The 61,932-nt window shown below is 47.7% G+C and overlaps 2 long non-coding RNA genes across 2 annotated transcripts; both read left to right on the top strand.

The window, feature by feature from the left end:
* The first annotated feature begins 7,729 nt into the window (after positions 1-7,729).
* Positions 7,730-60,445, top strand: LOC125774363 (uncharacterized). Its single transcript, XR_007420847.1, has 4 exons — positions 7,730-7,765; positions 18,955-19,178; positions 28,981-29,050; positions 60,411-60,445. It is a non-coding gene; the product is annotated as an uncharacterized LOC125774363 (long non-coding RNA).
* Positions 31,247-54,381, top strand: LOC125774371 (uncharacterized). Its single transcript, XR_007420854.1, has 3 exons — positions 31,247-31,388; positions 31,641-31,752; positions 54,237-54,381. It is a non-coding gene; the product is annotated as an uncharacterized LOC125774371 (long non-coding RNA).
* Positions 60,446-61,932: the final 1,487 nt, after the last annotated feature.

Below are 61,932 nucleotides of genomic sequence, written 5' to 3'. Positions count from 1 at the left end.
TGGCTAAGGTGTCTTGGCTAATGTGTCTTGGCTAAGGTGTCTTGGCTAAGGTGTCTTGGCTAAGGTGTCTTGGCTAATGTGTCTTGGCTAAAGTGTCTTGGCTAAGGTGTCTTGGCTAATGTGTCTTGGCTAAGGTGTTTTGGCTAAGATGTCTTGGCTAAGGTGTCTTGGCTAAGGTGTCTTGGCTAAGGTGTCTTGGCTAAGGTGTCTTGGCTAATGTGTCTTGGCTAAGGTGTCTTGGCTAAGGTGTCTTGGCTAATGTGTCTTGCTAAGGTGTCTTGGCTAAGGTGTCTTGGCTAAGGTGTCTTGGCTAAGGTGTCTTGGCTAAGGTGTCTTGGCTAAGGTGTCTTGGCTAATGTGTCTTGGCTAAGGTGTCTTGGCTAAGGTGTCTTGGCTAATGTGTCTTGGCTAATGTGTCTTCGCTATAGTGTCTTGGCTAATGTGTCTTGGCTAAGGTGTCTTGGCTAAGGTGTCTTGGCTAAGGTGTCTTGGCTAAGGTGTCTTGGCTAAGGTGTCTCGGCTAAGGTGTCTTGGCTAAGGTGTCTTGACTAAGGTGTCTTGGCTAAGGTGTCTTGGCTAAGGTGTCTTGGCTAAGGTGTCTTGGCTAATGTGTCTTGGCTAAGGTGTCTTGGCTAAGGTGTCTTGGCTAAGGTGTCTTGGCTAATGTGTCTTTTCTTAGGTGTCTTGGCTAAGGTGTCTTGGCTAAGGTGTCTTGGCTAAGGTGTCTTGGCTAATGTGTCTTGGCTAATGTGTCTTGGCTAAGGTGTCTTGGCTAAGGTGTCTTGGCTCAGGTGTCTTGGCTAAGGTGTCTTGGCTAAGGTGTCTTGGCTAAGGTGTCTTGGCTAAGGTGTCTCGGCTAAGGTGTCTTGGCTAAGGTGTCTTGGCTAAGGTGTCTTGGCTAAGGTGTCTTGGCTAAGGTGTCTTGGCTAAGGTGTCTTGGCTAAGGTGTCTTGGCTAATGTGTCTTGGCTAAGGTGTCTTGGCTAAGGTGTCTTGGCTAAGGTGTCTTGGCTAAGGTGTCTTGGCTAATGTGTCTTGGCTAAGGTGTCTTGGCTAATGTGTCCTTGGCTAAGGTGTCTTGGCTAAGGTGTCCTGGCTAAGGTGTCTTGGCTAAGGTGTCTTGGCTAATGTGTCTTGGCTAAGGTGTCTTGGCTAATGTGTCTTGGCTAAGGTGTCTTGGCTAAGGTGTCTTGGCTAAGGTGTCTTGGCTAAGGTGTCTTGGCTAAGGTGTCTTGGCTAATGTGTCTTGGCTAATGTGTCTTGGCTAATGTGTCTTGGCTAAGGTGTCTTGGCTAATGTGTCTTGGCTAATGTGTCTTGGCTAATGTGTCTCGGCTAAGGTGTCTTGGCTAAGGTGTCTTGGCTAAGGTGTCTTGGCTTAGGTGTCCTGGCTAAGGTGTCTTGGCTAAGGTGTCTTGGCTAGGTGTCTGGCTAAGGTGTCTTGGCTAAGGTGTCTTGGCTAATGTGTCTTGGCTAAGGTGTCTTGGCTAAGGTGTCTTGGCTAATGTGTCTTGGCTAAGGTGTCTTGGCTAATGTGTCTTGGCTAAGGTGTCTTGGCTAAGGTGGTGTCTTGGCTAAGGTGTCTTGGGCTAAGGTGTCTTGGCTAAGGTGTCTTGGCTAATGTGTCTTGGCTAAGGTGTCTTGGCTAAGGTGTCTTGGCTAAGGTGTCTTGGCTAAGGTGTCTTGGCTAATGTGTCTTGGCTAATGTGTCTTGGCTAATGTGTCTTGGCTAAGGTGTCTTGGCTAAGGTGTCTTGGCTAAGATGTCTTGGCTAAGGTGTCTTGGCGAAGGTGTCTCTGCTAATGTGTCTTGGCTAAGGTGTCTTGCTAAGGTGTCTTGGCTAAGGTGTCTTGGCTAAGGTGTTTGGCTAAGGTGTCTTGGCTAGGTGTCTTGGCTAAGGTGTCTTGGCTAAGGTGTCTTGGCTAAGGTGTCTTGGCTAATGTGTCTTGGCTAAGGTGTCTTGGCTAATGTGTCTTGGCTAAGGTGTCTTGGCTAAGGTGTCCTGGCTAAGGTGTCTTGGCTAAGGGTGTCTTGGCTAATGTGTCTTGGCTAAGGTGTCCTTGGCTAATGTGTCTTGGCTAAGGTGTCTTGGCTAAGGTGTCTTGGCTAAGGTGTCTTGGCTAAGGTGTCTTGGCTAAGGTGTCTTGGCTTAATGTGTCTTGGCTAATGTGTCTTGGCTAAGGTGTCTTGGCTAAGGTGTCTTGGCTAATGTGTCTTGGCTAAGGTGTCTTGGCTAATGTGTCTCGGCTAAGGTGTCTTGGCTAAGGTGTCTTGGCTAAGGTTGTCTTGGCTAAGGTGTCTTGGCTAATGTGTCTTGGCTAAGGTGTCTTGGCTAAGGTGTCTTGGCTAAGGTGTCTTGGCTAAGGTGTCTTGGCTAAGGTGTCTTGGCTAAGGTGTCTTGGCTAATGTGTCTTGACTAAGGTGTCTTGGCTAAGGTGTCTTGGCTTAATGTGTCCCTTGGCCTAATGTGTCTTGGCTAAGGTGTCTTGGCTAAGGTGTCTTGGCTAATGTGGTCTTGGCTAAGGTGTCTTGGCTAATGTGCTCTTGGCCTAAGGGTGTCTTGGCTAAGGTGTCTTGGCTAAGGTGTCTTGGCTAAGGTGTCTTGGCTAAGGTGTCTTGGCTAAGGTGTCTTGACTAAGGTGTCTTGGCTAAGGTGTCTTGGCTAAGGTGTCTTGGCTAAGGTGTCTTGGCTAAGGTGTCTTGGCTAATGTGTCTTGGCTAAGGTGTCTTGGCTAAGGTGTCTTGGCTAAGGTGTCTTGGCTAATGTGTCTTGGCTAAGGTGTCTTGTGCTAAGGTGTCTTGGCTAATGTGTCTTTGGCTAAGGTGTCTTGGCTAAGGTGTCTTGGCTAATGTGTCTTGGCTAATGTGTCTTGGCTAAGGTGTCTTGGCTAAGGTGTCTTGGCTCAGGTGTCTTGGCTAAGGTGTCTTGGCTAATGTGTCTTGGCTAAGGTGTCTTGGCTAAGGTGTCCTTGGCTAAGGGTGTCCTTGGCTAATGGGTCTTGGCTAAGGTGTCTTGGCTAGGTGTCTTGGCTAAGGTGTCTTGGCTAAGGTGTCTTGGCTAAGGTGTCTTGGCTAAGGTGTCTTGGCTAAGGTGTCTTGGCTAATGTGTCTTGGCTAAGGTGTCTTGGCTAATGTGTCCTGGCTAAGGTGTCCTTGGCTAAGGTGTCCTGGCTAAGGTGTCTTGGCTAAGGTGTCTTGGCTAATGTGTCTTGGCTAAGGTGTCTTGGCTAATGTGTCTTGGCTAAGGTGTCTTGGCTAAGGTGTCTTGGCTAAGGTGTCTTGGGCTAAGGTGTCTTGGCTAAGGTGTCTTGGCTAATTGTGTCTTGGCTAATGTGTCTTGGCTAAGGTGTCTTGGCTAAGGTGTCTTGGCTAATGTGTCTTGGCTAAGGTGTCTTGGCTAATGTGTCTCGGCTAAGGTGTCTTGGCTAAGGTGTCTTGGCTAATGTGTCTTGGCTAAGGTGTCTTGGCTAATGTGTCTTGGCTAAGGTGTCTTGGCTAAGGTGTCTTGGCTAAGGTGTCTTGGCTAAGGTGTCTTGGCTAAGGTGTCTTGGCTAATGTGTCTTGGCTAAGGTGTCTTGGCTAAGGTGTCTTGGCTAAGGTGTCTTGGCTAATGTGTCTTGGCTAAGGTGTCTTGGCTAAGGTGTCTTGGCTAATGTGTCTTGGGCTAAGGTGTCTTGGCTAATGTGTCTTGGCTAATGTGTCTTGGCTAAGGTGTCTTGGCTAAGGTGTCTTGGCTAAGGTGTCTTGGCTAAGGTGTCTTGGCTAAGGTGTCTTGGCTAAGGTGTCTTGGCTAAGGTGTCTTGGCTAATGTGTCTTGGCTAGGTGTCTTTGACTAAGGTGTCTTGGCTAAGGTGTCTTGGCTAAGGTGTCTTGGCTAAGGTGTCTTGGCTAAGGTGTCTTGGCTAATGTGTCTTGGCTAAGGTGTCTTGGCTAATGTGTCTTGGCTAAGGTGTCTTGGCTAATGTGGTCTTGGCTAAGGTGTCTTGGCTAATGTGTCTTGGCTAAGGTGTCTTGGCTAAGGTGTCTTGGCTAAGGTGTCCTTGGCTAATGTGTCTTGGCTAATGTGTCTTGGCTAAGGTGTATTGGCTAAGGTGTCTTGGCTAAGGTGTCTTGGCTAGGTGTCTTGGCTAATGTGTCTTTGCTAAGGTGTCTTGGCTAATGTGTCTTGGCTAAGGTGTCTTGGTCTAAGGTGTCTTGGCTAAGGTGTCTTGGCTAAGGTGTCTTGGCTAATGTGTCTTGGCTAAGGTGTCTTAGCTAATGTGTCTTGGCTAAGGTGTCTTGGCTAAGGTGTCTTGACTAAGGTGTCTTGGCTAAGGTGTCTTGACTAAGGTGTCTTGGCTAAGGTGTCTTGGCTAAGGTGTCTTGGCTAAGGTGTCTTGGCTAATGTGTCTTGGCTAAGGTGTCTTGGCTAAGGTGTCCTTGCTAAGGTGGTCTTGGCTAATGTGTCTTGGCTAAGGTGTCTTGGCTAAGGTGTCTTGGCTAATGTGTCTTGGCTAAGGTGTCTTGGCTAAGGTGTCTTGGCTAATGTGTCTTGGCTAATGTGTCCTTGGCTAAGGTGTCTTGGCTAAGGTGTCTTGGCTCAGGTGCTTGGCTAAGGTGTCTTGGCTAATGTGTCTTGGCTAAGGTGTCTTGGCTAAGGTGTCTTGGCTAAGGTGTCTTGGCTAAGGTGTCTTGGCTAATGTGTCTTGGCTAAGGTGTCTTGACTAAGGTGTCTTGGCTAAGGTGTCTTGGCTAAGGTGTCTTGGCTAAGGTGTCTTGGCTAAGGTGTCTTGGCTAAGGTGTCTTGGCTAATGTGTCTTGGCTAAGGTGTCTTGGCTAATGTGTCCTGGCTAAGGTGTCTTGGCTAAGGTGTCCTGGCTAAGGTGTCTTGGCTAAGGTGTCTTGGCTAAGGTGTCTTGGCTAATGTGTCTTGGCTCAGGTGTCTTGGCTAAGGTGTCTTGGCTAATGTGTCTTGGCTAAGGTGTCTTGGCTAAGGTGTCTTGGCTAAGGTGTCTTGGCTAAGGTGTCTTGGCTAATGTGTCTTGGCTAAGGTGTCTTGGCTAAGGTGTCTTGGCTAAGGTGTCTTGGCTAATGTGTCTTGGCTAAGGTGTCTTGGCTAAGGTGTCTTGGCTAATGTGTCTTGGCTAAGGTGTCTTGGCTAAGGTGTCTTGGCTAATGTGTCTTGGCTAATGTGTCTTGGCTAAGGTGTCTTGGCTAAGGTGTCTTGGCTCAGGTGTCTTGGCTAAGGTGTCTTGGCTAATGTGTCTTGGCTAAGGTGTCTTGGCTAAGGTGTCTTGGCTAAGGTGTCTTGGCTAAGGTGTCTTGGCTAATGTGTCTTGGCTAAGGTGTCTTGACTAAGGTGTCTTGGCTAAGGTGTCTTGGCTAAGGTGTCTTGGCTAAGGTGTCTTGGCTAAGAGTGTCTTGGCTAAGGTGTCTTGGCTAATGTGTCTTGGCTAAGGTGTCTTGGCTAAGGTGTCTTGGCTAAGGTGTCTTGGCTAATGTGTCTTGGCTAAGGTGTCTTGGCTAAGGTGTCTTGGCTAATGTGTCTTGGCTAAGGTGTCTTGGCTAAGGTGTCTTGGCTAATGTGTCTTGGCTAATGTGTCTTGGCTAAGGTGTCTTGGCTAAGGTGTCTTGGCTCAGGTGTCTTGGCTTAAGGTGTCTTGGCTAATGTGTCTTGGCTAAGGTGTCTTGGCTAAGGTGTCTTGGCTAAGGTGTCCTTGGCTAAGGTGTCTTGGCTAATGTGTCTTGGCTAAGGTGTCTTGACTAAGGTGTCTTGGCTAAGGTGTCTTGGCTAAGGTGTCTTGGCTAAGGTGTCTTGGCTAAGGTGTCTTGGCTAAGGTGTCTTGGCTAATGTGTCTTGGCTAAGGTGTCTTGGCTAATGTGTCCGGCTAAGGTGTCTTGGCTAAGGTGTCCTGGCTAAGGTGTCTTGGCTAAGGTGTCTTGGCTAATGTGTCTTGGCTAAGGTGTCTTGGCTAAGGTGTCTCGGCTAAGGTGTCTTGGCTAAGGTGTCTTGGCTAAGGTGTCTTGGCTAAGGTGTCTTGGCTAATGTGTCTTGGCTAAGGTGTCTTGGCTAAGGTGTCTTGGCTAAGGTGTCTTGGCTAAGGTGTCTTGGCTAATGTGTCTTGGCTAAGGTGTCTTGACTAAGGTGTCTTGGCTAAGGTGTCTTGGCTAAGGTGTCTTGGCTAAGGTGTCTTGGCTAATGTGTCTTGGCTAAGGTGTCTTGGCTAAGGTGTCTTGGCTAAGGTGTCTTGGCTAATGTGTCTTGGCTAAGGTGTCTTGGCTAAGGTGTCTTGGCTAATGTGTCTTGGCTAAGGTGTCTTGGCTAAGGTGTCTTGGCTAATGTGTCTTGGCTAATGTGTCTTGGCTAAGGTGTCTTGGCTAAGGTGTCTTGGCTAAGGTGTCTTGGCTAATGTGTCTTGGCTAAGGTGTCTTGGCTAAGGTGTCTTGGCTAATGTGTCTTGGCTAAGGTGTCTTGGCTAAGGTGTCTTGGCTAAGGTGTCTTGGCTAAGGTGTCTTGGCTAATGTGTCTTGGCTAAGGTGTCTTGGCTAATGTGTCTTGGCTAAGGTGTCTTGGCTAATGTGTCTTGGCTAAGGTGTCTTGGCTAAGGTGTCTTGGCTAATGTGTATTGGCTAAGGTGTCTTGGCTAAGGTGTCTTGGCTAAGGTGTCTTGACTAAGGTGTCTTGGCTAAGGTGTCTTGGCTAAGGTGTCTTGGCTAAGGTGTCTTGACTAAGGTGTCTTGGCTAAGGTGTCTTGGCTAATGTGTCTTGGCTAAGGTGTCTTGGCTAAGGTGTCTTGGCTAAGGTGTCTTGGCTAAGGTGTCTTGGCTAAGGTGTCTTGGCTAAGGTGTCTTGGCTAATGTGTCTTGGCTAAGGTGTCTTGGCTAATGTGTCTTGGCTAAGGTGTCTTGGCTAAGGTGTCTTGGCTAAGGTGTCTTGGCTTAGGTGTCTTGGCTAATGTGTCTTGGCTAATGTGTCTTGGCTAAGGTGTCCTTGGCTAAGGTGTCTTGGCTAAGGTGTCCTTGGCTAAGGTGTCTTGGCTAATGTGTCTTGGCTAAGGTGTCTTGGCTAAGGTGTCCTTGGCTAAGGTGTCTTGGCTAAGGTGGTCTTGGGCTAATGTGTCTTGGCTAAGGTGTCTTGGCTAATGTGTCTTGACTAAGGTGTCTTGGCTAAGGTGTCTTGGCTAAGGTGTCTTGGCTAATGTGTCTTGGCTAAGGTGTCTTGGCTAATGTGTCTTGGCTAAGGTGTCTTGGCTAAGGTGTCTTGGCTAAGGTGTCTTGGCTAAGGTGTCTTGGCTAATGTGTCTTGGCTAAGGTGTCTTGGCTAATGTGTCTTGACTAAGGTGTCTTGGCTAAGGTGTCTTGGCTAAGGTGTCTTGGCTAATGTGTCTTGGCTAAGGTGTCTTGGCTAATGTGTCTTGGCTAAGGTGTCTTGGCTAAGGTGTCTTGGCTAAGGTGTCTTGGCTAAGGTGTCTTGGCTAAGGTGTCTTGACTAAGGTGTCTTGGCTAAGGTGTCTTGGCTAATGTGTCTTGGCTAAGGTGTCTTGGCTAAGGTGTCTTGGCTAATGTGTATTGGCTAAGGTGTCTTGGCTAAGGTGTCTTGGCTAAGGTGTCTTGACTAAGGTGTCTTGGCTAAGGTGTCTTGGCTAAGGTGTCTTGGCTAAGGTGTCTTGGCTAAGGTGTCTTGGCTAAGGTGTCTTGGCTAATGTGTCTTGGCTAAGGTGTCTTGGCTAAGGTGTCTTGGCTAAGGTGTCTTGGCTAAGGTGTCTTGGCTAAAGTGTCTTGGCTAAGGTGTCTTGGCTAATGTGTCTTGGCTAAGGTGTCTTGGCTAAGGTGTCTTGGCTAAGGTGTCTTGGCTTAGGTGTCTTGGCTAATGTGTCTTGGCTAATGTGTCTTGGCTAATGTGTCTCGGCTAAGGTGTCTTGGCTAAGGTGTCTTGGCTAAGGTGTCTTGGCTAAGGTGTCTTGGCTAAGGTGTCTTGGCTAAGGTGTCTTGGCTAATGTGTCTTGGCTAAGGTGTCTTGGCTAATGTGTCTTGACTAAGGTGTCTTGGCTAAGGTGTCTTGGCTAATGTGTCTTGACTAAGGTGTCTTGGCTAAGGTGTCTTGGCTAAGGTGTCTTGGCTAATGTGTCTTGGCTAAGGTGTCTTGGCTAATGTGTCTTGGCTAAGGTGTCTTGGCTAAGGTGTCTTGGCTAAGGTGTCTTGGCTAAGGTGTCTTGGCTAAGGTGTCTTGACTAAGGTGTCTTGGCTAAGGTGTCTTGGCTAAGGTGTCTTGGCTAAGGTGTCTTGGCTAAGGTGTCTTGGCTAATGTGTCTTGGCTAATGTGTCTTGGCTAAGGTGTCTTGGCTAATGTGTCTTGGCTAAGGTGTCTTGGCTAAGGTGTCTTGGCTAATGTGTCTTGGCTAAGGTGTCTTGGCTAAGGTGTCTTGGCTAAGGTGTCTTGGCTAATGTGTCTCGGCTAAGGTGTCTTGGCTAAGGTGTCTTGGCTAAGGTGTCTTGGCTAAGGTGTCTTGGCTAATGTGTCTTGGCTAAGGTGTCTTGGCTAAGGTGTCTTGGCTAATGTGTCTTGGCTAATGTGTCTTGGCTAAGGTGTCTTGGCTAAGGTGTCTTGGCTAAGGTGTCTTGGCTAAGGTGTCTTGGCTAAGGTGTCTTGGCTAATGTGTCTTGGCTAATGTGTCTTGGCTAAGGTGTCTTGGCTAAGGTGTCTTGGCTAATGTGTCTTGGCTAAGGTGTCTTGGCTAATGTGTCTTGGCTAAGGTGTCTTGGCTAAGGTGTCTTGGCTAAGGTGTCTTGGCTAAGGTGTCTTGGCTAAGGTGTCTTGACTAAGGTGTCTTGGCTAAGGTGTCTTGGCTAAGGTGTCTTGGCTAAGGTGTCTTGGCTAAGGTGTCTTGGCTAATGTGTCTTGGCTAAGGTGTCTTGGCTAAGGTGTCTTGGCTAATGTGTCTTGGCTAAGGTGTCTTGGCTAAGGTGTCTTGGCTAAGGTGTCTTGGCTAAGGTGTCTTGGCTAAGGTGTCTTGGCTAAGGTGTCTTGGCTAAGGTGTCTTGGCTAAGGTGTCTTGGCTAAGGTGTCTTGGCTAAGGTGTCTTGGCTAAGGTGTCTTGGCTAAGGTGTCTTGGCTAAGGTGTCTTGGCTAAGGTGTCTTGGCTAATGTGTCTTGGCTAAGGTGTCTTGGCTAAGGTGTCTTGGCTAATGTGTCTTGGCTAAGGTGTCTTGGCTAAGGTGTCTTGGCTAAGGTGTCTTGGCTAAGGTGTCTTGGCTAAGGTGTCTTGGCTAATGTGTCTTGGCTAAGGTGTCTTGGCTAAGGTGTCTTGGCTAAGGTGTCTTGGCTAATGTGTCTTGGCTAAGGTGTCTTGGCTAAGGTGTCTTGGCTAAGGTGTCTTGGCTAAGGTGTCTTGGCTAAGGTGTCTTGGCTAAGGTGTCTTGGCTAATGTGTCTTGGCTAATGTGTCTTGGCTAAGGTGTCTTGGCTAATGTGTCTTGGCTAAGGTGTCTTGGCTAATGTGTCTTGGCTAAGGTGTCTTGGCTAAGGTGTCTTGGCTAAGGTGTCTTGGCTAAGGTGTCTTGGCTAAGGTGTCTTGGCTAAGGTGTCTTGACTAAGGTGTCTTGGCTAAGGTGTCTTGGCTAAGGTGTCTTGGCTAAGGTGTCTTGGCTAAGGTGTCTTGGCTAATGTGTCTTGGCTAAGGTGTCTTGGCTAAGGTGTCTTGGCTCAGGTGTCTTGGCTAAGGTGTCTTGGCTAATGTGTCTTGGCTAAGGTGTCTTGGCTAAGGTGTCTTGGCTAATGTGTCTTGGCTAAGGTGTCTTGGCTAATGTGTCTTGGCTAAGGTGTCTTGGCTAAGGTGTCTTGGCTAAGGTGTCTTGGCTAATGTGTCTTGGCTAATGTGTCTTGGCTAAGGTGTCTTGGCTAAGGTGTCTTGGCTAAGGTGTCTTGGCTAATGTGTCTTGGCTAATGTGTCTTGGCTAATGTGTCTTGGCTAAGGTGTCTTGGCTAAGGTGTCTTGGCTAAGATGTCTTGGCTAAGGTGTCTTGGCTAAGGTGTCTTGGCTAAGGTGTCTTGGCTAATGTGTCTTGGCTAAGGTGTCTTGGCTAAGGTGTCTTGGCTAAGATGTCTTGGCTAAGGTGTCTTGGCTAATGTGTCTTGGCTAAGGTGTCTTGGCTAAGGTGTCTTGGCTAAGGTGTCTTGGCTAAGGTGTCTTGGCTAAGGTGTCTTGACTAAGGTGTCTTGACTAAGGTGTCTTGGCTAAGGTGTCTTGGCTAAGGTGTCTTGGCTAAGGTGTCTTGGCTAAGGTGTCTTGGCTAAGGTGTCTTGGCTAATGTGTCTTGGCTAAGGTGTCTTGGCTAATGTGTCTTGGCTAAGGTGTCTTGGCTAAGGTGTCCTGGCTAAGGTGTTTTGGCTAAGGTGTCTTGGCTAATGTGTCTTGGCTAAGGTGTCTTGGCTAAGGTGTCTTGGCTAAGGTGTCTTGGCTAAGGTGTCTTGGCTAAGGTGTCTTGGCTAAGGTGTCTTGGCTAAGGTGTCTTGGCTAAGGTGTCTTGGCTAATGTGTCTTGGCTAATGTGTCTTGGCTAAGGTGTCTTGGCTAAGGTGTCTTGGCTAAGGTGTCTTGGCTAATGTGTCTTGGCTAATGTGTCTTGGCTAAGGTGTCTTGGCTAAGGTGTCTTGGCTAATGTGTCTTGGCTAAGGTGTCTTGGCTAATGTGTCTCGGCTAAGGTGTCTTGGCTAAGGTGTCTTGGCTAATGTGTCTTGGCTAAGGTGTCTTGGCTAATGTGTCTTGGCTAAGGTGTCTTGGCTAAGGTGTCTTGGCTAAGGTGTCTTGGCTAAGGTGTCTTGGCTAAGGTGTCTTGGCTAATGTGTCTTGGCTAAGGTGTCTTGGCTAAGGTGTCTTGGCTAAGGTGTCTTGGCTAATGTGTCTTGGCTAAGGTGTCTTGGCTAAGGTGTCTTGGCTAATGTGTCTTGGCTAAGGTGTCTTGGCTAAGGTGTCTTGGCTAATGTGTCTTGGCTAATGTGTCTTGGCTAAGGTGTCTTGGCTAAGGTGTCTTGGCTCAGGTGTCTTGGCTAAGGTGTCTTGGCTAATGTGTCTTGGCTAAGGTGTCTTGGCTAAGGTGTCTTGGCTAATGTGTCTTGGCTAAGGTGTCTTGACTAAGGTGTCTTGGCTAAGGTGTCTTGGCTAAGGTGTCTTGGCTAAGGTGTCTTGGCTAAGGTGTCTTGGCTAATGTGTCTTGGCTAAGGTGTCTTGGCTAATGTGTCTTGGCTAAGGTGTCTTGGCTAATGTGTCTTGGCTAAGGTGTCTTGGCTAATGTGTCTTGGCTAAGGTGTCTTGGCTAAGGTGTCTTGGCTAAGGTGTCTTGGCTAATGTGTCTTGGCTAATGTGTCTTGGCTAAGGTGTATTGGCTAAGGTGTCTTGGCTAAGGTGTCTTGGCTAATGTGTCTTTGCTAAGGTGTCTTGGCTAATGTGTCTTGGCTAAGGTGTCTTGGTCTAAGGTGTCTTGGCTAAGGTGTCTTGGCTAAGGTGTCTTGGCTAATGTGTCTTGGCTAAGGTGTCTTAGCTAATGTGTCTTGGCTAAGGTGTCTTGGCTAAGGTGTCTTGACTAAGGTGTCTTGGCTAAGGTGTCTTGACTAAGGTGTCTTGGCTAAGGTGTCTTGGCTAAGGTGTCTTGGCTAAGGTGTCTTGGCTAATGTGTCTTGGCTAAGGTGTCTTGGCTAAGGTGTCTTGGCTAAGGTGTCTTGGCTAATGTGTCTTGGCTAAGGTGTCTTGGCTAAGGTGTCTTGGCTAATGTGTCTTGGCTAAGGTGTCTTGGCTAAGGTGTCTTGGCTAATGTGTCTTGGCTAATGTGTCTTGGCTAAGGTGTCTTGGCTAAGGTGTCTTGGCTCAGGTGTCTTGGCTAAGGTGTCTTGGCTAATGTGTCTTGGCTAAGGTGTCTTGGCTAAGGTGTCTTGGCTAAGGTGTCTTGGCTAAGGTGTCTTGGCTAATGTGTCTTGGCTAAGGTGTCTTGACTAAGGTGTCTTGGCTAAGGTGTCTTGGCTAAGGTGTCTTGGCTAAGGTGTCTTGGCTAAGGTGTCTTGGCTAAGGTGTCTTGGCTAATGTGTCTTGGCTAAGGTGTCTTGGCTAATGTGTCCTGGCTAAGGTGTCTTGGCTAAGGTGTCCTGGCTAAGGTGTCTTGGCTAAGGTGTCTTGGCTAAGGTGTCTTGGCTAATGTGTCTTGGCTAATGTGTCTTGGCTAAGGTGTCTTGGCTAAGGTGTCTTGGCTCAGGTGTCTTGGCTAAGGTGTCTTGGCTAATGTGTCTTGGCTAAGGTGTCTTGGCTAAGGTGTCTTGGCTAAGGTGTCTTGGCTAAGGTGTCTTGGCTAATGTGTCTTGGCTAAGGTGTCTTGGCTAAGGTGTCTTGGCTAAGGTGTCTTGGCTAATGTGTCTTGGCTAAGGTGTCTTGGCTAAGGTGTCTTGGCTAATGTGTCTTGGCTAAGGTGTCTTGGCTAAGGTGTCTTGGCTAATGTGTCTTGGCTAATGTGTCTTGGCTAAGGTGTCTTGGCTAAGGTGTCTTGGCTCAGGTGTCTTGGCTAAGGTGTCTTGGCTAATGTGTCTTGGCTAAGGTGTCTTGGCTAAGGTGTCTTGGCTAAGGTGTCTTGGCTAAGGTGTCTTGGCTAATGTGTCTTGGCTAAGGTGTCTTGACTAAGGTGTCTTGGCTAAGGTGTCTTGGCTAAGGTGTCTTGGCTAAGGTGTCTTGGCTAAGGTGTCTTGGCTAAGGTGTCTTGGCTAATGTGTCTTGGCTAAGGTGTCTTGGCTAAGGTGTCTTGGCTAAGGTGTCTTGGCTAATGTGTCTTGGCTAAGGTGTCTTGGCTAAGGTGTCTTGGCTAATGTGTCTTGGCTAAGGTGTCTTGGCTAAGGTGTCTTGGCTAATGTGTCTTGGCTAATGTGTCTTGGCTAAGGTGTCTTGGCTAAGGTGTCTTGGCTCAGGTGTCTTGGCTAAGGTGTCTTGGCTAATGTGTCTTGGCTAAGGTGTCTTGGCTAAGGTGTCTTGGCTAAGGTGTCTTGGCTAAGGTGTCTTGGCTAATGTGTCTTGGCTAAGGTGTCTTGACTAAGGTGTCTTGGCTAAGGTGTCTTGGCTAAGGTGTCTTGGCTAAGGTGTCTTGGCTAAGGTGTCTTGGCTAATGTGTCTTGGCTAAGGTGTCTTGGCTAATGTGTCCTGGCTAAGGTGTCTTGGCTAAGGTGTCCTGGCTAAGGTGTCTTGGCTAAGGTGTCTTGGCTAATGTGTCTTGGCTAAGGTGTCTTGGCTAAGGTGTCTCGGCTAAGGTGTCTTGGCTAAGGTGTCTTGGCTAAGGTGTCTTGGCTAAGGTGTCTTGGCTAATGTGTCTTGGCTAAGGTGTCTTGGCTAAGGTGTCTTGGCTAAGGTGTCTTGGCTAAGGTGTCTTGGCTAATGTGTCTTGGCTAAGGTGTCTTGACTAAGGTGTCTTGGCTAAGGTGTCTTGGCTAAGGTGTCTTGGCTAAGGTGTCTTGGCTAATGTGTCTTGGCTAAGGTGTCTTGGCTAAGGTGTCTTGGCTAAGGTGTCTTGGCTAATGTGTCTTGGCTAAGGTGTCTTGGCTAAGGTGTCTTGGCTAATGTGTCTTGGCTAAGGTGTCTTGGCTAAGGTGTCTTGGCTAATGTGTCTTGGCTAATGTGTCTTGGCTAAGGTGTCTTGGCTAAGGTGTCTTGGCTAAGGTGTCTTGGCTAATGTGTCTTGGCTAAGGTGTCTTGGCTAAGGTGTCTTGGCTAATGTGTCTTGGCTAAGGTGTCTTGGCTAAGGTGTCTTGGCTAAGGTGTCTTGGCTAAGGTGTCTTGGCTAATGTGTCTTGGCTAAGGTGTCTTGGCTAATGTGTCTTGGCTAAGGTGTCTTGGCTAATGTGTCTTGGCTAAGGTGTCTTGGCTAAGGTGTCTTGGCTAATGTGTATTGGCTAAGGTGTCTTGGCTAAGGTGTCTTGGCTAAGGTGTCTTGACTAAGGTGTCTTGGCTAAGGTGTCTTGGCTAAGGTGTCTTGGCTAAGGTGTCTTGACTAAGGTGTCTTGGCTAAGGTGTCTTGGCTAATGTGTCTTGGCTAAGGTGTCTTGGCTAAGGTGTCTTGGCTAAGGTGTCTTGGCTAAGGTGTCTTGGCTAAGGTGTCTTGGCTAAGGTGTCTTGGCTAATGTGTCTTGGCTAAGGTGTCTTGGCTAATGTGTCTTGGCTAATGTGTCTTGGCTAAGGTGTCTTGGCTAAGGTGTCTTGGCTTAGGTGTCTTGGCTAATGTGTCTTGGCTAATGTGTCTTGGCTAAGGTGTCTTGGCTAAGGTGTCTTGGCTAAGGTGTCTTGGCTAAGGTGTCTTGGCTAAGGTGTCTTGGCTAATGTGTCTTGGCTAAGGTGTCTTGGCTAAGGTGTCTTGGCTAAGGTGTCTTGGCTAAGGTGTCTTGGCTAATGTGTCTTGGCTAAGGTGTCTTGGCTAATGTGTCTTGACTAAGGTGTCTTGGCTAAGGTGTCTTGGCTAAGGTGTCTTGGCTAATGTGTCTTGGCTAAGGTGTCTTGGCTAATGTGTCTTGGCTAAGGTGTCTTGGCTAAGGTGTCTTGGCTAAGGTGTCTTGGCTAAGGTGTCTTGGCTAATGTGTCTTGGCTAAGGTGTCTTGGCTAATGTGTCTTGACTAAGGTGTCTTGGCTAAGGTGTCTTGGCTAAGGTGTCTTGGCTAATGTGTCTTGGCTAAGGTGTCTTGGCTAATGTGTCTTGGCTAAGGTGTCTTGGCTAAGGTGTCTTGGCTAAGGTGTCTTGGCTAAGGTGTCTTGGCTAAGGTGTCTTGACTAAGGTGTCTTGGCTAAGGTGTCTTGGCTAATGTGTCTTGGCTAAGGTGTCTTGGCTAAGGTGTCTTGGCTAATGTGTATTGGCTAAGGTGTCTTGGCTAAGGTGTCTTGGCTAAGGTGTCTTGGCTAAGGTGTCTTGGCTAAGGTGTCTTGGCTAAGGTGTCTTGGCTAAGGTGTCTTGGCTAAGGTGTCTTGGCTAAGGTGTCTTGGCTAATGTGTCTTGGCTAAGGTGTCTTGGCTAATGTGTCTTGGCTAAGGTGTCTTGGCTAAGGTGTCTTGGCTAAGGTGTCTTGGCTAAGGTGTCTTGGCTAATGTGTCTTGGCTAAGGTGTCTTGGCTAATGTGTCTTGGCTAAGGTGTCTTGGCTAAGGTGTCTTGGCTAAGGTGTCTTGGCTTAGGTGTCTTGGCTAATGTGTCTTGGCTAATGTGTCTTGGCTAAGGTGTCTTGGCTAAGGTGTCTTGGCTAAGGTGTCTTGGCTAATGTGTCTTGGCTAAGGTGTCTTGGCTAAGGTGTCTTGGCTCAGGTGTCTTGGCTAAGGTGTCTTGGCTAATGTGTCTTGGCTAAGGTGTCTTGGCTAAGGTGTCTTGGCTAATGTGTCTTGGCTAAGGTGTCTTGGCTAATGTGTCTTGGCTAAGGTGTCTTGGCTAAGGTGTCTTGGCTAAGGTGTCTTGGCTAATGTGTCTTGGCTAATGTGTCTTGGCTAAGGTGTCTTGGCTAAGGTGTCTTGGCTAAGGTGTCTTGGCTAATGTGTCTTGGCTAATGTGTCTTGGCTAATGTGTCTTGGCTAATGTGTCTTGGCTAAGGTGTCTTGGCTAAGGTGTCTTGGCTAAGATGTCTTGGCTAAGGTGTCTTGGCTAAGGTGTCTTGGCTAAGGTGTCTTGGCTAATGTGTCTTGGCTAAGGTGTCTTGGCTAAGGTGTCTTGGCTAAGATGTCTTGGCTAAGGTGTCTTGGCTAATGTGTCTTGGCTAAGGTGTCTTGGCTAAGGTGTCTTGGCTAAGGTGTCTTGGCTAAGGTGTCTTGACTAAGGTGTCTTGACTAAGGTGTCTTGGCTAAGGTGTCTTGGCTAAGGTGTCTTGGCTAAGGTGTCTTGGCTAAGGTGTCTTGGCTAAGGTGTCTTGGCTAATGTGTCTTGGCTAAGGTGTCTTGGCTAATGTGTCTTGGCTAAGGTGTCTTGGCTAAGGTGTCCTGGCTAAGGTGTTTTGGCTAAGGTGTCTTGGCTAATGTGTCTTGGCTAAGGTGTCTTGGCTAATGTGTCTTGGCTAAGGTGTCTTGGCTAAGGTGTCTTGGCTAAGGTGTCTTGGCTAAGGTGTCTTGGCTAAGGTGTCTTGGCTAATGTGTCTTGGCTAATGTGTCTTGGCTAAGGTGTCTTGGCTAAGGTGTCTTGGCTAATGTGTCTTGGCTAAGGTGTCTTGGCTAATGTGTCTCGGCTAAGGTGTCTTGGCTAAGGTGTCTTGGCTAAGGTGTCTTGGCTAATGTGTCTTGGCTAAGGTGTCTTGGCTAAGGTGTCTTGGCTAAGGTGTCTTGGCTAAGGTGTCTTGGCTAAGGTGTCTTGGCTAAGGTGTCTTGGCTAAGGTGTCTTGGCTAATGTGTCTTGACTAAGGTGTCTTGGCTAAGGTGTCTTGGCTAATGTGTCTTGGCTAATGTGTCTTGGCTAAGGTGTCTTGGCTAAGGTGTCTTGGCTAATGTGTCTTGGCTAAGGTGTCTTGGCTAAGGTGTCTTGGCTAAGGTGTCTTGGCTAAGGTGTCTTGGCTAAGGTGTCTTGGCTAAGGTGTCTTGACTAAGGTGTCTTGGCTAAGGTGTCTTGGCTAAGGTGTCTTGGCTAAGGTGTCTTGGCTAAGGTGTCTTGGCTAATGTGTCTTGGCTAAGGTGTCTTGGCTAAGGTGTCTTGGCTAAGGTGTCTTGGCTAATGTGTCTTGGCTAAGGTGTCTTGGCTAAGGTGTCTTGGCTAATGTGTCTTGGCTAAGGTGTCTTGGCTAAGGTGTCTTGGCTAATGTGTCTTGGCTAATGTGTCTTGGCTAAGGTGTCTTGGCTAAGGTGTCTTGGCTCAGGTGTCTTGGCTAAGGTGTCTTGGCTAATGTGTCTTGGCTAAGGTGTCTTGGCTAAGGTGTCTTGGCTAAGGTGTCTTGGCTAAGGTGTCTTGGCTAATGTGTCTTGGCTAAGGTGTCTTGACTAAGGTGTCTTGGCTAAGGTGTCTTGGCTAAGGTGTCTTGGCTAAGGTGTCTTGGCTAAGGTGTCTTGGCTAATGTGTCTTGGCTAAGGTGTCTTGGCTAATGTGTCCTGGCTAAGGTGTCTTGGCTAAGGTGTCCTGGCTAAGGTGTCTTGGCTAAGGTGTCTTGGCTAATGTGTCTTCGCTAAGGTGTCTTGGCTAATGTGTCTTGGCTAAGGTGTCTTGGCTAAGGTGTCTTGGCTAAGGTGTCTTGGCTAAGGTGTCTTGGCTAATGTGTCTTGGCTAATGTGTCTTGGCTAAGGTGTCTTGGCTAAGGTGTCTTGGCTAATGTGTCTTGGCTAAGGTGTCTTGGCTAATGTGTCTCGGCTAAGGTGTCTTGGCTAAGGTGTCTTGGCTAAGGTGTCTTGGCTAAGGTGTCTTGGCTAATGTGTCTTGGCTAAGGTGTCTTGGCTAAGGTGTCTTGGCTAAGGTGTCTTGGCTAAGGTGTCTTGGCTAAGGTGTCTTGGCTAATGTGTCTTGACTAAGGTGTCTTGGCTAAGGTGTCTTGGCTAATGTGTCTTGGCTAATGTGTCTTGGCTAAGGTGTCTTGGCTAAGGTGTCTTGGCTAATGTGTCTTGGCTAAGGTGTCTTGGCTAATGTGTCTCGGCTAAGGTGTCTTGGCTAAGGTGTCTTGGCTAAGGTGTCTTGGCTAAGGTGTCTTGGCTAATGTGTCTTGGCTAAGGTGTCTTGGCTAAGGTGTCTTGGCTAATGTGTCTTGGCTAAGGTGTCTTGGCTAATGTGTCTCGGCTAAGGTGTCTTGGCTAAGGTGTCTTGGCTAAGGTGTCTTGGCTAAGGTGTCTTGGCTAATGTGTCTTGGCTAAGGTGTCTTGGCTAAGGTGTCTTGGCTAAGGTGTCTTGGCTAATGTGTCTTGGCTAAGGTGTCTTGGCTAATGTGTCTTGGCTAAGGTGTCTTGGCTAAGGTGTCTTGGCTAAGGTGTCTTGGCTAAGGTGTCTTGGCTAAGGTGTCTTGGCTAAGGTGTCTTGGCTAAGGTGTCTTGGCTAAGGTGTCTTGGCTAATGTGTCTTTTCTAAGGTGTCTTGGCTAAGGTGTCTTGGCTAAGGTGTCTTGGCTAAGGTGTCTTGGCTAATGTGTCTTGGCTAAGGTGTCTTGGCTAATGTGTCTTGGCTAAGGTGTCTTGGCTAATGTGTCTTGGCTAAGGTGTCTTGGCTAATGTGTCTTGGCTAAGGTGTCTTGGCTAAGGTGTCTTGGCTAAGGTGTCTTGGCTAATGTGTCTTGGCTAATGTGTCTTGGCTAAGGTGTATTGGCTAAGGTGTCTTGGCTAAGGTGTCTTGGCTAATGTGTCTTTGCTAAGGTGTCTTGGCTAATGTGTCTTGGCTAAGGTGTCTTGGTCTAAGGTGTCTTGGCTAAGGTGTCTTGGCTAAGGTGTCTTGGCTAATGTGTCTTGGCTAAGGTGTCTTAGCTAATGTGTCTTGGCTAAGGTGTCTTGGCTAAGGTGTCTTGGCTAAGGAGTCTTGGCTAATGTGTCTTGGCTAAGGTGTCTTGGCTAAGGTGTCTTGGCTAATGTGTCTTGGCTAATGTGTCTTGGCTAAGGTGTCTTGGCTTAGGTGTCTTGGCTAAGGTGTCTTGGCTAAGGTGTCTTGGCTAATGTGTCTTGGCTAGAGTGTCTTGGCTAAGGTGTCTTGGCTAAGGAGTCTTGGCTAATGTGTCTTGGCTAAGTTGTCTTGGCTAATGTGTCTTGGCTAATGTGTCTTGGCTAAGGTGTCTTGGCTAAGGTGTCTTGGCTAAGGTGTCGTGGCTAAGGTGTCTTGGCTAATGTGTCTTGGCTAAGGTGTCTTGGCTAAGGTGTCTTGGCTAATGTGTCTTGGCTAATGTGTCTTGGCTAAGGTGTCTTGGCTTAGGTGTCTTGGCTAAGGTGTCTTGGCTAAGGTGTCTTGGCTAATGTGTCTTGGCTAGAGTGTCTTGGCTAAGGTGTCTTGGCTAAGGAGTCTTGGCTAAGGTGTCTTGGCTAAGGTGTCTTTGGCTAAGGTGTCTTGGCTAATGTGTCTTGGCTAATGTGTCTTGGCTAAGGTGTCTTGGCTAATGTGTCTTGGGTAAGGTGTCTTGGCTAAGGTGTCTTGGCTAAGGTGTCTTAGCTAATGTGTCTTGGGTAAGGTGTCTTGGCTAAGGTGTCTTGGCTAATGTGTCTTGGCTAATGTGTCTTGGCTAATGTGTCTTGGCTAAGGTGTCTTGGCTAAGGTGTCTTGGCTAAGGTGTCTTGGCTAATGTGTCTTGGCTAAGGTGTCTTGGCTAAGGTGTCTTGGCTAATGTGTCTTGGCTAAGGTGTCTTGGCTAAGGTGTCTTGGCTAAGGTGTCTTAGCTAATGTGTCTTGGCTAAGGTGTCTTGGCTAATGTGTCTTGGCTAAGGTGTCTTAGCTAATGTGTCTTGGCTAAGGTGTCTTAGCTAATGTGTCTTGGCTAAGGTGTCTTGGCTAAGGTGTCTTGGCTAAGGTGTCTTGGCTTAGGTGTCTTGGCTAAGGTGTCTTGGCTAAGGTGTCTTGGCTAATGTGTCTTGGCTAGAGTGTCTTGGCTAAGGTGTCTTGGCTAAGGAGTCTTGGCTAAGGTGTCTTGGCTAAGGTGTCTTTGGCTAAGGTGTCTTGGCTAATGTGTCTTGGCTAATGTGTCTTGGCTAAGGTGTCTTGGCTAAGGTGTCTTGGCTAAGGTGTCTTGGCTAAGGAGTCTTGGCTAAGGTGTCTTGGCTAAGGTGTCTTTGGCTAAGGTGTCTTGGCTAATGTGTCTTGGCTAATGTGTCTTGGCTAAGGTGTCTTGGCTAAGGTGTCTTGGCTAAGGTGTCTTGGCTAATGTGTCTTGGCTAAGGTGTCTTGGCTAAGGTGTCTTGGCTAATGTGTCTTGGCTAAGGTGTCTTGGCTAAGGTGTCTTGGCTAAGGTGTCTTAGCTAATGTGTCTTGGCTAAGGTGTCTTGGCTAATGTGTCTTGGCTAAGGTGTCTTAGCTAATGTGTCTTGGCTAAGGTGTCTTAGCTAATGTGTCTTGGCTAAGGTGTCTTGGCTAAGGTGTCTTGGCTAATGTGTCTTGGCTAAGGTGTCTTGGCTAATGTGTCTTGGCTTATGTGTCTTGGCTAAGGTGTCTTGGCTAAGGTGTCTTGGCTAAGGTGTCTTGGCTAAGGTGTCTTGGCTAAGGTGTCGTGGCTAATGTGTCTTGGCTAATGTGTCTTGGCTAAGGTGTCTTGGCTAAGGTGTCTTGGCTAATGTGTCTTGGCTAAGGTGTCTTGGCTAAGGTGTCTTGGCTAAGGTGTCTTGGCTAAGGTGTCTTGGCTAATGTGTCTTGGCTAAGGTGTCTTGGCTAAGGTGTCTTGGCTAAGGTGTCTTGGCTAAGGTGTCTTGGCTAATGTGTCTTTTCTAAGGTGTCTTGGCTAAGGTGTCTTGGCTAAGGTGTCTTGGCTAATGTGTCTTGGCTAATGTGTCTTGGCTAAGGTGTCTTGGCTAATGTGTCTTGGCTAAGGTGTCTTGGCTAAGGTGTCTTGGCTAATGTGTCTTGGCTAAGGTGTCTTGGCTAAGGTGTCTTGGCTAAGGTGTTCTGGCTAAGGTGTCTTGGCTAAGGTGTCTTGGCTAAGGTGTCTTGGCTAAGGTGTATTGGCTAAGGTGTCTTGGCTAAGGTGTCTTGGCTAATGTGTCTTGGCTAAGGTGTCTTGGCTAAGGTGTCTTGGCTAATGTGTCTTGGCTAATGTGTCTTGGCTAAGGTGTCTTGGCTTAGGTGTCTTGGCTAAGGTGTCTTGGCTAAGGTGTCTTGGCTAATGTGTCTTGGCTAAGGTGTCTTGGCTAAGGTGTCTTGGCTAAGGTGTCTTGGCTAAGGTGTCTTGGCTAAGGTGTCTTGGCTAAGGTGTCTTGGCTAAGGTGTCTTGGCTAATGTGTCTTGGCTCAGGTGTCTTGGCTCAGGTGTCTTGGCTAAGGCGTCTTGTCTAAGGTGTCTTGGCTAAGGTGTCTTGGCTAAGGTGTCTTGGCTAATGTGTCTTGGCTAATGTGTCTTGGCTAAGGTGTCTTGGCTAATGTGTCTTGGCTAATGTGTCTTGGCTAAGGTGTCTTGGCTAAGGTGTCTTGGCTAATGTGTCTTGGCTCAGGTGTCTTGGCTAAGGTGTCTTGGCTAATGTGTCTTGGCTAAGGTGTCTTGGCTAATGTGTCTTGGCTAAGGTGTCTTGGCTAAGGTGTCTTGGCTAATGTGTCTTGGCTAATGTGTCTTGGCTAATGTGTCTTGGCTAAGGTGTCTTGGCTAAGGTGTCTTGGCTAATGTGTCTTGGCTAAGGTGTCTTGGCTAATGTGTCTTGGCTAATGTGTCTCGGCTAATGTGTCTCGGCTAAGGTGTCTTGGCTAATGTGTCTTGGCTAAGGTGTCTCGGCTAATGTGTCTTGGCTAAAGTGTCTTGGCTAAGGTGTCTCGGCTAAGGTGTCTTGGCTAAGGTGTCTTGGCTAATGTGTCTTGGCTAATGTGTCTTGGCTAAGGTGTCTTGGCTAAGGTGTCTTGGCTTATGTGTCTTGGCTAATGTGTCTTGGCTAAGGTGTCTTGGCTAATGTGTCTTGGCTAATGTGTCTTGGCTAAGGTGTCTTGGTTAAGGTGTCTTGGCTAAGGTGTCTCGGCTAAAGTGTCTTGGCTAAGGTGTCTTAGCTAATGTGTATCGGCTAATGTGTCTTGGCTAAGGTGTCTTGGCTAATGTGTCTTGGCTAAGGTGTCTTGGCTAAGGTGTCTTGGCTAAGGTGTTTTGGCTAATGTGTCTCGGCTAAGGTGTCTTGGCTAAGGTGTCTTGGCTAAGGTGTCTTGGCTAATGTGTCTTGGCTAATGTGTCTTGGCTAATGTGTCTTGGCTAAGGTGTCTTGGCTAAGGTGTATTGGCTAAGGTGTCTTGGCTAAGGTGTCTTGGCTAAGGTGTCTTGGCTAAGGTGTCTTGGCTAAGGTGTCTTGGCTAATGTGTCTTGGCTAAGGTGTCTTGGCTAATGTGTCTTGGCTAAGGTGTCTTGGCTAAGGTGTCTTGGCTAAGGTGTCTTGGCTAAGGTGTCTTGGCTAATGTGTCTTGGCTAAGGTGTCTTGGCTAATGTGTCTCGGCTAAAGTGTCTTGGCTAAAGTGTCTTGGCTAAGGTGTCTTGGCTAAGGTGTCTTGGCTAAGGTGTCTTGGCTAATGTGTCTTGGCTAAGGTGTCTTGGCTAAGGTGTCTTGGCTAAAGTGTCTTGGCTAAGGTGTCTTGGCTAATGTGTCTTGGCTAAGGTGTCTTGGCTAATGTGTCTTGGCTAAGGTGTCTTGGCTAATGTGTCTTGGCTAAGGTGTCTTGGCTAAGGTGTCTTGGCTAAGGTGTCTTGGCTAATGTGTCTTGGCGAAGGTGTCTTGGCTAATGTGTTTCGGCTAAAGTGTCTTGGCTAAGGTGTCTTGGCTAAGGTGTCTTGGCTAAGGTGTCTTGGCTAAGGTGTCTTGGCTAATGTGTCTCGGCTAAGGTGTCTTGGCTAAAGCGTCTTGGCTAATGTGTCTCGGCTAAGGTGTCTTGGCTAATGTGTCTTGGCTAATGTGTCTTGGCTCAGGTGTCTTGGCTAAGGTGTCTTGGCTAATGTGTCTTGGCTAAGGTGTCTTGGCTAAGGTGTCTTGGCTAAGGTGTCTTGGCTAAGGTGTCTTGGCTAAGGTGTCTTGGCTAATGTGTCTTGGCTAAGGTGTCTTGGCTAAGGTGTCTAGGCTAAGGTGTCTTGGCTAAGGTGTCTTGGCTAATGTGTCTTGGCTAAGGTGTCTTGGCTAAGGTGTCTTGGCTAAGGTGTCTTGGCTAATGTGTCTTGGCTAAGGTGTCTTGGCTAATGTGTCTTGGCTAAGGTGTCTTGGCTAAGGTGTCTTGGCTAAGGTGTCTTGGCTAAGGTGTCTTGGCTAAGGTGTCTTGGCTAAGGTGTCTTGGCTAAGGTGTCTTGGCTAATGTGTCTTGGCTAAGGTGTCTTGGCTAAGGTGTCTTGGCTAATGTGTCTTGGCTAAGGTGTCTTGGCTAAGGTGTATTGGCTAATATATCTTGGCTAAGGCGTCTTGTCTAAGGTGTCTTGGCTAAGGTGTCTTGGCTAAGGTGTCTTGGCTAATGTGTCTTGGCTAATGTGTCTTGGCTAAGGTGTCTTGGCTAATGTGTCTTGGCTAATGTGTCTTGGCTAAGGTGTCTTGGCTAAGGTGTCTTGGCTAATGTGTCTTGGCTCTGGTGTCTTGGCTAAGGTGTCTTGGCTAAGGTGTATTGGCTAAGGTGTCTTGGCTAAGGTGTCTTGGCTAAGGTGTCTCGGCTAATGTGTCTTGGCTAAGGTGTCTTGGCTAAGGTGTCTTGGCTAAGGTGTCTTGGCTAAGGTGTCTTGGCTAATGTGTCTTGGCTAAGGTGTCTTGGCTAAGGTGTCTTGGCTAAGGTGTCTTGGCTAAGGTGTCTTGGCTAAGGTGTCTTGGCTAATGTGTCTTGGCTAAGGTGTCTTGGCTAAGGTGTCTTGGCTAAGGTGTCTTGGCTAAGGTGTCTTGGCTAAGGTGTCTTGGCTAAGGTGTCTTGGCTAATGTGTCTTGGCTAAGGTGTCTTGGCTAAGGTGTCTTGGCTAAGGTGTCTTGGCTAAGGTGTCTTGGCTAAGGTGTCTTGGCTAATGTGTCTTGGCTAAGGTGTCTTGGCTAATGTGTCTCGGCTAAAGTGTCTTGGCTAAGGTGTCTTGGCTAAGGTGTCTTGGCTAAGGTGTCTTGGCTAATGTGTCTTGGCTAAGGTGTCTTGGCTAAGGTGTCTTGGCTAAAGTGTCTTGGCTAAGGTGTCTTGGCTAATGTGTCTTGGCTAAGGTGTCTTGGCTAATGTGTCTTGGCTAAGGTGTCTTGGCTAAGGTGTCTTGGCTAAGGTGTCTTGGCTAATGTGTCTTGGTGAAGGTGTCTTGGCTAATGTGTTTCGGCTAAAGTGTCTTGGCTAAGGTGTCTTGGCTAAGGTGTCTTGGCTAAGGTGTCTTGGCTAATGTGTCTTGGCTAAGGTGTCTTGGCTAAAGCGTCTTGGCTAATGTGTCTCGGCTAAGGTGTCTTGGCTAAGGTGTCTTGGCTAAGGTGTCTTGGCTAAGGTGTCTTGGCTAAGGTGTCTTGGCTAATGTGTCTTTTCTAAGGTGTCTTGGCTAAGGTGTCTTGGCTAAGGTGTCTTGGCTAATGTGTCTCGGCTAAGGTGTCTTGGCTAAGGTGTCTTGGCTAAGGTGTCTTGGCTAAGGTGTCTTGGCTAAGGTGTCTTGGCTAATGTGTCTTGGCTAAGGTGTCTTGGCTAATGTGTCTCGGCTAAAGTGTCTTGGCTAAGGTGTCTTGGCTAAGGTGTCTTGGCTAAGGTGTCTTGGCTAATGTGTCTTGGCTAAGGTGTCTTGGCTAAGGTGTCTTGGCTAAAGTGTATTGGCTAATGTGTCTTGGCTAATGTGTCTTGGCTAAGGTGTCTTGGCTAAGGTGTATTGGCTAAGGTGTCTTGGCTAAGGTGTCTTGGCTAAGGTGTCTTGGCTAAGGTGTCTTGGCTAAGGTGTCTTGGCTAATGTGTCTTGGCTAAGGTGTCTTGGCTAATGTGTCTTGGCTAAGGTGTCTTGGCTAAGGTGTCTTGGCTAAGGTGTCTTGGCTAAGGTGTCTTGGCTAATGTGTCTTGGCTAAGGTGTCTTGGCTAATGTGTCTCGGCTAAAGTGTCTTGGCTAAAGTGTCTTGGCTAAGGTGTCTTGGCTAAGGTGTCTTGGCTAAGGTGTCTTGGCTAATGTGTCTTGGCTAAGGTGTCTTGGCTAAGGTGTCTTGGCTAAAGTGTCTTGGCTAAGGTGTCTTGGCTAATGTGTCTTGGCTAAGGTGTCTTGGCTAATGTGTCTTGGCTAAGGTGTCTTGGCTAATGTGTCTTGGCTAAGGTGTCTTGGCTAAGGTGTCTTGGCTAAGGTGTCTTGGCTAATGTGTCTTGGCGAAGGTGTCTTGGCTAATGTGTTTCGGCTAAAGTGTCTTGGCTAAGGTGTCTTGGCTAAGGTGTCTTGGCTAAGGTGTCTTGGCTAATGTGTCTCGGCTAAGGTGTCTTGGCTAAAGCGTCTTGGCTAATGTGTCTCGGCTAAGGTGTCTTGGCTAATGTGTCTTGGCTAATGTGTCTTGGCTCAGGTGTCTTGGCTAAGGTGTCTTGGCTAATGTGTCTTGGCTAAGGTGTCTTGGCTAAGGTGTCTTGGCTAAGGTGTCTTGGCTAAGGTGTCTTGGCTAAGGTGTCTTGGCTAATGTGTCTTGGCTAAGGTGTCTTGGCTAAGGTGTCTAGGCTAAGGTGTCTTGGCTAAGGTGTCTTGGCTAATGTGTCTTGGCTAAGGTGTCTTGGCTAAGGTGTCTTGGCTAAGGTGTCTTGGCTAATGTGTCTTGGCTAAGGTGTCTTGGCTAATGTGTCTTGGCTAAGGTGTCTTGGCTAAGGTGTCTTGGCTAAGGTGTCTTGGCTAAGGTGTCTTGGCTAAGGTGTCTTGGCTAAGGTGTCTTGGCTAAGGTGTCTTGGCTAATGTGTCTTGGCTAAGGTGTCTTGGCTAAGGTGTCTTGGCTAATGTGTCTTGGCTAAGGTGTCTTGGCTAAGGTGTATTGGCTAATATATCTTGGCTAAGGCGTCTTGTCTAAGGTGTCTTGGCTAAGGTGTCTTGGCTAAGGTGTCTTGGCTAATGTGTCTTGGCTAATGTGTCTTGGCTAAGGTGTCTTGGCTAATGTGTCTTGGCTAATGTGTCTTGGCTAAGGTGTCTTGGCTAAGGTGTCTTGGCTAATGTGTCTTGGCTCTGGTGTCTTGGCTAAGGTGTCTTGGCTAAGGTGTATTGGCTAAGGTGTCTTGGCTAAGGTGTCTTGGCTAAGGTGTCTCGGCTAATGTGTCTTGGCTAAGGTGTCTTGGCTAAGGTGTCTTGGCTAAGGTGTCTTGGCTAAGGTGTCTTGGCTAATGTGTCTTGGCTAAGGTGTCTTGGCTAAGGTGTCTTGGCTAAGGTGTCTTGGCTAAGGTGTCTTGGCTAAGGTGTCTTGGCTAAGGTGTCTTGGCTAATGTGTCTTGGCTAAGGTGTCTTGGCTAAGGTGTCTTGGCTAAGGTGTCTTGGCTAAGGTGTCTTGGCTAATGTGTCTTGGCTAAGGTGTCTTGGCTAATGTGTCTTGGCTAAGGTGTCTTGGCTAAGGTGTCTTGGCTAAGGTGTCTTGGCTAAGGTGTCTTGGCTAAGGTGTCTTGGCTAATGTGTCTTGGCTAAGGTGTCTTGGCTAATGTGTCTCGGCTAAAGTGTCTTGGCTAAGGTGTCTTGGCTAAGGTGTCTTGGCTAAGGTGTCTTGGCTAATGTGTCTTGGCTAAGGTGTCTTGGCTAAGGTGTCTTGGCTAAAGTGTCTTGGCTAAGGTGTCTTGGCTAATGTGTCTTGGCTAAGGTGTCTTGGCTAATGTGTCTTGGCTAAGGTGTCTTGGCTAAGGTGTCTTGGCTAAGGTGTCTTGGCTAATGTGTCTTGGTGAAGGTGTCTTGGCTAATGTGTTTCGGCTAAAGTGTCTTGGCTAAGGTGTCTTGGCTAAGGTGTCTTGGCTAAGGTGTCTTGGCTAATGTGTCTCGGCTAAGGTGTCTTGGCTAAAGCGTCTTGGCTAATGTGTCTCGGCTAAGGTGTCTTGGCTAAGGTGTCTTGGCTAAGGTGTCTTGGCTAAGGTGTCTTGGCTAAGGTGTCTTGGCTAATGTGTCTTTTCTAAGGTGTCTTGGCTAAGGTGTCTTGGCTAAGGTGTCTTGGCTAATGTGTCTCGGCTAAGGTGTCTTGGCTAAGGTGTCTTGGCTAATGTGTCTCGGCTAAGGTGTCTTGGCTAATGTGTCTTGGCTAAGGTGTCTTGGCTAATGTGTCTTGGCTAATGTGTCTTGGCTAAGGTGTCTTGGCTAAGGTGTCTTGGCTAAGGTGTCTTGGCTAATGTGTCTTGGCTAAGGTGTCTTGGCTAAGGTGTCTTGGCTAAAGTATCTTGGCTAAGGTGTCTTGGCTAATGTGTCTCGGCTAAGGTGTCTTGGCTAAGGTGTCTTTTCTAATGTGTCTTGGCTAATGTGTCTCGGCTAAGGTGTCTTGGCTAAGGTGTCTTGGCTAATGTGTCTCGGCTAAGGTGTCTTGGCTAATATGTCTTGGCTAAGGTGTCTTGGCTAAGGTGTCTTGGCTAAGGTGTCTTGGCTAAGGTGTCTTGGCTAAGGTGTCTTGGCTAATGTGTCTTGGCTAAGGTGTCTTGGCTAAGGTGTCTTGGCTAATGTGTCTCGGCTAAAGTGTCTTGGCTAAGGTGTCTTGGCTAATGTGTCTTGGCTAAGGTGTCTTGGCTAATGTGTCTTGGCTTAAGTGTCTTGGCTAAGGTGTCTTGGCTAATGTGTTTTATCTAATGTGTCTTGGCTAAAGTGTCTTGGCTAAGGTGTCTTGGCTAAGCTGTCTTGGCTAAGGTGTCTTGGCTAAGGTGTCTTGGCTAATGTGTCTTGGCTAAGGTGTCTTGGCTAATGTGTCTTGGCTAAAGTGTCTTGGCTATGGTGTCTTGGCTAATGTGTCTCGGCTAAGGTGTCTTGGCTAAGGTGTCTTGGCTAATGTGTCTTGGCTAAGGTGTCTTGGCTAATGTGTCTTGGCTAAGGTGTCTTGGCTAATGTGTCTCGGCTAAAGTGTCTTGGCTAAGGTGTCTTGGCTAATGTGTCTTGGCTAAGGTGTCTTGGCTAAGGTGTCTTGGCTAAGGTGTCTTGGCTAAGGTGTCTTGGCTAATGTGTCTTGGCTAATGTGTCTTGGCTAAGGTGTCTTGGCTAAGCTGTCTTGGCTAAGGTGTCTTGGCTAAGGTGTCTTGGCTAATGTGTCTTGGCTAAGGTGTCTTGGCTAATGTGTCTTGGCTAAAGTGTTTTGGCTAAGGTGTCTTGGCTAAGGTGTCTCGGCTAAGGTGTCTTGGCTAAGGTGTCTTGGCTAATGTGTCTTGGCTAAGGTGTCTTGGCTAAGGTGTCTTGGCTAAGGTGTCTTGGCTAATGTGTCTCGGCTAAAGTGTCTTGGCTAAGGTGTCTTGGCTAATGTGTCTTGGCTAAGGTGTCTTGGCTAAGGTGTCTTGGCTAAGGTGTCTTGGCTAAGGTGTCTTGGCTAATGTGTCTTGGCTAAAGTGTCTTGGCTAAGGTGTCTTGGCTAAGCTGTCTTGGCTAAGGTGTCTTGGCTAAGGTGTCTTGGCTAATGTGTCTTGGCTAAGGTGTCTTGGCTAATGTGTCTTGGCTAAAGTGTCTTGGCTTATGTGTCTTGGCTAATGTGTCTCGGCTAAGGTGTCTTGGCTAAGGTGTCTTGGCTAATGTGTCTTGGCTAAGGTGTCTTGGCTAATGTGTCTTGGCTAATGTGTCTCGGCTAAGGTGTCTTGGCTAAGGTGTCTTGGCTAATGTGTCTTGGCTAAGGTGTCTTGGCTAATGTGTCTTGGCTAAGGTGTCTTGGCTAATGTGTCTCGGCTAAGGTGTCTTGGCTAAAGCGTCTTGGCTAATGTGTCTCGGCTAAGGTGTCTTTTCTAAGGTGTCTTGGCTAAGGTGTCTTGGCTAAGGTGTCTTGGCTAAGGTGTCTTGGCTAATGTGTCTTTTCTAAGGTGTCTTGGCTAAGGTGTCTTGGCTAAGGTGTCTTGGCTAATGTGTCTCGGCTAAGGTGTCTTGGCTAAGGTGTCTTGGCTAATGTGTCTCGGCTAAGGTGTCTTGGCTAATGTGTCTCGGCTAAGGTGTCTTGGCTAATGTGTCTTTTCTAATGTGTCTTGGCTAAGGTGTCTTGGCTAAGGTGTCTTGGCTAAGGTGTCTTGGCTAATGTGTCTTGGCTAAGGTGTCTTGGCTAATGTGTCTTGGCTAAAGTATCTTGGCTAAGGTGTCTTGGCTAATGTGTCTCGGCTAAGGTGTCTTGGCTAAGGTGTCTTGGCTAATGTGTCTTGGCTAATGTGTCTCGGCTAAGGTGTCTTGGCTAAGGTGTCTTGGCTAATGTGTCTCGGCTAAGGTGTCTTGGCTAATATGTCTTGGCTAAGGTGTCTTGGCTAAGGTGTCTTGGCTAAGGTGTCTTGGCTAAGGTGTCTTGGCTAAGGTGTCTTGGCTAATGTGTCTTGGCTAGGGTGTCTTGGCTAAGGTGTCTTGGCTAATGTGTCTCGGCAAAAGTGTCTTGGCTAAGGTGTCTTGGCTAATGTGTCTTGGCTAAGGTGTCTTGGCTAATGTGTCTTGGCTAAAGTGTCTTGGCTAAGGTGTCTTGGCTAATGTGTTTTGGCTAATGTGTCTTGGCTAAAGTGTCTTGGCTAAGGTGTCTTGGCTAAGCTGTCTTGGCTAAGGTGTCTTGGCTAAGGTGTCTTGGCTAATGTGTCTTGGCTAAGGTGTCTTGGCTAATGTGTCTTGGCTAAAGTGTCTTGGCTAAGGTGTCTTGGCTAATGTGTCTCGGCTAAGGTGTCTTGGCTAAGGTGTCTTGGCTAATGTGTCTTGGCTAAAGTGTCTTGGCTAATGTGTCTTGGCTAAGGTGTCTTGGCTAATGTGTCTCGGCTAAAGTGTCTTGGCTAAGGTGTCTTGGCTAAAGTGTCTTGGCTAAGGTGTCTTGGCTAAGCTGTCTTGGCTAAGGTGTCTTGGCTAATGTGTCTTGGCTAAGGTGTCTTGGCTAAGGTGTCTTGGCTAATGTGTCTTGGCTAAGGTGTCTTGGCTAAGGTGTCTTGGCTAAGGTGTCTTGGCTAAGGTGTCTTGGCTAAGGTGTCTTGGCTAATGTGTCTTGGCTAAAGTGTCTTGGCTAAGGTGTCTTGGCTAAGGTGTCTTGGCTAATGTGTCTTGGCTAAGGTGTCTTGGCTAATGTGTCTTGGCTAATGTGTCTTGGCTAAAGTGTCTTGGCTAAGGTGTCTTGGCTAAGCTGTCTTGGCTAAGGTGTCTTGGCTAATGTGTCTTGGCTAAGGTGTCTTGGCTAATGTGTCTTGGCTAAGGTGTCTTGGCTAATGTGTCTCGGCTAAAGTGTCTTGGCTAATGTGTCTTGGCTAAGGTGTCTTGGCTAAGGTGTCTTGGCTAAGGTGTCTTGGCTAATGTGTCTTGGCTAAGGTGTCTTGGCTAATGTGTCTTGGCTAAGGTGTCTTGGCTAAGGTGTCTTGGCTAAGGTGTCTTGGCTATGGTGTCTTGGCTAATGTGTCTTGGCTAAGGTGTCTTGGCTAATGTGTCTTGGCTAATGTGTCTTGGCTAAGGTGTCTTGGCTAATGTGTCTTGGCTAATGTGTCTCGGCTAAAGTGTCTTGGCTAAGGTGTCTTGGCTAAGGTGTCTTGGCTAAGGTGTCTTGGCTAATGTGTCTCGGCTAAGGTGTCTTGGCTAATGTGTCTTGGCTAAGGTGTCTTGGCTAATGTGTCTTGGCTAAAGTGTCTTGGCTAAGGTGTCTTGGCTAATGTGTCTTGGCTAATGTGTCTTGGCTAAGGTGTCTTGGCTAAGGTGTCTTGGCTATGGTGTCTTGGCTATGATGTCTCGGCTAATGTGTCTTGGCTAATGTGTCCTGGCTAAGGTGTCTTGGCTAATGTGTCTTGGCTAATGTGTCTTGGCTATGGTGTCTTGGCTATGATGTCTCGGCTAATGTGTCTTGGCTAATGTGTCCTGGCTAAGGTGTCTTGGCTAAGGTGTCTTGGCTAAGGTGTCTAGGCTAATGTGTCTCGGCTAAAGTGTCTTGGCTAAGGTGTCTTGGCTAAGGTGTCTTGGCTAAAGTGTCTTGGCTAATGTGTCTCGGCTAAGGTGTCTTGGCTAAGGTGTCTTGGCTAAGGTGTCTTGGCTAAGGTGTCTTGGCTAAGGTGACTTGGCTAAGGTGTCTTGGCTAAGGTGTCTTGGCTAAGGTGTCTTGGCTAAGGTGTCTTGGCTAATGTGTCTCGGCTAAGGTGTCTTGGCTAAGGTGTCTTGGCTAAAGTGTCTCGGCTAAGGTGTCTTGGCTAATGTGTCTTGGCTAAGGTGTCTTGGCTAATGTGTCTCGGCTAAGGTGTCTTGGCTAATGTGTCTTGGCTAAGGTGTCTTGGCTAAGGTGTCTTGGCTAAGGTGTCTTGGCTAAGGTGTCTTGGCTAAGGTGTCTTGGCTAAGGTGTCTTGGCTAAGGTGTCTTGGCTAATGTGTCTCGGCTAATGTGTCTCGGCTAAGGTGTCTTGGCTAATGTGTCTTGGCTAAGGTGTCTCGGCTAATGTGTCTTGGCTAAAGTGTCTTGGCTAAGGTGTCTCGGCTAAGGTGTCTTGGCTAAGGTGTCTTGGCTAATGTGTCTTGGCTAATGTGTCTTGGCTAAGGTGTCTTGGCTAAGGTGTCTTGGCTTATGTGTCTTGGCTAATGTGTCTTGGCTAAGGTGTCTTGGCTAATGTGTCTTGGCTAATGTGTCTTGGCTAAGGTGTCTTGGTAAAGGTGTCTTGGCTAAGGTGTCTCGGCTAAAGTGTCTTGGCTAAGGTGTCTTAGCTAATGTGTATCGGCTAATGTGTCTTGGCTAAGGTGTCTTGGCTAATGTGTCTTGGCTAAGGTGTCTTGGCTAAGGTGTCTTGGCTAAGGTGTTTTGGCTAATGTGTCTCGGCTAAGGTGTCTTGGCTAAGGTGTCTTGGCTAAGGTGTCTTGGCTAATGTGTCTTGGCTAATGTGTCTTGGCTAATGTGTCTTGGCTAAGGTGTCTTGGCTTATGTGTCTCGGCTAAGGTGTCTTGGCTAAGGTGTCTTGGCTAATGTGTCTTGGCTAATGTGTCTTGGCTAAGGTGTCTTGGCTAAGGTGTCTTGGCCTATGTGTCTTGGCTAATGTGTCTTGGCTAAGGTGTCTTGGCTAAGGTGTCTTGGCTAAGGTGTCTTGGCTAATGTGTCTTGGCTAATGTGTCTTGGCTAATGTGTCTTGGCTAATGTGTCTTGGCTAAGGTGTCTTGGCTAATGTGTCTTGGCTAAGGTGTCTTGGCTAATGTGTCTTGGCTAATGTGTCATGGCTAAGGTGTCTTGGCTAATGTGTCTTGGCTAATGTGTCTTGGCTAAGGTGTCTTGGCTAAGGTGTCTTGGCTAAGGTGTCTTGGCTAAGGTGTCTTGGCTAAGGTGTCTAGGCTAAGGTGTCTTGGCTAAGATGTCTTGGCTAATGTGTCTCGGCTGAGGTGTCTTGGCTAAGGTGTCTTGGCTAAGGTGTCTTGGCTTAGGTGTTTTGACTAATGTGTCTCGGCTAAAGTGTCTTGGCTAAGGTGTCTTGGCTAAGGTGTCTTGGCTAATCTGTCTTGGCTAATGTGTCTCGGCTAAGGTGTCTTGGCTAAGGTGTCTTGGCTAAGGTGTCTTGGCTAAGGTGTCTTGGCTAAGGTGTCTTGGCTAATGTGTCTCGGCTAATGTGTCTTGGCTAATGTGTCTTGACTAATGTGTCTCGGCTAATGTGTCTCGGCTAATGTGTCTTGGCTAATGTGTCTTGGCTAAGGTGTCTCGGCTAATGTGTCTTGGCTAAAGTGTCTTGGCTAAGGTGTCGCGGCTAAGGTGTCTTGGCTAAGGTGTGTTGGCTAATGTGTCTTGGCTAATGTGTCTTGGCTAAGGTGTCTTGGCTAAGGTGTCTTCGCTTATGTGTCTTGGCTAAAGTGTCTTGGCTAAGGTGTCTTGGCTAATGTGTCTTGGCTAAGGTGTCTTGGCTAAGGTGTCTTGGTTAAGGTGTCTTGGCTAAGGTGTCTCGGCTAAAGTGTCTTGGCTAAGGTGTCTTAGCTAATGTGTATCGGCTAATGTGTCTTGGCTAAGGTGTCTTGGCTAATGTGTCTTGGTCAATGTGTCTTGGCTAAGGTGTCTTGGCTAAGGTGTTTTTTCTAATGTGTTTCGGCTAAGGTGTCTTGGCTAAGGTGTCTTGGCTAAGGTGTCTTGGCTAATGTGTCTTGGCTAATGTGTCTTGGCTAATGTGTCTTGGATAATGTGTCTTGGCTAAGGTGTCTTGGCCAATGTGTCTTGGCTAAGGTGTCTTGGCTAATGTGTCTTGGCTAAGGTGTCTTGGCTAAGGTGTCTTGGCTAAGGTGTCTTGGCTAATGTGTCTTGGCTAACGTGTCTTGGCTAAGGTGTCTTGGCTAAGGTGTCTTGGCTAAGGTGTCTTGGCTAATGTGTCTCGGCTAAGGTGTCTTGGCTAAGGTGTCTTGGCTAATGTGTCTCGGCTAAGGTGTCTTGGCTAAGGTGTCTTGGCTAAGGTGTCTTGGCTAAGGTGTCTTGGCTAATGTGTCTCGGCTAAGGTGTCTTGGCTAAAGTGTCTTGGCTAATGTGTCTCGGCTAAGGTGTCTTGGCTAAAGTGTCTTGGCTAAGGTGTCTCGGCTAAGGTGTCTTGGCTAAGGTGTCTTGGCTAAGGTGTCTTGGCTAAGGTGTCTTGGCTAAGGTGTCTTGGCTAAGGTGTCTTGGCTAAGGTGTCTTGGCTAATGTGTCTTGGCTAAGGTGTCTTGGCTAAGGTGTCTTGGCTAATATGTATTGGCTAAAGTGTCTTGGCTAAGGTGTCTTGGCTAAGCTGTCTTGGCTAAGGTGTCTTGGCTAAGGTGTCTTGGCTAAGCTGTCTTGGCTAAGGTGTCTTGGCTAAGGTGTCTTGGCTAATGTGTCTTGGCTAAGGTGTCTTGGCTAATGTGTCTTGGCTAAAGTGTCTTGGCTAAGGTGTCTTGGCTAATGTGTCTCGGCTAAGGTGTCTTGGCTAAGGTGTCTTGGCTAATGTGTCTTGGCTAAGGTGTCTTGGCTAATGTGTCTTGGCTAAGGTGTCTTGGCTAATGTGTCTCGGCCAAAGTGTCTTGGCTAAGGTGTCTTGGCTAAGGTGTCTTGGCTAAGGTGTCTTGGCTAAGGTGTCTTGGCTAATGTGTCTTGGCTAAGGTGTCTTGGCTAAGGTGTCTTGGCTAAAGTGTCTTGGCTAAGGTGTCTTGGCTAATGTGTCTTGGCTAAGGTGTCTTGGCTAATGTGTCTTGGCTAAGGTGTCTTGGCTAATGTGTCTTGGCTAAGGTGTCTTGGCTAAGGTGTCTTGGCTAAGGTGTCTTGGCTAATGTGTCTTGGCGAAGGTGTCTTGGCTAATGTGTTTCGGCTAAAGTGTCTTGGCTAAGGTGTCTTGGCTAAGGTGTCTTGGCTAATGTGTCTTGGCTAAGGTGTCTTGGCTAAAGCGTCTTGGCTAATGTGTCTCGGCTAAGGTGTCTTGGCTAAGGTGTCTTGGCTAAGGTGTCTTGGCTAAGGTGTCTTGGCTAAGGTGTCTTGGCTAATGTGTCTTGGCTAAGGTGTCTTGGCTAAGGTGTCTTGGCTAAGGTGTCTTGGCTAATGTGTCTCGGCTAAGGTGTCTTGGCTAAGGTGTCTTGGCTAATGTGTCTCGGCTAAGGTGTCTTGGCTAATGTGTCTTGGCTAAGGTGTCTTGGCTAATGTGTCTTGGCTAATGTGTCTTGGCTAAGGTGTCTTGGCTAAGGTGTCTTGGCTAAGGTGTCTTGGCTAATGTGTCTTGGCTAAGGTGTCTTGGCTAATGTGTCTTGGCTAAGGTGTCTTGGCTAAGGTGTCTTGGCTAATGTGTCTTGGCTAAGGTGTCTTGGCTAAGGTGTCTTGGCTAAGGTGTCTTGGCTAATGTGTCTTGGCTAATGTGTCTTGGCTAATGTGTCGTGGCTAAAGTATCTTGGCTAAGGTGTCTTGGCTAATGTGTCTCGGCTAAGGTGTCTTGGCTAAGGTGTCTTGGCTAATGTGTCTTGGCTAATGTGTCTCGGCTAAGGTGTCTTGGCTAAGGTGTCTTGGCTAAGGTGTCTTGGCTAATGTGTCTTGGCTAAGGTGTCTTGGCTAATGTGTCTTGGCTAATGTGTCTTGGCTAAGGTGTCTTGGCTAATGTGTCTTGGCTAATGTGTCTCGGCTAAAGTGTCTTGGCTAAGGTGTCTTGGCTAAGGTGTCTTGGCTAAGGTGTCTTGGCTAATGTGTCTCGGCTAAGGTGTCTTGGCTAAGGTGTCTTGGCTAAGGTGTCTTGGCTAAGGTGTCTTGGCTAAGGTGTCTTGGCTAATGTGTCTTGGCTAAGGTGTCTTGGCTAAGGTGTCTTGGCTAATGTGTCTTGGCTAAAGTGTCTTGGCTAAGGTGTCTTGGCTAAGCTGTCTTGGCTAAGGTGTCTTGGCTAAGGTGTCTTGGCTAAGCTGTCTTGGCTAAGGTGTCTTGGCTAAGGTGTCTTGGCTAATGTGTCTTGGCTAAGGTGTCTTGGCTAATGTGTCTTGGCTGAAGTGTCTTGGCTAAGGTGTCTTGGCTAATGTGTCTCGGCTAAGGTGTCTTGGCTAAGGTGTCTTGGCTAATGTGTCTTGGCTAAGGTGTCTTGGCTAATGTGTCTTGGCTAAGGTGTCTTGGCTAATGTGTCTCGGCCAAAGTGTCTTGGCTAATGTGTCTTGGCTAAGGTGTCTTGGCTAAGGTGTCTTGGCTAAGGTGTCTTGGCTAATGTGTCTTGGCTAAGGTGTCTTGGCTAAGGTGTCTTGGCTAAAGTGTCTTGGCTAAGGTGTCTTGGCTAATGTGTCTTGGCTAAGGTGTCTTGGCTAATGTGTCTTGGCTAAGGTGTCTTGGCTAAGGTGTCTTGGCTAAGGTGTCTTGGCTAATGTGTCTTGGCGAAGGTGTCTTGGCTAATGTGTTTCGGCTAAAGTGTCTTGGCTAAGGTGTCTTGGCTAAGGTGTCTTGGCTAATGTGTCTTGGCTAAGGTGTCTTGGCTAAAGCGTCTTGGCTAATGTGTCTCGGCTAAGGTGTCTTGGCTAAGGTGTCTTGGCTAAGGTGTCTTGGCTAAGGTGTCTTGGCTAAGGTGTCTTGGCTAATGTGTCTTGGCTAAGGTGTCTTGGCTAAGGTGTCTTGGCTAAGGTGTCTTGGCTAATGTGTCTCGGCTAAGGTGTCTTGGCTAAGGTGTCTTGGCTAATGTGTCTCGGCTAAGGTGTCTTGGTTAATGTGTCTTGGCTAAGGTGTCTTGGCTTATGTGTCTTGGCTAATGTGTCTTGGCTAAGGTGTCTTGGCTAAGGTGTCTTGGCTAAGGTGTCTTGGCTAATGTGTCTTGGCTAAGGTGTCTTGGCTAATGTGTCTTGGCTAAGGTGTCTTGGCTAAGGTGTCTTGGCTAATGTGTCTTGGCTAAGGTGTCTTGGCTAAGGTGTCTTGGCTAAGGTGTCTTGGCTAATGTGTCTTGGCTAATGTGTCTTGGCTAATGTGTCTTGGCTAATGTGTCTTGGCTAAGGTGTCTTGGCTAAGGTGTCTTGGCTAAGGTGTCTTGGCTAATGTGTCTTGGCTAAGGTGTCTTGGCTAAGGTGTCTTGGCTAAGGTGTTCTGGCTAAGGTGTCTTGGCTAAGGTGTCTTGGCTAATGTGTCTTGGCTAAGGTGTCTTGGCTAATGTGTCTTGGCTAATGTGTCTTGGCTAAGGTGTCTTGGCTAATGTGTCTTGGCTAATGTGTCTCGGCTAAAGTGTCTTGGCTAAGGTGTCTTGGCTAAGGTGTCTTGGCTAAGGTGTCTTGGCTAATGTGTCTCGGCTAAGGTGTCTTGGCTAAAGTGTCTTGGCTAATGTGTCTCGGCTAAGGTGTCTTGGCTAAAGTGTCTTGGCTAATGTGTCTTGGCTAAGGTGTCTTGGCTAATGTGTCTTGGCTAAGGTGTCTTGGCTAAGGTGTCTTGGCTAAGGTGTCTTGGCTAAGGTGTCTTGGCTAAGGTGTCTTGGCTAATGTGTCTTGGCTAAGGTGTCTTGGCTAAGGTGTCTTGGCTAATGTGTCTTGGCAAATGTGTCTTGGCTAATGTGTCTTGGCTAAAGTATCTTGGCTAAGGTGTCTTGGCTAATGTGTCTCGGCTAAGGTGTCTTGGCTAAGGTGTCTTGGCTAATGTGTCTTGGCTAATGTGTCTCGGCTAAGGTGTCTTGGCTAAGGTGTCTTGGCTAAGGTGTCTTGGCTAATGTGTCTTGGCTAAGGTGTCTTGGCTAATGTGTCTTGGCTAATGTGTCTTGGCTAAGGTGTCTTGGCTAATGTGTCTTGGCTAATGTGTCTCGGCTAAAGTGTCTTGGCTAAGGTGTCTTGGCTAAGGTGTCTTGGCTAAGGTGTCTTGGCTAATGTGTCTCGGCTAAGGTGTCTTGGCTAAAGTGTCTTGGCTAATGTGTCTCGGCTAAGGTGTCTTGGCTAAAGTGTCTTGGCTAATGTGTCTTGGCTAAGGTGTCTTGGCTAAGGTGTCTTGGCTAATGTGTCTTGGCTAAGGTGTCTTGGCTAATGTGTCTTGGCTAAGGTGTCTTGGCTAAGGTGTCTTGGCTAATGTGTCTTGGCTAAGGTGTCTTGGCTAAGGTGTCTTGGCTAAGCTGTCTTGGCTAATGTGTCTTGGCTAAGGTGTCTTGGCTAATGTGTCTTGGCTAAAGTATCTTGGCTAAGGTGTCTTGGCTAAGGTGTCTTGGCTAATGTGTCTTGGCTAAGGTGTCTTGGCTAATGTGTCTTGGCTAATGTGTCTCGGCTAAGGTGTCTTGGCTAAGGTGTCTTGGCTAAGGTGTCTTGGCTAATGTGTCTTGGCTAAGGTGTCTTGGCTAATGTGTCTTGGCTAATGTGTCTTGGCTAAGGTGTCTTGGCTAATGTGTCTTGGCTAATGTGTCTCGGCTAAAGTGTCTTGGCTAAGGTGTCTTGGCTAAGGTGTCTTGGCTAAGGTGTCTTGGCTAATGTGTCTCGGCTAAGGTGTCTTGGCTAAAGTGTCTTGGCTAATGTGTCTCGGCTAAGGTGTCTTGGCTAAAGTGTCTTGGCTAATGTGTCTTGGCTAAGGTGTCTTGGCTAATGTGTCTTGGCTAAGGTGTCTTGGCTAAGGTGTCTTGGCTAAGGTGTCTTGGCTAAGGTGTCTTGGCTAAGGTGTCTTGGCTAAGGTGTCGTGGCTAAGGTGTCTTGGCTAAGGTGTCTTGGCTAATGTGTCTTGGCTAATGTGTCTCGGCTAAGGTGTCTTGGCTAAGGTGTCTTGGCTAAAGTGTCTTGGCTAATGTGTCTCGGCTAAGGTGTCTTGGCTAAGGTGTCTTGGCTAAGGTGTCTTGGCTAAGGTGTCTTGGCTAAGGTGACTTGTCTAATGTGTCTTGGCTAAGGTGTCTTGGCTAAGGTGTCTTGGCTAAGGTGTCTTGGCTAATGTGTCTCGGCTAAGGTGTCTTGGCTAAGGTGTCTTGGCTAAAGTGTCTCGGCTAAGGTGTCTTGGCTAATGTGTCTTGGCTAAGGTGTCTTGGCTAAGGTGTCTTGGCTAATGTGTCTTGGCTAAGGTGTCTTGGCTAATGTGTCTTGGCTAAGGTGTCTTGGCTAATGTGTCTCGGCCAAAGTGTCTTGGCTAATGTGTCTTGGCTAAGGTGTCTTGGCTAAGGTGTCTTGGCTAAGGTGTCTTGGCTAATGTGTCTTGGCTAAGGTGTCTTGGCTAAGGTGTCTTGGCTAAAGTGTCTTGGCTAAGGTGTCTTGGCTAATGTGTCTTGGCTAAGGTGTCTTGGCTAATGTGTCTTGGCTAAGGTGTCTTGGCTAAGGTGTCTTGGCTAAGGTGTCTTGGCTAATGTGTCTTGGCGAAGGTGTCTTGGCTAATGTGTTTCGGCTAAAGTGTCTTGGCTAAGGTGTCTTGGCTAAGGTGTCTTGGCTAATGTGTCTTGGCTAAGGTGTCTTGGCTAAGGTGTCTTGGCTAAGGTGTCTTGGCTAATGTGTCTCGGCTAAGGTGTCTTGGCTAAGGTGTCTTGGCTAAGGTGTCTTGGCTTATGTGTCTTGGCTAATGTGTCTTGGCTAAGGTGTCTTGGCTAAGGTGTCTTGGCTAAGGTGTCTTGGCTAATGTGTCTTGGCTAAGGTGTCTTGGCTAATGTGTCTTGGCTAAGGTGTCTTGGCTAAGGTGTCTTGGCTAATGTGTCTTGGCTAAGGTGTCTTGGCTAATGTGTCTTGGCGAAGGTGTCTTGGCTAATGTGTTTCGGCTAAAGTGTCTTGGCTAAGGTGTCTTGGCTAAGGTGTCTTGGCTAATGTGTCTTGGCTAAGGTGTCTTGGCTAAGGTGTCTTGGCTAAGGTGTCTTGGCTAAGGTGTCTTGGCTAATGTGTCTTGGCGAAGGTGTCTTGGCTAATGTGTTTCGGCTAAAGTGTCTTGGCTAAGGTGTCTTGGCTAAGGTGTCTTGGCTAATGTGTTTCGGCTAAAGTGTCTTGGCTAAGGTGTCTTGGCTAAGGTGTCTTGGCTAATGTGTCTTGGCTAAGGTGTCTTGGCTAATGTGTCTTGGCTAAGGTGTCTTGGCTAATGTGTCTTGGCTAAGGTGTCTTGGCTAAGGTGTCTTGGCTAAGGTGTCTTGGCTAAGGTGTCTTGGCTAATGTGTCTTGGCGAAGGTGTCTTGGCTAATGTGTTTCGGCTAAAGTGTCTTGGCTAAGGTGTCTTGGCTAAGGTGTCTTGGCTAATGTGTCTTGGCTAAGGTGTCTTGGCTAAGGTGTCTTGGCTAAGGTGTCTTGGCTAATGTGTCTCGGCTAAGGTGTCTTGGCTAATGTGTCTTGGCTAAGGTGTCTTGGCTTATGTGTCTTGGCTAATGTGTCTTGGCTAAGGTGTCTTGGCTAAGGTGTCTTGGCTAAGGTGTCTTGGCTAAGGTGTCTTGGCTAATGTGTCTTGGCTAAGGTGTCTTGGCTAATGTGTCTTGGCTAAGGTGTCTTGGCTAAGGTGTCTTGGCTAATGTGTCTTGGCTAAGGTGTCTTGGCTAAGGTGTCTTGGCTAAGGTGTCTTGGCTAATGTGTCTTGGCTAATGTGTCTTGGCTAAGGTGTCTTGGCTAATGTGTCTTGGCTAAGGTGTCTTGGCTAAGGTGTCTTGGCTAATGTGTCTTGGCTAAGGTGTCTTGGCTAAGGTGTCTTGGCTAAGGTGTCTTGGCTAATGTGTCTTGGCTAATGTGTCTTGGCTAAGGTGTCTTGGCTAATGTGTCTCGGCTAAGGTGTCTTGGCTAAGGTGTCTTGGCTAATGTGTCTTGGCTAATGTGTCTCGGCTAAGGTGTCTTGGCTAAGGTGTCTTGGCTAAGGTGTCTTGGCTAATGTGTCTTGGCTAAGGTGTCTTGGCTAATGTGTCTTGGCTAATGTGTCTCGGCTAAAGTGTCTTGGCTAAGGTGTCTTGGCTAAGGTGTCTTGGCTAAGGTGTCTTGGCTAATGTGTCTCGGCTAAGGTGTCTTGGCTAATGTGTCTTGGCTAAGGTGTCTTGGCTAATGTGTCTCGGCTAAGGTGTCTTGGCTAAGGTGTCTTGGCTAATGTGTCTTGGCTAATGTGTCTCGGCTAAGGTGTCTTGGCTAAGGTGTCTTGGCTAAGGTGTCTTGGCTAATGTGTCTTGGCTAAGGTGTCTTGGCTAAAGCGTCTTGGCTAATGTGTCTCGGCTAAGGTGTCTTGGCTAAGGTGTCTTGGCTAAGGTGTCTTGGCTAAGGTGTCTTGGCTAATGTGTCTCGGCTAAGGTGTCTTGGCTAAGGTGTCTTGGCTAAAGTGTCTCGGCTAAGGTGTCTTGGCTAATGTGTCTTGGCTAAGGTGTCTTGGCTAAGGTGTCTTGGCTAATGTGTCTTGGCTAAGGTGTCTTGGCTAATGTGTCTTGGCTAAGGTGTCTTGGCTAATGTGTCTCGGCCAAAGTGTCTTGGCTAATGTGTCTTGGCTAAGGTGTCTTGGCTAAGGTGTCTTGGCTAAGGTGTCTTGGCTAATGTGTCTTGGCTAAGGTGTCTTGGCTAAGGTGTCTTGGCTAAAGTGTCTTGGCTAAGGTGTCTTGGCTAATGTGTCTTGGCTAAGGTGTCTTGGCTAATGTGTCTTGGCTAAGGTGTCTTGGCTAAGGTGTCTTGGCTAAGGTGTCTTGGCTAATGTGTCTTGGCGAAGGTGTCTTGGCTAATGTGTTTCGGCTAAAGTGTCTTGGCTAAGGTGTCTTGGCTAAGGTGTCTTGGCTAATGTGTCTTGGCTAAGGTGTCTTGGCTAAGGTGTCTTGGCTAAGGTGTCTTGGCTAATGTGTCTCGGCTAAGGTGTCTTGGCTAAGGTGTCTTGGCTAAGGTGTCTTGGCTTATGTGTCTTGGCTAATGTGTCTTGGCTAAGGTGTCTTGGCTAAGGTGTCTTGGCTAAGGTGTCTTGGCTAATGTGTCTTGGCTAAGGTGTCTTGGCTAATGTGTCTTGGCTAAGGTGTCTTGGCTAAGGTGTCTTGGCTAATGTGTCTTGGCTAAGGTGTCTTGGCTAATGTGTCTTGGCGAAGGTGTCTTGGCTAATGTGTTTCGGCTAAAGTGTCTTGGCTAAGGTGTCTTGGCTAAGGTGTCTTGGCTAATGTGTCTTGGCTAAGGTGTCTTGGCTAAGGTGTCTTGGCTAAGGTGTCTTGGCTAAGGTGTCTTGGCTAATGTGTCTTGGCGAAGGTGTCTTGGCTAATGTGTTTCGGCTAAAGTGTCTTGGCTAAGGTGTCTTGGCTAAGGTGTCTTGGCTAATGTGTTTCGGCTAAAGTGTCTTGGCTAAGGTGTCTTGGCTAAGGTGTCTTGGCTAATGTGTCTTGGCTAAGGTGTCTTGGCTAATGTGTCTTGGCTAAGGTGTCTTGGCTAATGTGTCTTGGCTAAGGTGTCTTGGCTAAGGTGTCTTGGCTAAGGTGTCTTGGCTAAGGTGTCTTGGCTAATGTGTCTTGGCGAAGGTGTCTTGGCTAATGTGTTTCGGCTAAAGTGTCTTGGCTAAGGTGTCTTGGCTAAGGTGTCTTGGCTAATGTGTCTTGGCTAAGGTGTCTTGGCTAAGGTGTCTTGGCTAAGGTGTCTTGGCTAATGTGTCTCGGCTAAGGTGTCTTGGCTAATGTGTCTTGGCTAAGGTGTCTTGGCTTATGTGTCTTGGCTAATGTGTCTTGGCTAAGGTGTCTTGGCTAAGGTGTCTTGGCTAAGGTGTCTTGGCTAATGTGTCTTGGCTAAGGTGTCTTGGCTAATGTGTCTTGGCTAAGGTGTCTTGGCTAAGGTGTCTTGGCTAATGTGTCTTGGCTAAGGTGTCTTGGCTAAGGTGTCTTGGCTAAGGTGTCTTGGCTAATGTGTCTTGGCTAATGTGTCTTGGCTAAGGTGTCTTGGCTAATGTGTCTTGGCTAAGGTGTCTTGGCTAAGGTGTCTTGGCTAATGTGTCTTGGCTAAGGTGTCTTGGCTAAGGTGTCTTGGCTAAGGTGTCTTGGCTAATGTGTCTTGGCTAATGTGTCTTGGCTAAGGTGTCTTGGCTAATGTGTCTCGGCTAAGGTGTCTTGGCTAAGGTGTCTTGGCTAATGTGTCTTGGCTAATGTGTCTCGGCTAAGGTGTCTTGGCTAAGGTGTCTTGGCTAAGGTGTCTTGGCTAATGTGTCTTGGCTAAGGTGTCTTGGCTAATGTGTCTTGGCTAATGTGTCTCGGCTAAAGTGTCTTGGCTAAGGTGTCTTGGCTAAGGTGTCTTGGCTAAGGTGTCTTGGCTAATGTGTCTCGGCTAAGGTGTCTTGGCTAAAGTGTCTTGGCTAATGTGTCTCGGCTAAGGTGTCTTGGCTAATGTGTCTTGGCTAAGGTGTCTTGGCTAAGGTGTCTTGGCTAATGTGTCTTGGCTAAGGTGTCTTGGCTAAGGTGTCTTGGCTAATGTGTCTTGGCTAAGGTGTCTTGGCTAATGTGTCTTGGCTAAGGTGTCTTGGCTAAAGTGTCTTGGCTAATGTGTCTCGGCTAAGGTGTCTTGGCTAAAGTGTCTTGGCTAATGTGTCTTGGCTAAGGTGTCTTGGCTAATGTGTCTTGGCTAAGGTGTCTTGGCTAATGTGTCTTGGCTAATGTGTCTCGGCTAAAGTGTCTTGGCTAAGGTGTCTTGGCTAAGGTGTCTTGGCTAAGGTGTCTTGGCTAATGTGTCTCGGCTAAGGTGTCTTGGCTAAAGTGTCTTGGCTAATGTGTCTCGGCTAAGGTGTCTTGGCTAATGTGTCTTGGCTAAGGTGTCTTGGCTAAGGTGTCTTGGCTAATGTGTCTTGGCTAAGGTGTCTTGGCTAAAGTGTCTTGGCTAAAGTGTCTTGGCTAAGGTGTCTTGGCTAATGTGTCTTGGCTAAGGTGTCTTGGCTAAGGTGTCTTGGCTAATGTGTCTTGGCTAAGGTGTCTTGGCTAAGGTGTCTTGGCTAATGTGTCTTGGCTAAGGTGTCTTGGCTAATGTGTCTTGGCTAAGGTGTCTTGGCTAAGGTGTCTTGGCTAATGTGTCTTGGCTAAAGTGTCTTGGCTAAGGTGTCTTGGCTAACGTGTCTTGGCTAAGGTGTCTTGGCTAAGGTGTCTTGGCTAAGCTGTCTTGGCTAAGGTGTCTTGGCTAAGGTGTCTTGGCTAATGTGTCTTGGCTAAGGTGTCTTGGCTAATGTGTCTTGGCTAATGTGTCTTGGCTAAGGTGTCTTGGCTAATGTGTCTTGGCTAAAGTGTCTTGGCTAAGGTGTCTTGGCTAATGTGTCTCGGCTAAGGTGTCTTGGCTAAGGTGTCTTGGCTAATGTGTCTTGGCTAAGGTGTCTTGGCTAATGTGTCTTGGCTAAGGTGTCTTGGCTAAGGTGTCTTGGCTAATGTGTCTTGGCTAAGGTGTCTTGGCTAAGGTGTCTTGGCTAATGTGTCTTGGCTAAGGTGTCTTGGCTAATGTGTCTTGGCTAAGGTGTCTTGGCTAAGGTGTCTTGGCTAATGTGTCTTGGCTAAAGTGTCTTGGCTAAGGTGTCTTGGCTAACGTGTCTTGGCTAAGGTGTCTTGGCTAAGGTGTCTTGGCTAAGCTGTCTTGGCTAAGGTGTCTTGGCTAAGGTGTCTTGGCTAATGTGTCTTGGCTAAGGTGTCTTGGCTAATGTGTCTTGGCTAAAGTGTCTTGGCTAAGGTGTCTTGGCTAATGTGTCTCGGCTAAGGTGTCTTGGCTAAGGTGTCTTGGCTAATGTGTCTTGGCTAAGGTGTCTTGGCTAATGTGTCTTGGCTAAGGTGTCTTGGCTAATGTGTCTCGGCCAAAGTGTCTTGGCTAATGTGTCTTGGCTAAGGTGTCTTGGCTAAGGTGTCTTGGCTAAGGTGTCTTGGCTAATGTGTCTTGGCTAAGGTGTCTTGGCTAAGGTGTCTTGGCTAAAGTGTCTTGGCTAAGGTGTCTTGGCTAATGTGTCTTGGCTAAGGTGTCTTGGCTAATGTGTCTTGGCTAAGGTGTCTTGGCTAAGGTGTCTTGGCTAAGGTGTCTTGGCTAATGTGTCTTGGCGAAGGTGTCTTGGCTAATGTGTTTCGGCTAAAGTGTCTTGGCTAAGGTGTCTTGGCTAAGGTGTCTTGGCTAATGTGTCTTGGCTAAGGTGTCTTGGCTAAAGCGTCTTGGCTAATGTGTCTCGGCTAAGGTGTCTTGGCTAAGGTGTCTTGGCTAAGGTGTCTTGGCTAAGGTGTCTTGGCTAAGGTGTCTTGGCTAATGTGTCTTGGCTAAGGTGTCTTGGCTAAGGTGTCTTGGCTAAGGTGTCTTGGCTAATGTGTCTCGGCTAAGGTGTCTTGGCTAAGGTGTCTTGGCTAATGTGTCTTGGCTAATGTGTCTTGGCTAATGTGTCTTGGCTAAGGTGTCTTGGCTAAGGTGTCTTGGCTAAGGTGTCTTGGCTAATGTGTCTCGGCTAAGGTGTCTTGGCTAATGTGTCTTGGCTAAGGTGTCTTGGCTAATGTGTCTCGGCTAAGGTGTCTTGGCTAAGGTGTCTTGGCTAATGTGTCTTGGCTAATGTGTCTTGGCTAATGTGTCTTGGCTAAGGTGTCTTGGCTAAAGCGTCTTGGCTAATGTGTCTCGGCTAAGGTGTCTTGGCTAAGGTGTCTTGGCTAAGGTGTCTTGGCTAAGGTGTCTTGGCTAAGGTGTCTTGGCTAATGTGTCTTGGCTAAGGTGTCTTGGCTAAGGTGTCTTGGCTAAGGTGTCTTGGCTAATGTGTCTCGGCTAAGGTGTCTTGGCTAAGGTGTCTTGGCTAATGTGTCTTGGCTAATGTGTCTTGGCTAATGTGTCTTGGCTAAGGTGTCTTGGCTAAGGTGTCTTGGCTAAGGTGTCTTGGCTAATGTGTCTCGGCTAAGGTGTCTTGGCTAATGTGTCTTGGCTAAGGTGTCTTGGCTAATGTGTCTCGGCTAAGGTGTCTTGGCTAAGGTGTCTTGGCTAATGTGTCTTGGCTAATGTGTCTTGGCTAATGTGTCTTGGCTAAGGTGTCTTGGCTAAGGTGTCTTGGCTAAGGTGTCTTGGCTAATGTGTCTCGGCTAAGGTGTCTTGGCTAATGTGTCTTGGCTAAGGTGTCTTGGCTAATGTGTCTTGGCTAATGTGTCTTGGCTAAGGTGTCTTGGCTAAGGTGTCTTGGCTAAGGTGTCTTGGCTAATGTGTCTTGGCTAAGGTGTCTTGGCTAATGTGTCTTGGCTAAGGTGTCTTGGCTAAGGTGTCTTGGCTAATGTGTCTCGGCTAAAGTGTCTTGGCTAAGGTGTCTTGGCTAAGGTGTCTTGGCTAAGGTGTCTTGGCTAATGTGTCTCGGCTAAGGTGTCTTGGCTAAAGTGTCTTGGCTAATGTGTCTCGGCTAAGGTGTCTTGGCTAAGGTGTCTTGGCTAATGTGTCTTGGCTAAGGTGTCTTGGCTAATGTGTCTTGGCTAAGGTGTCTTGGCTAAGGTGTCTTGGCTAAGGTGTCTTGGCTAAGGTGTCTTGGCTAAGGTGTCTTGGCTAATGTGTCTTGGCTAAGGTGTCTTGGCTAAGGTGTCTTGGCTAATGTGTCTTGGCTAATGTGTCTTGGCTAATGTGTCTTGGCTAAAGTATCTTGGCTAAGGTGTCTTGGCTAATGTGTCTCGGCTAAGGTGTCTTGGCTAAGGTGTCTTGGCTAATGTGTCTTGGCTAATGTGTCTTGGCTAAGGTGTCTTGGCTAAGGTGTCTTGGCTAAGGTGTCTTGGCTAATGTGTCTTGGCTAAGGTGTCTTGGCTAATGTGTCTTGGCTAATGTGTCTTGGCTAAGGTGTCTTGGCTAATGTGTCTTGGCTAATGTGTCTCGGCTAAAGTGTCTTGGCTAAGGTGTCTTGGCTAAGGTGTCTTGGCTAAGGTGTCTTGGCTAATGTGTCTTGGCTAAGGTGTCTTGGCTAAAGCGTCTTGGCTAATGTGTCTCGGCTAAGGTGTCTTGGCTAAGGTGTCTTGGCTAAGGTGTCTTGGCTAAGGTGTCTTGGCTAAGGTGTCTTGGCTAATGTGTCTTGGCTAAGGTGTCTTGGCTAAGGTGTCTTGGCTAAGGTGTCTTGGCTAATGTGTCTCGGCTAAGGTGTCTTGGCTAAGGTGTCTTGGCTAATGTGTCTTGGCTAATGTGTCTTGGCTAATGTGTCTTGGCTAAGGTGTCTTGGCTAAGGTGTCTTGGCTAAGGTGTCTTGGCTAATGTGTCTCGGCTAAGGTGTCTTGGCTAATGTGTCTTGGCTAAGGTGTCTTGGCTAATGTGTCTCGGCTAAGGTGTCTTGGCTAAGGTGTCTTGGCTAATGTGTCTTGGCTAATGTGTCTTGGCTAATGTGTCTTGGCTAAGGTGTCTTGGCTAAGGTGTCTTGGCTAAGGTGTCTTGGCTAATGTGTCTCGGCTAAGGTGTCTTGGCTAATGTGTCTTGGCTAAGGTGTCTTGGCTAATGTGTCTTGGCTAATGTGTCTTGGCTAAGGTGTCTTGGCTAAGGTGTCTTGGCTAAGGTGTCTTGGCTAATGTGTCTTGGCTAAGGTGTCTTGGCTAATGTGTCTTGGCTAAGGTGTCTTGGCTAAGGTGTCTTGGCTAATGTGTCTTGGCTAAGGTGTCTTGGCTAAGGTGTCTTGGCTAAGGTGTCTTGGCTAATGTGTCTTGGCTAATGTGTCTTGGCTAATGTGTCTTGGCTAATGTGTCTTGGCTAAGGTGTCTTGGCTAAGGTGTCTTGGCTAAGGTGTCTTGGCTAATGTGTCTTGGCTAAGGTGTCTTGGCTAAGGTGTCTTGGCTAAGGTGTTCTGGCTAAGGTGTCTTGGCTAAGGTGTCTTTGCTAATGTGTCTTGGCTAAGGTGTCTTGGCTAATGTGTCTTGGCTAATGTGTCTTGGCTAAGGTGTCTTGGCTAATGTGTCTTGGCTAATGTGTCTCGGCTAAAGTGTCTTGGCTAAGGTGTCTTGGCTAAGGTGTCTTGGCTAAGGTGTCTTGGCTAATGTGTCTCGGCTAAGGTGTCTTGGCTAAAGTGTTTTGGCTAATGTGTCTCGGCTAAGGTGTCTTGGCTAAAGTGTCTTGGCTAATGTGTCTTGGCTAAGGTGTCTTGGCTAATGTGTCTTGGCTAAGGTGTCTTGGCTAAGGTGTCTTGGCTAAGGTGTCTTGGCTAAGGTGTCTTGGCTAAGGTGTCTTGGCTAATGTGTCTTGGCTAAGGTGTCTTGGCTAAGGTGTCTTGGCTAATGTGTCTTGGCTAATGTGTCTTGGCTAATGTGTCTTGGCTAAAGTATCTTGGCTAAGGTGTCTTGGCTAATGTGTCTCGGCTAAGGTGTCTTGGCTAAGGTGTCTTGGCTAATGTGTCTTGGCTAATGTGTCTTGGCTAAGGTGTCTTGGCTAAGGTGTCTTGGCTAAGGTGTCTTGGCTAATGTGTCTTGGCTAAGGTGTCTTGGCTAATGTGTCTTGGCTAATGTGTCTTGGCTAAGGTGTCTTGGCTAATGTGTCTTGGCTAATGTGTCTCGGCTAAAGTGTCTTGGCTAAGGTGTCTTGGCTAAGGTGTCTTGGCTAAGGTGTCTTGGCTAATGTGTCTCGGCTAAGGTGTCTTGGCTAAAGTGTCTTGGCTAATGTGTCTCGGCTAAGGTGTCTTCGCTAAAGTGTCTTGGCTAATGTGTCTTGGCTAAGGTGTCTTGGCTAAGGTGTCTTGGCTAATGTGTCTTGGCTAAGGTGTCTTGGCTAATGTGTCTTGGCTAAGGTGTCTTGGCTAAGGTGTCTTGGCTAATGTGTCTTGGCTAAGGTGTCTTGGCTAAGGTGTCTTGGCTAAGGTGTCTTGGCTAATGTGTCTTGGCTAATGTGTCTTGGCTAATGTGTCTTGGCTAAAGTATCTTGGCTAAGGTGTCTTGGCTAAGGTGTCTTGGCTAATGTGTCTTGGCTAAGGTGTCTTGGCTAATGTGTCTTGGCTAAGGTGTCTTGGCTAAGGTGTCTCGGCTAAGGTGTCTTGGCTAATGTGTCTTGGCTAAGGTGTCTTGGCTAAGGTGTCTTGGCTAAGGTGTCTTGGCTAAGGTGTCTTGGCTAAGGTGTCTTGGCTAAGGTGTCTTGACTAATGTGTCTCGGCTAATGTGTCTCGGCTAATGTGTCTTGGCTAAGGTGTCTTGGCTAAGGTGTCTTGGCTAATGTGTCTTGGCTAAGGTGTCTTGGCTAAGGTGTCTTGGCTTAGGTGTCTTGGCTAATGTGTCTTGGCTAATGTGTCTTGGCTAAGGTGTCTTGGCTAAGGTGTCTTGGCTAAGGTGTCTTGGCTTAGGTGTCTTGGCTAATGTGTCTTGGCTAATGTGTCTTGGCTAAGGTGTCTTGGCTAAAGTGTCTTGGCTAATGTGTCTCGGCTAAGGTGTCTTGGCTAAAGTGTCTTGGCTAATGTGTCTTGGCTAAGGTGTCTTGGCTAAGGTGTCTTGGCTAATGTGTCTTGGCTAAGGTGTCTTGGCTAATGTGTCTCGGCTAAGGTGTCTTGGCTAATGTGTCTTGGCTAAGGTGTCTTGGCTAAGGCGTCTTGACTAATGTGTCTCGGCTAATGTGTCTCGGCTAATGTGTCTTGGCTAAGGTGTCTTGGCTAAGGTGTCTTGGCTAAAGTGTCTTGGCTAATGTGTCTTGGCTAAGGTGTCTTGGCTAAGGTGTCTTGGCTAATGTGTCTTGGCTAAGGTGTCTTGGCTAATGTGTCTCGGCTTAGGTGTCTTGGCTAATGTGTCTTGGCTAATGTGTCTTGGCTAAGATGTCTTGGCTAAGGTGTCTTGGCTAAGGTGTCTTGGCTTAGGTGTCTTGGCTAAGGTGTCTTGGCTAAGGTGTCTTGACTAATGTGTCTCGGCTAATGTGTCTCGGCTAATGTGTCTTGGCTAAGGTGTCTTGGCTAAGGTGTCTTGGCTAATGTGTCTTGGCTAAGGTGTCTTGGCTAAGGTGTCTTGGCTTAGGTGTCTTGGCTAATGTGTCTTGGCTAATGTGTCTTGGCTAATGTGTCTTGGCTAAGGTGTCTTGGCTAAGGTGTCTTGGCTAAGGTGTCTTGGCTAATGTGTCTTGGCTAAGGTGTCTTGGCTAAGGTGTCTTGGCTAAGGTGTTCTGGCTAAGGTGTCTTGGCTAAGGTGTCTTGGCTAATGTGTCTCGGCTAAGGTGTCTTGGCTAAAGTGTCTTGGCTAATGTGTCTCGGCTAAGGTGTCTTGGCTAAAGTGTCTTGGCTAATGTGTCTTGGCTAAGGTGTCTTGGCTAAGGTGTCTTGGCTAATGTGTCTTGGCTAAGGTGTCTTGGCTAAGGTGTCTTGGCTAAGGTGTCTTGGCTAAGGTGTCTTGGCTAATGTGTCTTGGCTAAGGTGTCTTGGCTAAGGTGTCTTGGCTAATGTGTCTTGGCTAAAGTGTCTTGGCTAAGGTGTCTTGGCTAACGTGTCTTGGCTAAGGTGTCTTGGCTAAGGTGTCTTGGCTAAGCTGTCTTGGCTAAGGTGTCTTGGCTAAGGTGTCTTGGCTAATGTGTCTTGGCTAAGGTGTCTTGGCTAATGTGTCTTGGCTAAAGTGTCTTGGCTAAGGTGTCTTGGCTAATGTGTCTCGGCTAAGGTGTCTTGGCTAAGGTGTCTTGGCTAATGTGTCTTGGCTAAGGTGTCTTGGCTAATGTGTCTTGGCTAAGGTGTCTTGGCTAATGTGTCTCGGCCAAAGTGTCTTGGCTAATGTGTCTTGGCTAAGGTGTCTTGGCTAAGGTGTCTTGGCTAAGGTGTCTTGGCTAATGTGTCTTGGCTAAGGTGTCTTGGCTAAGGTGTCTTGGCTAAAGTGTCTTGGCTAAGGTGTCTTGGCTAATGTGTCTTGGCTAAGGTGTCTTGGCTAATGTGTCTTGGCTAAGGTGTCTTGGCTAAGGTGTCTTGGCTAAGGTGTCTTGGCTAATGTGTCTTGGCGAAGGTGTCTTGGCTAATGTGTTTCGGCTAAAGTGTCTTGGCTAAGGTGTCTTGGCTAAGGTGTCTTGGCTAATGTGTCTTGGCTAAGGTGTCTTGGCTAAAGCGTCTTGGCTAATGTGTCTCGGCTAAGGTGTCTTGGCTAAGGTGTCTTGGCTAAGGTGTCTTGGCTAAGGTGTCTTGGCTAAGGTGTCTTGGCTAATGTGTCTTGGCTAAGGTGTCTTGGCTAAGGTGTCTTGGCTAAGGTGTCTTGGCTAATGTGTCTCGGCTAAGGTGTCTTGGCTAAGGTGTCTTGGCTAATGTGTCTCGGCTAAGGTGTCTTGGCTAATGTGTCTTGGCTAAGGTGTCTTGGCTAATGTGTCTTGGCTAATGTGTCTTGGCTAAGGTGTCTTGGCTAAGGTGTCTTGGCTAAGGTGTCTTGGCTAATGTGTCTTGGCTAAGGTGTCTTGGCTAATGTGTCTTGGCTAAGGTGTCTTGGCTAAGGTGTCTTGGCTAATGTGTCTTGGCTAAGGTGTCTTGGCTAAGGTGTCTTGGCTAAGGTGTCTTGGCTAATGTGTCTTGGCTAATGTGTCTTGGCTAATGTGTCTTGGCTAATGTGTCTTGGCTAAGGTGTCTTGGCTAAGGTGTCTTGGCTAAGGTGTCTTGGCTAATGTGTCTTGGCTAAGGTGTCTTGGCTAAGGTGTCTTGGCTAAGGTGTTCTGGCTAAGGTGTCTTGGCTAAGGTGTCTTTGCTAATGTGTCTTGGCTAAGGTGTCTTGGCTAATGTGTCTTGGCTAATGTGTCTTGGCTAAGGTGTCTTGGCTAATGTGTCTTGGCTAATGTGTCTCGGCTAAAGTGTCTTGGCTAAGGTGTCTTGGCTAAGGTGTCTTGGCTAAGGTGTCTTGGCTAATGTGTCTCGGCTAAGGTGTCTTGGCTAAAGTGTCTTGGCTAATGTGTCTCGGCTAAGGTGTCTTGGCTAAAGTGTCTTGGCTAATGTGTCTTGGCTAAGGTGTCTTGGCTAATGTGTCTTGGCTAAGGTGTCTTGGCTAAGGTGTCTTGGCTAAGGTGTCTTGGCTAAGGTGTCTTGGCTAAGGTGTCTTGGCTAATGTGTCTTGGCTAAGGTGTCTTGGCTAAGGTGTCTTGGCTAATGTGTCTTGGCTAATGTGTCTTGGCTAATGTGTCTTGGCTAAAGTATCTTGGCTAAGGTGTCTTGGCTAATGTGTCTCGGCTAAGGTGTCTTGGCTAAGGTGTCTTGGCTAATGTGTCTTGGCTAATGTGTCTTGGCTAAGGTGTCTTGGCTAAGGTGTCTTGGCTAAGGTGTCTTGGCTAATGTGTCTTGGCTAAGGTGTCTTGGCTAATGTGTCTTGGCTAATGTGTCTTGGCTAAGGTGTCTTGGCTAATGTGTCTTGGCTAATGTGTCTCGGCTAAAGTGTCTTGGCTAAGGTGTCTTGGCTAAGGTGTCTTGGCTAAGGTGTCTTGGCTAATGTGTCTCGGCTAAGGTGTCTTGGCTAAAGTGTCTTGGCTAATGTGTCTCGGCTAAGGTGTCTTCGCTAAAGTGTCTTGGCTAATGTGTCTTGGCTAAGGTGTCTTGGCTAAGGTGTCTTGGCTAATGTGTCTTGGCTAAGGTGTCTTGGCTAATGTGTCTTGGCTAAGGTGTCTTGGCTAAGGTGTCTTGGCTAATGTGTCTTGGCTAAGGTGTCTTGGCTAAGGTGTCTTGGCTAAGGTGTCTTGGCTAATGTGTCTTGGCTAATGTGTCTTGGCTAATGTGTCTTGGCTAAAGTATCTTGGCTAAGGTGTCTTGGCTAAGGTGTCTTGGCTAATGTGTCTTGGCTAAGGTGTCTTGGCTAATGTGTCTTGGCTAAGGTGTCTTGGCTAAGGTGTCTCGGCTAAGGTGTCTTGGCTAATGTGTCTTGGCTAAGGTGTCTTGGCTAATGTGTCTTGGCTAAGGTGTCTTGGCTAAGGTGTCTTGGCTAAGGTGTCTTGGCTAAGGTGTCTTGGCTAAGGTGTCTTGACTAATGTGTCTCGGCTAATGTGTCTCGGCTAATGTGTCTTGGCTAAGGTGTCTTGGCTAAGGTGTCTTGGCTAATGTGTCTTGGCTAAGGTGTCTTGGCTAAGGTGTCTTGGCTTAGGTGTCTTGGCTAATGTGTCTTGGCTAATGTGTCTTGGCTAAGGTGTCTTGGCTAAGGTGTCTTGGCTAAGGTGTCTTGGCTTAGGTGTCTTGGCTAATGTGTCTTGGCTAATGTGTCTTGGCTAAGGTGTCTTGGCTAATGTGTCTTGGCTAATGTGTCTCGGCTAAGGTGTCTTGGCTAAAGTGTCTTGGCTAATGTGTCTTGGCTAAGGTGTCTTGGCTAAGGTGTCTTGGCTAATGTGTCTTGGCTAAGGTGTCTTGGCTAATGTGTCTCGGCTAAGGTGTCTTGGCTAATGTGTCTTGGCTAAGGTGTCTTGGCTAAGGTGTCTTGACTAATGTGTCTCGGCTAATGTGTCTCGGCTAATGTGTCTTGGCTAAGGTGTCTTGGCTAAGGTGTCTTGGCTAAAGTGTCTTGGCTAATGTGTCTTGGCTAAGGTGTCTTGGCTAAGGTGTCTTGGCTAATGTGTCTTGGCTAAGGTGTCTTGGCTAATGTGTCTCGGCTTAGGTGTCTTGGCTAATGTGTCTTGGCTAATGTGTCTTGGCTAAGATGTCTTGGCTAAGGTGTCTTGGCTAAGGTGTCTTGGCTTAGGTGTCTTGGCTAAGGTGTCTTGGCTAAGGTGTCTTGACTAATGTGTCTCGGCTAATGTGTCTCGGCTAATGTGTCTTGGCTAAGGTGTCTTGGCTAAGGTGTCTTGGCTAATGTGTCTTGGCTAAGGTGTCTTGGCTAAGGTGTCTTGGCTTAGGTGTCTTGGCTAATGTGTCTTGGCTAATGTGTCTTGGCTAAGGTGTCTTGGCTAAGGTGTCTTGGCTAAGGTGTCTTGGCTTAGGTGTCTTGGCTAATGTGTCTTGGCTAATGTGTCTTGGCTAAGGTGTCTTGGCTAAAGTGTCTTGGCTAATGTGTCTCGGCTAAGGTGTCTTGGCTAAAGTGTCTTGGCTAATGTGTCTTGGCTAAGGTGTCTTGGCTAAGGTGTCTTGGCTAATGTGTCTTGGCTAAGGTGTCTTGGCTAATGTGTCTTGGCTAAGGTGTCTTGGCTAAGGTGTCTTGGCTAATGTGTCTTGGCTAAGGTGTCTTGGCTAAGGTGTCTTGGCTAAGGTGTCTTGGCTAATGTGTCTTGGCTAATGTGTCTTGGCTAATGTGTCTTGGCTAAAGTATCTTGGCTAAGGTGTCTTGGCTAAGGTGTCTTGGCTAATGTGTCTTGGCTAAGGTGTCTTGGCTAATGTGTCTTGGCTAAGGTGTCTTGGCTAATGTGTCTCGGCTAAGGTGTCTTGGCTAATGTGTCTTGGCTAAGGTGTCTTGGCTAAGGTGTCTTGGCTAAGGTGTCTTGGCTAAGGTGTCTTGGCTAAGGTGTCTTGGCTAAGGTGTCTTGACTAATGTGTCTCGGCTAATGTGTCTCGGCTAATGTGTCTTGGCTAAGGTGTCTTGGCTAAGGTGTCTTGGCTAATGTGTCTTGGCTAAGGTGTCTTGGCTAAGGTGTCTTGGCTTAGGTGTCTTGGCTAAGGTGTCTTGGCTAATGTGTCTCGGCTAAGGTGTCTTGGCTAAGGTGTCTTGGCTAAGGTGTCTTGGCTAATGTGTCTTGGCTAAGGTGTCTTGGCTAATGTGTCTTGGCTAATGTGTCTTGGCTAAGGTGTCTTGGCTAATGTGTCTTGGCTAATGTGTCTCGGCTAAAGTGTCTAGGCTAAGGTGTCTTGGCTAAGGTGTCTTGGCTAAGGTGTCTTGGCTAATGTGTCTCGGCTAAGGTGTCTTGACTAAAGTGTCTTGGCTAATGTGTCTCGGCTAAGGTGTCTTGGCTAAAGTGTCTTGGCTAATGTGTCTTGGCTAAGGTGTCTTGGCTAATGTGTCTTGGCTAAGGTGTCTTGGCTAAGGTGTCTTGGCTAAGGTGTCTTGGCTAATGTGTCTTGGCTAAGGTGTCTTGGCTAAGGTGTCTTGGCTAATGTGTCTTGGCTAATGTGTCTTGGCTAATGTGTCTTGGCTAAAGTATCTTGGCTAAGGTGTCTTGGCTAATGTGTCTCGGCTAAGGTGTCTTGGCTAAGGTGTCTTGGCTAATGTGTCTTGGCTAATGTGTCTCGGCTAAGGTGTCTTGGCTAAGGTGTCTTGGCTAAGGTGTCTTGGCTAATGTGTCTTGGCTAAGGTGTCTTGGCTAATGTGTCTTGGCTAATGTGTCTTGGCTAAGGTGTCTTGGCTAATGTGTCTTGGCTAATGTGTCTCGGCTAAAGTGTCTTGGCTAAGGTGTCTTGGCTAAGGTGTCTTGGCTAAGGTGTCTTGGCTAATGTGTCTCGGCTAAGGTGTCTTGGCTAAAGTGTCTTGGCTAATGTGTCTCGGCTAAGGTGTCTTGGCTAAAGTGTCTTGGCTAATGTGTCTTGGCTAAGGTGTCTTGGCTAAGGTGTCTTGGCTAATGTGTCTTGGCTAAGGTGTCTTGGCTAATGTGTCTTGGCTAAGGTGTCTTGGCTAATGTGTCTTGGCTAATGTGTCTTGGCTAAGGTGTCTTGGCTAAGGTGTCTTGGCTAAGGTGTCTTGGCTAATGTGTCTTGGCTAATGTGTCTTGGCTAATGTGTCTTGGCTAAAGTATCTTGGCTAAGGTGTCTTGGCTAAGGTGTCTTGGCTAATGTGTCTTGGCTAAGGTGTCTTGGCTAATGTGTCTTGGCTAAGGTGTCTTGGCTAATGTGTCTCGGCTAAGGTGTCTTGGCTAATGTGTCTTGGCTAAGGTGTATTGGCTAAGGTGTCTTGGCTAAGGTGTCTTGGCTAAGGTGTCTTGGCTAAGGTGTCTTGGCTAAGGTGTCTTGGCTAAGGTGTCTTGACTAATGTGTCTCGGCTAATGTGTCTCGGCTAATGTGTCTTGGCTAAGGTGTCTTGGCTAAGGTGTCTTGGCTAATGTGTCTCGGTTAAAGTGTCTTGGCTAAGGTGTCTTGGCTAAGGTGTCTTGGCTTAGGTGTCTTGGCTAATGTGTCTTGGCTAATGTGTCTTGGCTAAGGTGTCTTGGCTAAGGTGTCTTGGCTAAGGTGTCTTGGCTAAGGTGTCTTGGCTAATGTGTCTTGGCTAATGTGTCTTGGCTAAGGTGTCTTGGCTAAGGTGTCTTGGCTAAGGTGTCTTGGCTAAGGTGTCTTGGCTTAGGTGTCTTGGCTAATGTGTCTTGGCTAATGTGTCTTGGCTAAGGTGTCTTGGCTAAGGTGTCTTGGCTAATGTGTCTCGGCTAAGGTGTCTTGGCTAATGTGTCTTGGCTAAGGTGTCTTGGCTAAGGTGTCTTGGCTAAGGTGTCTTGGCTAAGGTGTCTTGGCTAAGGTGTCTTGGCTAAGGTGTCTTGGCTAAGGTGTCTTGACTAATGTGTCTCGGCTAATGTGTCTCGGCTAATGTGTCTTGGCTAAGGTGTCTTGGCTAAGGTGTCTTGGCTAATGTGTCTTGGCTAAGGTGTCTTGGCTAAGGTGTCTTGGCTTAGGTGTCTTGGCTAAGGTGTCTTGGCTAATGTGTCTCGGCTAAGGTGTCTTGGCTAAGGTGTCTTGGCTAAGGTGTCTTGGCTAATGTGTCTTGGCTAAGGTGTCTTGGCTAATGTGTCTTGGCTAATGTGTCTTGGCTAAGGTGTCTTGGCTAATGTGTCTTGGCTAATGTGTCTCGGCTAAAGTGTCTTGGCTAAGGTGTCTTGGCTAAGGTGTCTTGGCTAAGGTGTCTTGGCTAATGTGTCTCGGCTAAGGTGTCTTGGCTAAAGTGTCTTGGCTAATGTGTCTCGGCTAAGGTGTCTTGGCTAAAGTGTCTTGGCTAATGTGTCTTGGCTAAGGTGTCTTGGCTAATGTGTCTTGGCTAAGGTGTCTTGGCTAAGGTGTCTTGGCTAAGGTGTCTTGGCTAAGGTGTCTTGGCTAATGTGTCTTGGCTAAGGTGTCTTGGCTAAGGTGTCTTGGCTAATGTGTCTTGGCTAATGTGTCTTGGCTAATGTGTCTTGGCTAAAGTATCTTGGCTAAGGTGTCTTGGCTAATGTGTCTCGGCTAAGGTGTCTTGGCTAAGGTGTCTTGGCTAATGTGTCTTGGCTAATGTGTCTCGGCTAAGGTGTCTTGGCTAAGGTGTCTTGGCTAATGTGTCTTGGCTAAGGTGTCTTGGCTAATGTGTCTTGGCTAATGTGTCTTGGCTAAGGTGTCTTGGCTAATGTGTCTTGGCTAATGTGTCTCGGCTAAAGTGTCTTGGCTAAGGTGTCTTGGCTAAGGTGTCTTGGCTAAGGTGTCTTGGCTAATGTGTCTCGGCTAAGGTGTCTTGGCTAAAGTGTCTTGGCTAATGTGTCTCGGCTAAGGTGTCTTGGCTAAAGTGTCTTGGCTAATGTGTCTTGGCTAAGGTGTCTTGGCTAAGGTGTCTTGGCTAATGTGTCTTGGCTAAGGTGTCTTGGCTAATGTGTCTTGGCTAAGGTGTCTTGGCTAAGGTGTCTTGGCTAATGTGTCTTGGCTAAGGTGTCTTGGCTAAGGTGTCTTGGCTAAGGTGTCTTGGCTAATGTGTCTTGGCTAATGTGTCTTGGCTAATGTGTCTTGGCTAAAGCATCTTGGCTAAGGTGTCTTGGCTAAGGTGTCTTGGCTAATGTGTCTTGGCTAAGGTGTCTTGGCTAATGTGTCTTGGCTAAGGTGTCTTGGGTAATGTGTCTCGGCTAAGGTGTCTTGGCTAATGTGTCTTGGCTAAGGTGTCTTGGCTAAGGTGTCTTGGCTAAGGTGTCTTGGCTAAGGTGTCTTGGCTAAGGTGTCTTGGCTAAGGTGTCTTGGCTAAGGTGTCTTGACTAATGTGTCTCGGCTAATGTGTCTCGGCTAATGTGTCTTGGCTAAGGTGTCTTGGCTAAGGTGTCTTGGCTAATGTGTCTTGGCTAAGGTGTCTTGGCTAAGGTGTCTTGGCTTAGGTGTCTTGGCTAAGGTGTCTTGGCTAATGTGTCTCGGCTAAGGTGTCTTGGCTAAGGTGTCTTGGCTAAGGTGTCTTGGCTAATGTGTCTTGGCTAAGGTGTCTTGGCTAATGTGTCTTGGCTAATGTGTCTTGGCTAAGGTGTCTTGGCTAATGTGTCTTGGCTAATGTGTCTCGGCTAAAGTGTCTTGGCTAAGGTGTCTTGGCTAAGGTGTCTTGGCTAAGGTGTCTTGGCTAATGTGTCTCGGCTAAGGTGTCTTGGCTAAAGTGTCTTGGCTAATGTGTCTCGGCTAAGGTGTCTTGGCTAAAGTGTCTTGGCTAATGTGTCTTGGCTAAGGTGTCTTGGCTAATGTGTCTTGGCTAAGGTGTCTTGGCTAAGGTGTCTTGGCTAAGGTGTCTTGGCTAAGTTGTCTTGGCTAAGGTGTCTTGGCTAATGTGTCTTGGCTAAGGTGTCTTGGCTAAGGTGTCTTGGCTAATGTGTCTTGGCTAATGTGTCTTGGCTAATGTGTCTTGGCTAAAGTATCTTGGCTAAGGTGTCTTGGCTAATGTGTCTCGGCTTAGGTGTCTTGGCTAAGGTGTCTTGGCTAATGTGTCTTGGCTAATGTGTCTCGGCTAAGGTGTCTTGGCTAAGGTGTCTTGGCTAAGGTGTCTTGGCTAATGTGTCTTGGCTAAGGTGTCTTGGCTAATGTGTCTTGGCTAATGTGTCTTGGCTAAGGTGTCTTGGCTAATGTGTCTCGGCTAAAGTGTCTTGGCTAAGGTGTCTTGGCTAAGGTGTCTTGGCTAAGGTGTCTTGGCTAATGTGTCTTGGCTAAGGTGTCTTGGCTAAAGTGTCTTGGCTAATGTGTCTCGGCTAAGGTGTCTTGGCTAAAGTGTCTTGGCTAATGTGTCTTGGCTAAGGTGTCTTGGCTAAGGTGTCTTGGCTAATGTGTCTTGGCTAAGGTGTCTTGGCTAATGTGTCTTGGCTAAGGTGTCTTGGCTAAGGTGTCTTGGCTAATGTGTCTTGGCTAAGGTGTCTTGGCTAAGGTGTCTTGGCTAAGGTGTCTTGGCTAATGTGTCTTGGCTAATGTGTCTTGGCTAATGTGTCTTGGCTAAAGTATCTTGGCTAAGGTGTCTTGGCTAAGGTGTCTTGGCTAATGTGTCTTGGCTAAGGTGTCTTGGCTAATGTGTCTTGGCTAAGGTGTCTTGGCTAATGTGTCTCGGCTAAGGTGTCTTGGCTTAGGTGTCTTGGCTAAGGTGTCTTGGCTAATGTGTCTTGGCTAATGTGTCTCGGCTAAAGTGTCTTGGCTAAGGTGTCTTGGCTAAGGTGTCTTGGCTAAGGTGTCTTGGCTAATGTGTCTTGGCTAAGGTGTCTTGGCTAAAGTGTCTTGGCTAATGTGTCTCGGCTAAGGTGTCTTGGCTAAAGTGTCTTGGCTAATGTGTCTTGGCTAAGGTGTCTTGGCTAAGGTGTCTTGGCTAATGTGTCTTGGCTAAGGTGTCTTGGCTAATGTGTCTTGGCTAAGGTGTCTTGGCTAAGGTGTCTTGGCTAATGTGTCTTGGCTAAGGTGTCTTGGCTAAGGTGTCTTGGCTAAGGTGTCTTGGCTAATGTGTCTTGGCTAATGTGTCTTGGCTAAGGTGTCTTGGCTAAGGTGTCTTGACTAATGTGTCTCGGCTAATGTGTCTCGGCTAATGTGTCTTGGCTAAGGTGTCTTGGCTAAGGTGTCTTGGCTAATGTGTCTTGGCTAAGGTGTCTTGGCTAAGGTGTCTTGGCTTAGGTGTCTTGGCTAAGGTGTCTTGGCTAATGTGTCTCGGCTAAGGTGTCTTGGCTAAGGTGTCTTGGCTAAGGTGTCTTGGCTAATGTGTCTTGGCTAAGGTGTCTTGGCTAATGTGTCTTGGCTAATGTGTCTTGGCTAAGGTGTCTTGGCTAATGTGTCTTGGCTAATGTGTCTCGGCTAAAGTGTCTTGGCTAAGGTGTCTTGGCTAAGGTGTCTTGGCTAAGGTGTCTTGGCTAATGTGTCTCGGCTAAGGTGTCTTGGCTAAAGTGTCTTGGCTAATGTGTCTCGGCTAAGGTGTCTTGGCTAAAGTGTCTTGGCTAATGTGTCTTGGCTAAGGTGTCTTGGCTAATGTGTCTTGGCTAAGGTGTCTTGGCTAAGGTGTCTTGGCTAAGGTGTCTTGGCTAAGTTGTCTTGGCTAAGGTGTCTTGGCTAATGTGTCTTGGCTAAGGTGTCTTGGCTAAGGTGTCTTGGCTAATGTGTCTTGGCTAATGTGTCTTGGCTAATGTGTCTTGGCTAAAGTATCTTGGCTAAGGTGTCTTGGCTAATGTGTCTCGGCTTAGGTGTCTTGGCTAAGGTGTCTTGGCTAATGTGTCTTGGCTAATGTGTCTCGGCTAAGGTGTCTTGGCTAAGGTGTCTTGGCTAAGGTGTCTTGGCTAATGTGTCTTGGCTAAGGTGTCTTGGCTAATGTGTCTTGGCTAATGTGTCTTGGCTAAGGTGTCTTGGCTAATGTGTCTTGGCTAATGTGTCTCGGCTAAAGTGTCTTGGCTAAGGTGTCTTGGCTAAGGTGTCTTGGCTAAGGTGTCTTGGCTAATGTGTCTTGGCTAAGGTGTCTTGGCTAAAGTGTCTTGGCTAATGTGTCTCGGCTAAAGTGTCTTGGCTAAAGTGTCTTGGCTAATGTGTCTTGGCTAAGGTGTCTTGGCTAAGGTGTCTTGGCTAATGTGTCTTGGCTAAGGTGTCTTGGCTAATGTGTCTTGGCTAAGGTGTCTTGGCTAAGGTGTCTTGGCTAATGTGTCTTGGCTAAGGTGTCTTGGCTAAGGTGTCTTGGCTAAGGTGTCTTGGCTAATGTGTCTTGGCTAATGTGTCTTGGCTAATGTGTCTTGGCTAAAGTATCTTGGCTAAGGTGTCTTGGCTAAGGTGTCTTGGCTAATGTGTCTTGGCTAAGGTGTCTTGGCTAATGTGTCTTGGCTAAGGTGTCTTGGCTAATGTGTCTCGGCTAAGGTGTCTTGGCTAATGTGTCTTGGCTAAGGTGTCTTGGCTAAGGTGTCTTGGCTAAGGTGTCTTGGCTAAGGTGTCTTGGCTAAGGTGTCTTGGCTAAGGTGTCTTGGCTAAGGTGTCTTGACTAATGTGTCTCGGCTAATGTGTCTCGGCTAATGTGTCTTGGCTAAGGTGTCTTGGCTAAGGTGTCTTGGCTAATGTGTCTTGGCTAAGGTGTCTTGGCTAAGGTGTCTTGGCTTAGGTGTCTTGGCTAATGTGTCTTGGCTAATGTGTCTTGGCTAAGGTGTCTTGGCTAAGGTGTCTTGGCTAAGGTGTCTTGGCTTAGGTGTCTTGGCTAATGTGTCTTGGCTAATGTGTCTTGGCTAAGGTGTCTTGGCTAAGGTGTCTTGGCTAAGGTGTCTTGGCTAATGTGTCTTGGCTAAGGTGTCTTGGCTAAGGTGTATTGGCTAAGGTGTCTTGACTAATGTGTCTCGGCTAATGTGTCTTGGCTAATGTGTCTTGGCTAATGTGTCTTGGCTAAGGTGTCTTGGCTAATGTGTCTTGGCTAAGGTGTCTTGGCTAAGGTGTCTTGGCTAATGTGTCTTGGCTAAGGTGTCTTGGCTAAGGTGTCTTGGCTAAGGTGTCTTGGCTAATGTGTCTTGGCTAATGTGTCTTGGCTAATGTGTCTTGGCTAAAGTATCTTGGCTAAGGTGTCTTGGCTAATGTGTCTTGGCTAATGTGTCTTGGCTAAGGTGTCTTGGCTAATGTGTCTTGGCTAAGGTGTCTTGGCTAATGTGTCTCGGCTAAGGTGTCTCGGCTAAGGTGTCTTGGCTAAGGTGTCTTGGCTAATGTGTCTTGGCTAATGTGTCTCGGCTAATGTGTCTCGGCTAATGTGTCTTGGCTAAGGTGTCTTGGCTAAGGTGTCTTGGCTAATGTGTCTTGGCTAAGGTGTCTTGGCTAAGGTGTCTTGGCTTAGGTGTCTTGGCTAAGGTGTCTTGGCTAATGTGTCTCGGCTAAGGTGTCTTGGCTAAGGTGTCTTGGCTAAGGTGTCTTGGCTAATGTGTCTTGGCTAAGGTGTCTTGGCTAATGTGTCTTGGCTAATGTGTCTTGGCTAAGGTGTCTTGGCTAATGTGTCTCGGCTAAGGTGTCTTGGCTAAGGTGTCTTGGCTAAGGTGTCTTGGCTAATGTGTCTTGGCTAAGGTGTCTTGGCTAATGTGTCTTGGCTAATGTGTCTTGGCTAAGGTGTCTTGGCTAATGTGTCTTGGCTAATGTGTCTCGGCTAAAGTGTCTTGGCTAAGGTGTCTTGGCTAAGGTGTCTTGGCTAAGGTGTCTTGGCTAATGTGTCTCGGCTAAGGTGTCTTGGCTAAAGTGTCTTGGCTAATGTGTCTCGGCAAAGGTGTCTTGGCTAAAGTGTCTCGGCTAATGTGTCTTGGCTAAGGTGTCTTGGCTAATGTGTCTTGGCTAAGGTGTCTTGGCTAAGGTGTCTTGGCTAAGGTGTCTTGGCTAAGGTGTCTTGGCTAAGGTGTCGTGGCTAAGGTGTCTTGGCTAAGGTGTCTTGGCTAATGTGTCTTGGCTAATGTGTCTCGGCTAAGGTGTCTTGGCTAAGGTGTCTTGGCTAAAGTGTCTTGGCTAATGTGTCTCGGCTAAGGTGTCTTGGCTAAGGTGTCTTGGCTAAGGTGTCTTGGCTAAGGTGTCTTGGCTAAGGTGACTTGGCTAATGTGTCTTGGCTAAGGTGTCTTGGCTAAGGTGTCTTGGCTAAGGTGTCTTGGCTAATGTGTCTCGGCTAAGGTGTCTTGGCTAAGGTGTCTTGGCTAAAGTGTCTCGGCTAAGGTGTCTTGGCTAATGTGTCTTGGCTAAGGTGTCTTGGCTAATGTGTCTCGGCTAAGGTGTCTTGGCTAATGTGTCTTGGCTAAGGTGTCTTGGCTAAGGTGTCTTGGCTAAGGTGTCTTGGCTAAGGTGTCTTGGCTAAGGTGTCTTGGCTAAGGTGTCTTGACTAATGTGTCTCGGCTAATGTGTCTCGGCTAATGTGTCTTGGCTAAGGTGTCTTGGCTAAGGTGTCTTGGCTTATGTGTCTTGGCTAAGGTGTCTTGGCTAAGGTGTCTTGGCTTAGGTGTCTTGGCTAATGTGTCTTGGCTAATGTGTCTTGGCTAAGGTGTCTTGGCTAATGTGTCTCGGCTAAGGTGTCTTGGCTAATGTGTCTTGGCTAAGGTGTCTTGGCTAATGTGTCTTGGCTAAGGTGTCTCGGCTAATGTGTCTTGGCTAAAGTGTCTTGGCTAAGGTGTCTCGGCTAAGGTGTCTTGGC

This window comes from Anopheles funestus, unplaced genomic scaffold, assembly GCF_943734845.2.
Source record: "Anopheles funestus unplaced genomic scaffold, idAnoFuneDA-416_04 scaffold_65_ctg1, whole genome shotgun sequence".
Lineage (NCBI taxonomy): Eukaryota > Metazoa > Arthropoda > Insecta > Diptera > Culicidae > Anopheles > Anopheles funestus.
Note: the sequence above shows the minus strand (reverse complement) of the source record. Positions and strands in the feature narration are given on the sequence as shown.